This window comes from Accipiter gentilis, chromosome 26 (genome assembly GCF_929443795.1).
Source record: "Accipiter gentilis chromosome 26, bAccGen1.1, whole genome shotgun sequence".
Taxonomy (NCBI): domain Eukaryota; kingdom Metazoa; phylum Chordata; class Aves; order Accipitriformes; family Accipitridae; genus Astur; species Astur gentilis.
Genome location: NC_064905.1, coordinates 11,216,363 through 11,275,282, shown reverse-complemented (window position 1 = coordinate 11,275,282; position 58,920 = coordinate 11,216,363). Strand labels below are relative to the sequence as shown.

General features: G+C 51.5%; 1 protein-coding gene across 1 annotated transcript; it reads right to left on the bottom strand.

Moving 5' to 3' along the window:
* Nucleotides 1-7,921: 7,921 nt before the first annotated feature.
* Nucleotides 7,922-57,996, bottom strand: STK10 (serine/threonine kinase 10). Its single transcript, XM_049829965.1, has 19 exons — nucleotides 57,732-57,996; nucleotides 44,783-44,947; nucleotides 27,174-27,222; nucleotides 24,731-24,880; nucleotides 23,261-23,333; nucleotides 22,335-22,529; nucleotides 21,248-21,329; nucleotides 20,032-20,166; nucleotides 18,722-19,258; nucleotides 14,816-14,946; nucleotides 12,987-13,110; nucleotides 11,525-11,704; nucleotides 11,191-11,283; nucleotides 10,902-11,031; nucleotides 10,367-10,491; nucleotides 9,650-9,838; nucleotides 9,209-9,334; nucleotides 8,821-8,934; nucleotides 7,922-8,705 (listed from the first exon to the last, which is right to left on the bottom strand). Exons 1-19 carry the CDS (start codon nucleotides 57,885-57,887, stop codon nucleotides 8,565-8,567), a joined length of 2,895 nt encoding a protein of 964 aa, XP_049685922.1. The 5' UTR covers nucleotides 57,888-57,996; the 3' UTR covers nucleotides 7,922-8,564.
* Between the last annotated feature and the right edge of the window lie 924 nt (nucleotides 57,997-58,920).

The window sequence follows — 58,920 nt, the reverse complement described above, 5'->3', positions numbered from 1 at the left end:
GGTGACCTCCCCGATGCCCGCTGGCATGCTGCCGCAGGGCTGGTTTACTTGTGGACCAGCTGCACATCTCTCCCTTCCCTGCCCCAGCCCCTTTGTCACTCCTCAGTCAGACACGTGTTGAAGGTAGGTGGGCAGGAGGCCATGGAGAAGCCCCGAAGAGCCCTCCCTTCCTTCCGTCAGGAAAGCCCTGACATTGGTGAGGGATGCTGGGGCTGGACCTTGAAGTGCTAATCGAGAGCCAAACCCTGGGAAAGCACAAACAGGCAGAACTGCAGCTTTTGATATCGTGCGGAGTGCCCAGGCTTGAGCAGGTGGAGTTTTACTAGTTTTAAAAGCCCTCAAGGATGCACAAATCCTCCAAAGGATGGCAAGGAAAACATCCAAAGCAGCTGTGCAACATGTTGGTAAGAGAAGTGTACATTGAGGAGATGCAGAACACTGGAGAAAGTGGATTAAGAGGTGAATGAAACAATTACTGGTCTTCACATGCTGAAAGGAGAAACTAAGGTAGAGAGCAGCTGAGGGCACTGCAGCTCAGCAACACAGAGAAGGATGTAACCTGAAGAGCTGAGGATTGAAAGGCCAGGCAAGGGGATCACAGGGATAACAGAAGCAGGTAATTGGATATGTGAACCCCAGGAAGGAGCACAGAAATGCGCTAACCAAAATGCAGTAGGTGATAAATTGCAAGGTGAAGGGAATTAAGTGAGGCAACTGTGTTACTAATGCTATGGCTGTAGCCATCCCTCTTGATTCAGGTGCTGGTTTGTCCTGGTTAGCAGCGACTGTGGGACTGCCAGGCATGCGGGGAGAGGGTGACTGTGCTCAGGACGCTGGTCGCATGTATGCAGAGCTGGTCTGATGCCGTCTGGTAATTTGGTTTTACAGGAGTGCACAGGATGCTACATCCCTCAAGCTCATGCACTGAAAACACATAGCCAGATTGATCATCTTACTGCCCAGTCCATCTGTACATTAACACCAAGACACCTTGGACTTATTATCCATGAACTCTAGAATCAGTCTGTGGGGGGAAAAATAATTTTAAAAAAATCTGTCTGGGAAGAGCAATTGAGAACATGCAATTCAGAGAGCATTTTGACCTATAGGCGCAGCATCCACAAAGAGGCTAAACTGTGTTTTCTTGCCAGCTTTAGAAGCAGCGATAGCTGCAGCACAGAGCCATGGTGTAGGACAGTGGGGGTCCTGGGCAAGCAGCCCATGAACAGCTGGAGTCCCAGGTGCCAACAGCTGCAACACCCCCCGCACGCAGGACCCCACACAGCACACCAGCAGGGTGGAAGAGCCGTCCTGATGGCCAGCACAGTGAGGACCAGCAGCAGAAGCAAAGTGCGAGAACAAGCAGGGAAGTCTATGAGATGGCTCCGAAAGGACCCTCATCCCTGCTCATGTTTCTCTCGCCTCATACTGGCCACAGACTCGAGGGGACAGAAATCCTTACTCCAGACTGTCACCTTAGCATGGAGGCAGATGGTGGATTTGGTGGGGGGACACAAGTTCTGCCCATTTTTACAGCCGCAATGCCACAATGCACCGCAATGCACTCCCGCTCCACAAGGCCATCCCCAGCCACTGTGGAGTGCCGTACCGCTGCGTACCTTCATCAGCAACCTTCATCAGCGACCTTCATCAGCAACCTTCATCAGCGACCTTCATGCTGGCCTCCCCCTTTGCTTTAATCCTGGCTCCACCATCACAGTTGGGAACCCACAAGAGACAAAATGAACACCACACCGTGACACTGGGAAGGATACCTCACTCCTGAGCTTGAAGCATCCCAGAGGGACACACACGGTGCTTTGCTTGGGGAAACTTTCTGCCCACCCTCCCTTCTCAGGGGTGCACGAAACCTTTGGGCATTCCCTTGCTGATAAATCCATTTCTCTGTGCCACAAGGTCCCCATATGGAGATGTGTGACATGGAAAGCAAAAGGAGAACGTATGAACGAGCTCTTACAGTATCTTGGACCTACCTGCTCCAGGGACCAGACCCTGGTCTCCTGCCTTGACCCTTCCAGCTCCTTTCTGTGTACTGCCCTCGATGTGGCCCCATGACTGCCACCCGATGCTGGGCTGTCCAGCCATTCCTTTATAACTGGTGTAAATCATGTGTATCAGACAGACAGCTTGTTACACATGGGGGCTTATTTTATCCATGTCTTCCAGCATAAACCCACTCCAGGCCTACGAACGCTGGCAGAGAGCCAAGCAACTGCACAAAATCAACTGGAAACGCTTAAGCATCGACATCGCTTCCCCTGCACCGTAACCTGCTCAAGTGACTCCATTGCTCCTGGACCCCAACAGCACCGGGCCCTGGCTGCAGCCTCACAGCTTATGAGCACCCAGGAACATGCAGAGGTTAGAAAGAAATGCAGCTAACGCAGCAAAATGGCTCCTGTGTTTAATTAACGAGTCTGATGAGAACTGTTGAGACAAGCGGAGCGCGGCTTTGCACGCTGACCTGATCGCCTCCCGAGGGAGGCACGCTGGGAAGCCGGCTGTGGAGATGTACAGCCTGGCATGGGCTCTATTGCACCTCAGTAATTTATCAAGGAAACTGCCAAGCATTTGCTAAGGGAGCCCACATGAGGGGTTTGTGATTGACCTGGGAGTTCTGTGCTTGGTCCGCACCTCTGGCAGTGTGGCTGCAGGAGCAGCAGAGATCTGGCAGCAGCACTTCCTACAGAGGTTAGATGGTACAAGGGTACAGGTGCAACTGAGGAGAGTTTTGGGATAAACAAGTCATCTCCTGCTGCCCTAACCAAAGGTTGAAATATTGTTAAGCCAAAGAAAATAACTACGCGGGAGAGCTCATCACCTGCTCAAGAGTCAAGATCTCCTTGACTCATGTGCACTCTCCCTTCTCTCTGTCAGGGTCAGTCGAGCCATTTAAAGCAAGAGGGCAAATGAATTCTGAAAAGCCAGCCGTCAGCTTGGACATGCAAATGGGTTTCTGCTTGGCTGTAAGCAGGCTCCAGCTGTTTGGGCACAGCTGGGCCGTCCCTGAGGTCTGTCAGGTGTCAGAGATGGAAAGGAATGAGAAAGCAGTGCCCCACCGTCAGCCCTGAACTGCAAAAGGAAATACTGTCTGCAGTAATTCTGGCATAGAGAGTCCAAGCAGCAGCTTGCTTTTTAATTTAAGAATTAGGAGTGTGCGCCAGGTGGCTAAATGTTCCCTGTCCTCCCCGGTGTACAGAAAAAAAAAGCATCCGTCTTCCTCAAGCTCCCTCACAAGTATTAGTCAAAAATGATGCTCCTACCACACAGAGTGCAAATCTTTCCAGCTGAAGCCCAGCAGAGCAGTGGTTACCCACTGTATCACTAGGGGTGGATTGCACTTATTCTTAGCCACCACCAGGAATGATTCTCCACCGATTTGACCCCAGTATTGCAGGTTTTAGCTGTGTGGTATGGATGCCACCCATCACAGTCAGCCTGGCAGCAGCTTGCACCCATCCTGCACAGAGGTATGGCAGGAGGGAGAAGCAGACCCCACGGAGGGGAAGCTCAGTCCTCAAATGGGGGAGGCTGACCTGGCACACACGTGCCAGTGGGCAGGGGAACCCTGGAAAACTCCCAAGGACAACGCTGGAGCAGGAGACAAAGTACTAAAGCACTGATGAGAAGCAGAGATGTGGTAAAACGTGTGCTATAGCTATAGAGAATGACGAATCCGAGAAAAAGAGCGAGCAAACATCTCTGTGCAACGGGACTGCTCAGCTCCTGCTCTGCGCTTGTGCAGGCAGCTGCTGGGCTCCGGGGCCCAGGGCCACTGCTTCAGTGTGCGTGCCATCTAGTGAACAAGAGAAAGAAGAGCAAACATCACCCCTGCATCCCTTTTGCAAGCCTGGAAACCGGGCCCAGGGGAGTCCCAGTGGGTGTTTGTGAGGGCAGGTGGGGTGCCAGGGCAGTATGTCCCTGTCACCCAGCCCCATCCCACCCAGGAGAGGGGCAACAATGAACCCCATCAGCAAGGTAGAGCCACCAGCCCCTGGAGAGGCTTGGCTTGCTCGAGCCCTGGGTAGCTTGGCATTTGGAGAATTAAACCAGCGGCCAGTGCAGCAGAACTCACAAGAGCCAAATGGCTTAACAGGGTGCAGATGACTCCTGAAGGACAGCAGTGCTCACCTCCAGCTGTCCTCCTGCAGCAGGGGAGGGAAGGAGAGCCGATGCAGCCATAGGAGGAAAGCAGTTAGGCGCAAGCCCCAGCTCCATGACTTTCCCTGCCTGCCCTGCTTTTTCTTCCCCCAGAGACTTTCATCATCCCCATCACAGCAGGAACACTGCAAAAGCCTTTGGGCAGCTCAGAGGAGCTTGGAGCCTAGACATGACAGGACACAGCTCAGAGAAGGTAATGAGGAGAGCTGAGAATGCCACAGCTGCTGCAGCACCAGTAACTTTCCAGGGCTGTCATCCCTATTTTTAAAAATTAGGAAAGATTCTTACTTTTGCTCTGTTTTCAGCATTGCACCAGGGTGGAATGGTAGATAATTATTTCTGGACTGCACAGTACTTTCAACATCTATTTACAAATATAAGTATCCTCACAGCTGAAGCTCCCCTCAGGCACTGCCAAGGACATGGAGATGAAGTTAAATACTCCCACGGGATCCTCTGCTTCACTGGGATACACTGAGTGAGGCCATTTTTGACCAGTGTGACCCAGGAGACAGTGCAGGCCTGGTACATGAAAATGAAGGCGATAGCTGAGTACGTGCCCTCAGCTACTTCATTTCTATCTCAGAGTGAGGAGACAGACACCCTCGTGACTTGTTCTTGTCCTCCTCTCACACCACAGTACTGTCCGTTTAAAACCCTACCAGCAACAACCTACGGTACCAACTGCCTCTGCCTTTCAGCACCTCATGTCTGAACTCAGACTGCAATATTACCTAACCAGGGTGGACACTAGTAGCAAGGTCATTTCCAGCATGAAACCCAAGGCAGAAGTTGGCAGGCTCCAGCGCAACCTTCCAAAAAATGAGGGGAAAACCACACCAGCTCCACGGGATCACGTCAAAGCTGCCCTTGCACACTGCGTGTCCTTCCTTGGAGTAGGGCATCTGGATGAAAAAAATCATAACTAAACCAGCAGGTAAAAATCTCTGAGCAGAAAACAAAGACCACACAGGCCCTGTGGTTGGTTACAGAGATGGTGGGAGCTTTTCTGAGCAATCCGAGGGAGCAAACAGAGGTCTCCCCCTGCAGGGACAGCAGGAAAGGTGATTTGTATCTTGGCCCCATAATGCATCCCCAGCATCCAAGTGCTCCTCAGCCAAGGACAGTGTGGGAGGAGGCAGGGAGGCATCCCTCGGACCTCCTTGTCCCACCAAAGCAAGGGAGCCGAGGCATTTGTCTGAGATCTTCTGTTAAAGCCAGGCAAGCTAATTAAAAAGGAAGAAAAAGCCATGCCCGAGTGGCTTGCACTGCTCAGGCGACAGGATGCAATACTCCTCTTCACCAAGCAGGGTCAGCCGAGCACTATTTTAACGCACACCGAAGTCATCGAGGGAACTGCTGCTTCACTTAAAATCTACCAGAGTTTCAGCTTCATAGCAAAGATGTTACTGCCACTGAGCTGCAGCATGCAGCAGAAGTGTTTCTGAAGCAACTACCTCTATTTTAAAGAGCTCGAAGTTCAGCCTTGTAAGGTTCACATGCCAGAACTGGCTGTGGAGGTTTCTCCAAGTCAGCAAAACCCTGACAAGAAGCAAAACTGGCATGAGGCTACAGCCAGTGATCAGGCAGGAAATCAGACACATACCCAGGTTTCTCAGTCTGTTACTTTATTAGAAGGGTCCTTACATCGTAGTGGTGGCCCCACTGAAAACACTTTACAAAATATTAAAAAACCCTTTTAATTCAAAGCCACATTTTAAAAAATGGCATCCCATCCCCCCTCAAAACCAATCTGGGTTTATTCATGGTTCCTTCTGAAGAGGAAACAACAAAAACATCCTCTTTTGAGAGTGGGGGGAAAAAAATAATATATAACCACTCTGTAAACACGACATTCAGAACATGTGCCCCCCTGCCCTCTTGCAGGAGAGGGACACGGTACTAGAGACCTGGCACACCCAGAGAGGGAACAGAGAATAGGGAAAGGGCAAGGGACAAAATCATTCCTACCCTCTGTTAGCAAAAGCAAAACTATGTTGCTAGCTCCAGGCTGCAAATAAGCTGGACTGGAGAAAGAGACGACTGATTTACCATGGGGGCATCCCATCAGCTCTTTAAAAGCCCCCAGAAGTAGTCTGTCACAGCTGCACAATATCCAGAGAGAGCTGACACTCCCTGGGCTGGTGAAGAGGGCAGTCAGAGGTATGTTACGAACAGCGTGCTGCGGGACATCCTTTTGCAAGTCATACATAACCCATGAAGACAGGCACCAGCTACAGATTTCTGTGACAACAACCATTTCATAGAATAGCTCCAGCCTGACCCCATGGGACCAGGAACAAAACCACTGGGGCTGCTATAACACAGTTCTAATGCAATTAAAAGGCTCAAACCAGCACATTGTCCTGGTTCAGGAACAACCCTCTGCATTCATTAATTTTACATCAGCTCCCAAGCCAGCCCTATCATATCTGACAGGCACAGTCAAGGCTTTTGGAGCTGGGACAGGCAGCCTTCCTAGGAGGACAGGCTAGTTACTGAAAAGCTGCTATGCAGTCTGCTTGCAAAGGGTCCCAGCCCTTAGACATCCATCTAGGCTATGTTTATTAATAGAGACATTAATGGTATGGATTCAGGAGAAACTTGGAATGGCCCAAATGAATATAGTCTTGCTAGTTTGCAGAAAGCTTATAAATATGTATTATGAACTCTAAAAGGGTAGTAAATGCACTCCTCAGATAAAGAGGTGTTAAAGACCTGGGGGCTGACTCTTTCAGCTAGATACCTAGAAGTGTAGCATACCACATACCACCTTTTCCTGAAATGCCAGTATGTCTCTAAATCAACATATAAGACTTTAAAAATAACAAACTTTTTTTTTTTTTTTAAGCAGAGGCACTTTTTCTTGCTAGGGAAGCAGGCCCAAAACAAACAATGTTGTCCACAGATCAACAGAGAAAAAAAACTTAAGTGCTATCTTACACCTTTTGGTTGTATAAAGAAGGTGCTGCCCGGTGAGGTCCCTGTCCCCCTATCCAGATCTGTGCTCTGGGTCCTACCCAGCAGCTCAGCCAAGCACTGCCTTGTGCAGGGGAGGCAGGCAGAAGGCAGCCCAGCTGAAACACATCATCATGGAGCAGAAAGGACAGAGGGCTGGACCTGCCACTGCTCTGCCGCTCTGCAGCGTGACTCCAACCTGAAAGCCAGGAGACTCATCCAAGAAACTGTGGCACAACATAAGATGATGAGACAGTGGGGAAAGCGATGCTGGGAGTAACAAGCCACCGGGACCTGTCTTTGCATCTCCTCTTCCCTTGCATCCCATGTTTCAAGACTCCTTTATTGCTTCCAAATGATGCTTTGCATCCCATAACCCTGACTACAGTGGGCAGGCTAGCTGACCCACATGGCCCACACGTATATAGCACTGAAAAAAAAAAGAAAATCTCAAACACATGTGTGATCATGAGAGCTCTGGCAATAACACCCTTCGGCCCCTGACTTGTCCTTACCAGAAGGCACATGACTGTGACCGATACCTCACTGTGTCACCGCAGGACTGAGCACTGTTACAAATCTCGCCCTCTCCACATACACATACACTTTTTTAAGACACAAAAGCCTGCAGCCAGCTGAACAGTTTAATTATGCCATAGTCCAGTCTCTGCTAAGATAGTGTTAGCTAGGCACCAGAGGGACTGCGGTGCCAGCAATCTCAGCAAATGAAGAAGCAGAAGCATCTTTGGAAAGGCATCCAGGTGGTCCCCTTTCTGCATAGTCTGTATGGGGAGGAAGAGAAAAGAAAAAACCCAATCCTCCCTCCTCAAAGGAAGAAAACCCCCCCCCCAAAATCACTGTCTCTCCCTTGAGCAAAAAAGGGCCACAGCAGATAGAAATAAATCTAAGGCAAGCGTTGGGGGGCCACAAGGCCAAGGTTAGCCTAAGACAATGCCAAAGCTGCTCTGCCGCAGACTAGCCCCTACAGAGGACTGGGAGGAGGAGCAGTCACTGTGGAGAGGGAGGCTGATAACCCCTGTGCAGAGGGCAGGAGCCACCGCCTGTTTCTCCTGTTCAGCGCGGTTATTGCTTCAGTCTGAGCTGACAAGCCTGGTGAGCACTAGGCTCACGTGAGAGGCGATGCGTCCAGCTAACAGTGCAAGTGCAATCGCAGAGAAGGTCCTGCCTGGCTTCCCAGCCTGGAGCTGTGCTGAGCAGGCTAGCTCCTGGAAAAGCCACTAAAACTTCCAGTCAGCGTACCCCAGTGCAGGACAGAGGCCACATTTATCCCAGACAGAGTGAGGGGACAGGAGGGTGCTGTCGTAAGAAGAGGCTGCCAAGAGGATCTTACAAGTCCAAGTTGCCCACCTGCAGCCCAGGAGGACACAGCAAATACCAGCTGGTGGCCTGCCAGCTGTGGGGTGTTATGAGCTCTCTGCAGAGCTGAACAGGACGAACTTGGCATGTTTGGTCGGAGATGCTGGCGTCTGTCCATCTGCCTCTTCGCTCAGCTTGAAGAACATCTCCTGCTCACGCTTCTTCTGGTTCAGCTCATCCTCCAGGGCCTTAAGCAGAAGGGAACACACACAAGAGCTGTATTTGAGATTGCACTGGAGCTACGGACGCTGTCCCCTCCAACCAGCCAAGCAGGAGACCCTGCCCATGCTGAGGAGGCACTACCTTCTTCCGTGGCCTCAGCTTGTCTCGCCACTCCTTCATGTGCTGGTTGTGGTTCTCATCCAGGGACTTAAGCTTCTGGGTTTCATGCTCAATCAAGAGGTGACACTTTTCATTCTAAACACAGATCGCAAAACAGAACACCCATTAAGCGGCTGGGACTGTAAATCCAGTGATCAAACAGGACTTGCATCGCCCAGAGGCATTCAGAGCTCTGAGCTCCAGGGCACATTCAGACACAGCCACAAAAACCTCTCAAGGCAGGGCAATGGGACATCAGGTCTAGTTCTCTGACAGTCCTCTGCAGCCACTTCTTATGACATGCTCCCTGCGATGGAGCAGAAACAGCACAGAGGCAGCCCCAAGAGACCGAGCCACAAGGGATGGGTACCTGCAGCTGCTGGAGCTCATTTGTATTGCTCTCGCACTGGGCCTGCATGTCCTTCATCTGCGTCTCGTGCTTCTGCTGCTGGTGCAGCCGCTCTGCTTTTTGCCTCTTCTCTTCCTGCTGAGCAAACTGGAAGAGAGAAAAGCAGATGCCCGTGTAGGCAGTGTTGCTCTGATCTCTGAAGCTGGTTAAGAGACTGGCCGGTTTGCACTGTTGTATAGGTAAGAGAGAAAAGCCCTGAGGATGCTTCCCAACACTAGTCACGACAGAAGCAGTGCTGAAAACCACACTCGATGCCACAAAAAGCAATAACCGCTGACGCCCTGCAGTGGGTTAGAAATTTGGCAATAGTTGTCTTTTTCCGACTTCCCTTCTGCCTGTAGGCCAGCAAAGCACTTCACCCCCAAGCCAACCTCAACCCTTGTCCCCTTTGCAAGACCTGACCTGTTTTATCTTCTCCCGCTGCTCAGATGCGCTCCCGCTGGAGTGGATGTGAAGGCTTTTCTTGTACATGGCCATGCGCGTCTTCCCTTCGCTTCGCTGGATTTTGGGGAGCCGGGCTTTCTCCTGCTGCTGCCGAATTTTCAGCTGCTCTAACATGCGCTGATTGTATCGCTGCATTTGCTCCCTTTCCTGCAGTAGTAGAGGGACAGGTATAAGAGGAGTAGGGACACCTCAGGCCTATAAGAAAGCACTGAAGAGATCAAAAAAAAGCTGGAGAACAGATTTGGCAGTTGCACGGAGGTGGCTGGTGACAGACAGCTCTAAAGGGACAAGAGGTGAGGGCAGCTACTGAACATGCTGTGAAAGCAGAGGAGAAGGGGGCTGGAAGGAAGCAGAAATGACTGCGAGACATGCCAGTCTTCAGTCACTGCTCTGGGAATCCACCATCCCATACACTGGACAGTGACAGATTTCCAGAAAAGCCGCCAAAATTCACAGCTGCTTCTTGTCTGTTAAATGCATGTGGCACAGAATACGTGTCCCAAGCAAGCAGGCTGACCCGAGCATTATTCTGGTCCCTTTCCACTAATAATGACCAAGTCCCTTAACTCCTAACCCACCCTTACCCGCTTACAGCCTGGAAGGGAAACACCCTTTCTGGGGACACCCAGGGACCCTGCTGACCAGCACTGGCATAGGAAGGTTCCAACTCTTCACCTTTTCATGCTTCCGGAGCAACTCATGCCTCTGGAGGAAATACTGGTCCTTTAGCTGCTGCTTGACAAGCTGGTGTTTCTCCTGTTGCTGATGCTCTTCGAGATCCCAGATGCACGCCTCCCGGTCTGAGGAAGGGAGAAGGGTCAGGAGACAACCCACCCTGGCCCCCCAGCTTGGTCACACGAAGCATCCCAACCATGAGCGATCCCTATATGCAGGAGCAGTGCAGCAGATGTGGGGGGTGATCGTTCACCTCCTGTTTTCCAGGAGAAATTGGTTGCAAACCATATTGGAGAATCATTTCTTGCAATTATGAAGCCTAATTGGTTCGTATTTGTAAAGAGCTTTGAAGATTAAAGCACTAAGTATTATTATTGTTAAACATTTAGACAGGATCTGGCAAGGCTGTTTTTTCCAAATCCTATTCTGCCAGCTTGCAACTCTGTCACAGCATCTGTTGCGTGGGAAGAGCCAGCGTTGGATAAACCCATCGTTACAGCATTTGCTTTCCTCCTTTACAGCCTTTGCCACCCACCTCTCATGAGCTGCTGCTTTTTGTTCAGGCACTCGCGTTCCTTGTCACAGATCTCTTTTTTGTTCTGGGCAGTTATATTCTTCATGGCTAGCTCTAGGTCCTCCTTCTGCTTGGCCAAAAACTCTTGTTCCTGGAAGAAAACAGCAGTACCACCATGAGCACTCCTTCTGCTGCAACTTGAAAAGCATCTGGTGGTGTTTGAGAAACTGCCAGTCCCTCAGGGAGGAAGGATGCTTCTGTCTACTATGCACTTCCCTGTCTTGGAGTTGTAATCTTCTCTCAGCCTTACCATAGTTTGTTTTTTCTGGGCAAAGTCATCCATCTTCACCTTCATGTTCCCTTTGCGCTGTTGCCGTGGCAGCTTCTCAACCTCACTTTTGACCTTTGGGGAGGGAAATGAGATTTATCAGCAGGTAACTTTAGGCCAAGAACAACCCCACATAATGTTGCTAAACAGCTGGACCTCAGGAAACACCCAAATATACCACAGAAAAGCAACAGCTTCCTGCTAAAACACCAACAACTGCTTCCCTCTCAAATTCTGCTATGGAGAAATGCTGAAGCTTTCCTGGAAGAAACAGAAGCAGGAAGCCAGCTTTCCTCCATCTTATCCCCATTTTTACCTCCTTCTTCATCTGCTTCAGCTGCTCCAGGAATTTTACATGGTCCCGCTCCTGCTCCAGGCGAATGCGCTTGGCCTCCTCCCGCCGGCGCAGCGAGTGATCTTGTTCCATCTTCTCAATCTGCTGCTTCTGCTGCCGTTCAAGGTTTTCCAGTTCAGTGTCGTAGAACTTCTTCTTTGCCTATAGGGGAAGGGCGCAGAGGTCAACCTCAGTGTCCTCTCTGCTTCATTTCCTTCCAAAAGTTGTTTGGTTTTTTTAAAAGAAAAAATAAATAAAATTAAAAAAAAAGAAAAAAAGGGGCTGGAGGTTGTCCTTGCATGGACTGAGCCTCTTTACTAAACATAGGGGAGAGAAATTTCAAAATAACACCCCACAAAGCACACAGGGCAGACCCAGCTCTAGCGTGAGTACAAAGCATTTTTAAACTTGTTCTAGTGCTGATGCACTTCAAGCCTTTCTCCTGCTTACATCCTGATTGCAACATCCCACTGGGACCCAGGGCCCTGGGCAAATATTAGCAGGCAGTGAAGCTCAAGCATAACAGTTCTTTCTCTGCAGACAAGGATTTCCAAGTCTGAGGGCACTGCGCTCCGACAGCGCCCTTGTGTTCAATCTCTCCCTCCCTGCAAGCTGCAGGGATGGAGCACCCAGGTGTCAATGAGAGCAGGTTGCAAACTGCCCCAGAAAAAGGGTAAAGGAAGTAGGTTTGGGGCTCTTCCACATCGCACTGTATAATGAATAAATCTCACAAATAAGAAGTGACTTGCTAAGATGGGAATTCACAGACGTGGCACGTCAAGACTGTAGAAATACAACAGAGCACACAAATGAGTGATGGCTCCCAGCCTGCCGCGAGGGGATGGGGTTGCCAGGCGTAGATGCTAGGGGAATTAATAAAGGGGTGTTTAAAAGATGGCTCATGAAAGCTTTGAAGTGACTTATCTACAAAATTATTTTACTTCAACAGAAGCTGCCCATAGAGGGACTAAGTATGTAAGCCCAGTTTATCTTTATTCGATTACACTCAAAGACTTGCCAGATTTCCTGCTGTCACACGCTAGCCACATTGCTTTCTTATTTAAAGGTTTTTTTTCTGTGAAATACAACAGCACTATAAACTGTTTCTCACAGTAGCTGTGAACAGACATACAGGGAAAGATCATTAAAGAGGGAAAGTCCAGAACAACCCTTACCCTGCTACACCCTGCCGGGCAATGGCAGTCAGTGCTTCCCAAGCTGCAGGCTGCACATGCTTAATGCCCACAAAAGCCTCTGTCCCCCACAAACACATCCCATGCCTCAGATCCCAAAGGGGTTCCTCAGCGGTCCTGCTCCCTCCAGCCACGATGCCCCAGGACTGCTGCAACCCAGAGAGCATCGCCCTGCACAAGGGCGTGCAGGGCATCTGTAGAGAAGTCAAACGAGCCGATACCCAGGAGCTTCCCCTTCCCTGCCCGTGTACCGTCATTTCTTGCTCGAAGCGCCTCAGCATCTGCTCCAGCTGCAGCTGGTGTTTGCTGTTGAGCTGGGCCTGGTTTCGATGCTCCTCCTTCTGAAGGAGACGCAGCTCCCGCAGCTCCTGGCGCCTGCAGAGGGTTAAAATGGAGGGGGAGAGAGAAATACAGTCAGACAAGTTCAGAGGCACGTGCCTAAGCAGAGATGGCAGAATCAATAACCAGAGCACTTCAGGAGGGAACGAAAGCTGCACAGCCATCCCGTAGCACCCTGCCACTTGCTTAGAGCCCAGGCAGGAGGTAAATGCCAACTGACTGATGCGCTCTCGTGCTCTGTGACACCAGGGCGCTGCGAGGAAGCAGGATGCTAATTATGGTAACTGTTGGAAAACTTGTCAGTTTTCACAGGTAAGGCCTGTTAGCATTCACAGCTTCTTAAACAAGCCCTGTCAAAGATCCCAAGGTGATTCTGCAGGCACCGCTCCCCCAGCCAGCACCCAAAATACCTATTCTGTCAGCTGGGTTAGTGCACACTGGTCTTCAGAACACAGCTCAGGCCAAGCTGGTGCTGCTCTGGCCTGGCCCTTGTGCTCCACATCCATTCTTGCTCGTGCCTGGGTGACAGAAAGGGCAGTTTTCCCAAATTCACACCTATCTACCACAATATTGCATCACTCTTCTCATGCAGCTTCATATCCAATAAAAGGGAGCCTCTGCTCAGACGGTTGCATTTGAGCCCATTTGCCATGTTTGTGCCCAATGGAGCTGAAAATCACTGATGTACTGTGCAAAAGGGGCAGCAGCAGCAGTTTCCCCATGCCAGATCCCCACCATGACCTTTGCTGCTGTACACTAGCCTTACACATTAAGTACAACCCTCTCTTCCCCCACCTTGCAGATGGAGCAGGCACTATTTAAAAATTCAGAAGGAGCCTTTCCTCAGGGATGCCACCACAGCTAGGAGTGGACCAGGAGAAAGCAGCTGTTCCTAGAAATTCCCTGAATGCTAGTATACGCGCTCCTTGTGTTTTACTGGAGTTCTATGCACTTCTCACACAAAAATGAGCAGCTAATGAGCTTTTGTATAGATCTTATATTAGGGCCTAGGAATAAGGCTGCTACAGGGACACATAGTACTTGGGACAGATTATGTCCCAAGGAGTCCCTCAGAGCAGCACGAGGGAGCCTAGAACAGGGCATCAAGCAAAACAATTTGTATTTTAAGGGCCTTTTCGTTTCAGTGCTGCTACTGATAGCAACCGAGCTAGAAACAGCAGTTTCTCTTCCTGAGAACAGGTCATGGAGGCTTGAGAGCCATCAGATCTGCAAAGGAGTCACAAAGGCTTAAGCAGGGAGGATACACCCATGAATATTAAGTGACGCTCAAGGAGTTTACAACTCCCTTGACCTTTCTGTTAATGAAGTCTGAGGAGGTACAAGAACAAGAGGAAGAGGAGCATCTTGAGAAGATTTCTGTGCTTATTTCCATTGAGCCAGCACATCTACAGCCCCGGAGACACACTCAGTCATCCCCAGAGGACACAGCTAGCCACAGCACAAGCATCCCTTGCCACAGCCTTGCTGCATCTTATTCCTGAGCTGCATCCCTCGTTCCCCTGCATACAAACAGACCTCAGCTTATGCACTACAGCAAGCCCCCTGCCAACCAAGGAAAGGCTAAAAGTAGTGATGTCCACACTGGACAATTGTCCTGTCCAGGTGGTACCAAGACAGAAAATGAGAGGACTTTAGGTCGCCCCTGGATTTGCTTGCAGAGAAGAAAACCCTGTCCTGGTTTTGGCACCCTGCCCTCCCTCCAGCCCAGTGACCCACTTGCCTGAGAAATCTCATCTCTTCATCCTTCTTCTCATCCTCGCTGATGATCTTCGAGGTGGTGACACTCACCTCTACTCCATCCACCACAAACTTGCGGGTGCGTTTCAGTGTCTTCTTGTGCATCCGGGAATCCTGAGTTCAGCAGGAGAGGAAAGGAGGTGGCAATGAAGCAGCTCCCCGGCTTGTTGCACGGGGTGCTACAGCTGGAAGCCTCAGAGCAATTTTGATGCCGTCATTAATGAAGAACATAAGCAAGGAAACCACATTGAGCAAAAATCATCAACAGATTTGGAGCTGCCATTCGAGCCACGCAGCCTTGCTATCGCACAACGGCACAGTGTGATTTCCACCCTGCAGAAACCTGATCTGGAGGAGAGGCAACCCACCACCTGAGAACCTTTCCTCACCATGTCCAGCTACAGCGAAGCCTGAAGGGGGCTGCTAGGACCCTCCTGAATTGCAGTGCCAAGGAATCCACACAACAGGAACCTTGCAATGGTTCCTTTTGAGGCTCCTGGGCCATCTGACCTCCAGGTACCCCCACACACACTCTTGGAGGTGCAAGGCAGGAAAGTCCCCTGCATCAGGCTGTGACTGCAGATGGAGCTACAGGGAAACAAGCCAGCCCTGCCCAAAGGCTCTCTGCTGGTGTTCCTCTGGCCCTCATTACAACACCTCACTAATCACAACCAGCTCCAAGCCTCTTACAGTGACCTCCACAAAGCACAGCCCAGGCTCATTTCACTAGCACAGGTAGGCACAAGTTTCAGGAGCACCGTGTCCTCTCCCAGCAGTGCCACAGCAGGTCAGCATCCCCCTGCAAAGTCAGCAGCCCAAGCCTGACTGAAGGATGCATCCAGTAACTCAGTTTCTTTGGCGGGGGGGGGAGATATGAATAACTTGAATCATGCAGCCCTATGGGGAAAGCACAGTGGTAGAGCGAGCAAAGGCTCCCTGAAGTCCTCTTGCTCTTACAGCGATGACCTTTACAGATATAGAAGATGGCAGAAGAGCTTCACATGAACCTGCAAGGCCCAAAGCAAGCCCTTGGAGAGCTTGCTGCAATGGAGGAGCCAGAGAAACTCTGAGGACATGCAACTTGTCCACTGTGTAACAACGCACCACTAAAGTAGAGGTTCAACCAACACAGAGAAATTGGTGCAACACAGAGAAAAGGTTCGCATGAGACCAGCTTAGGTCACGAAGGCTCTTACTGCCCCAAACTGAATTAAAACAGCTGGTGAAAACTCCTGCATTTTCCAAAGGAAAAAAAATGCCAACATTCAACTGTCTGTACCAGCCCCAGTGCTCATTAACACTGTGACTCACTGCCTGAGCCCAGTGACCCCAGGCTGCTGCAGCTGGGCTGGTGCCTGGTCCCCAAGCGGTCCCCAGGCTTTTCCCCTGTTGAACAAGCAGCTCCCTGCCTTATTCATGGAGCTACTCAAATGTAGATCTAAAACCAGAATTATTAATTTTCTCCTGGTCTTTTCTGTTATCTCTCATTAGCAGGCCAACATCCTCTCTGGAACACAACTAAATGCATTTTCAAGCATTCCTGTAAAGTAAATTATTCTCCAGAGAACAGTCTGAGAAACTGTGGTCATACGGGATGCTGACTTTGAGTCCCCATTGACCACACTTCACAGTGCACATCCCAGTGTGCCTCTTCCAGCTCCCAAGGGCTTCAGCTAAAGCTGTGAACTCCCAGTATCCATGCAGGTCAGACTTCAGAAATTCAAGCTAGATACTCAAAAGAAGGAGTTCCCTCCAGAAACAGTTGTATCTGAGAAAGTTTGGTTTACCTTTTCAAAACCCTATCCATCTCCTTCTGCCTATTTCTGACTGTTTTCTCTGCCAGTTACAGCCTCCAAAACTCATCTTTAGATTTTTTTACCCCTAATCTTTCTAAAAAAAGAAAAAACAGACCTGGATACTTTTTGCCAAAAAGTTGGGGGGTTGAGGTTTTTTTAGACTAAACTATAAACAACTAGAAAAAGAGTCTGATAATAAAAGAGTCACCTTAACTTTGCAGTTTAGTCTGTGATAAAAAGCATGTAATAGTTAATGTTTACAACTAGAAATGGTTTAACTCTTTACTGACCCTTCTCTTGCTGCAAGCTGCCTGGCACCCTGTGCCTGAAACCCAGTGGCACCAGGAACTTGAGCAAGGGCAGAGCAGGGGTGTTTAACCCCACAAAGCTAAGCCTGGGCAAGGAGCCAGGGTGAGGAGGGAGCAGTACAGCCCAGTACTCCCCCATGCACTCACAGCTCACTATGCAAAGCAGAGGCTTCAGCAGAGGTTTTTTTCCCAGGGCCCTCCAGCAGCATCACTCCTGGAGAACGGCTCTGCTTGAATGGCTTGCTTGGAGAGATGCCATTTAGTTTGTTCTGAGCATTACCTCTGGCTGGGGCCATTCAAACCGTGATCTAATATGTCCATCTATCTCTTTGAGACTTACTGCCTGTAAAATGAAAAAACTCCTTTCCCTTTCTAGGGGACCAGCTGGGGAAAAGCAATCACACACATGGCATCATATTCATCTTTGGCTGGCCTCAAACAGACCAGGTGTCACAGGAAAGGCAGTGAGGAGGGGTAAATTGCCATGCAAGAGCATCACACTTCCCTCATTAGGGATCCACATTGATTGAGGGCTCCTGCAGGGGATGCTGGCTCTCATGCTCACAGCAGGAGACAGGAGGGGAGGAAAGTTTTGCGGAGAATGGTTTTTGGGCACGTTTCTGTGCTGGGAAGCTATCACTCATATAGGCAATTGGATGAAGATCTTGTGCAACACATCACTCTGCCCCCTCAAGTCACACACATTTCTTCTTCTGAAGCTCAGCAAGTATCATTCCGGTTATTTTGCCTCTTCCTCTAAGCCATGCTGACCTGGCCAGCTCTGGCTCACAAGCATTCCCAGCCTCCAGAAAGCTTTAGCAAAAGCCAAGAAGCCTGGGAGGTCTTCGTGCAAGTCACTGCTGACACAAACCAGGCCAGATGTATGGCAGGTTGGAAAAAAGTGAGAGGCACCACCCCAAATAAGCCTTCTCCTGGGGCTAGGTGTTCTAGGAAAGAGCAGCAGAGTGACAGGCAATGGATAAAGTTTAGGAAATCACGTTTTGGGTTTCATACTTGTCCTTGCTCCGATTGTGTACGTCTGCACAAGTTGGCCGAGTGGCTCAATTACTTCACACTTCTCAGGGACCCAAAATAGCTACAAAACATCAGACTTCCCTTAAATTTCAGTGGCCTGGGACAGCAGAGGACACACATACCTGCACCAGCTCCGCCAAGAGCTTCTCCTTCACTTGAGAACGTACCATGTGCCCATGGCACAGCTTAACCCTGCAGTATGTGCTGGGCTGCCCTGAGCCCAGCTGGGACAGGCATCCCATAAACAGGGAAAACAAGCCATCGAAGGCTTTGCCTAGAGATGGGCTTCCTCCCTCCTTGCTGGCCCTGTGTTTACTTGCAGAGCTCCAAGCCCGAATGCTCACATAGCAAGTGCTGCGGCGAGCCTTTCCACATATCTCGCCAAATAGCACTGGGGAGGCACCTGGGTGGTCTTTAGCATCGTGCTCAAGCAAGATTCCTGGACCCTCTGTCTTCACCCAGCCTCCGTCCGCTCCTGCTTTACCTGCTCCCCACCTTCAGGCACAGGGAAGACTAGGGGCAACTCACGTTCTCCTCAAGTCAAAGATCAACCTCATCTAGAGTACAGCATGCTGCTTTCTCAGGAAGGCATTTAAGGGGCTGTGGCCAAGTGTGTATGTGTACAGCCTCTCAAGGAAAGGATCTGAATTTCAGGGACTTGGCTAAAAAGGGGGGAAAAAAACCCCTCAGCACTTTTTAACAGGGGTTTGCTGCCCTTCCTTCTCCACACCCTCTGCCCAGCACTCTTACCTTCAGGGAGATGGAGCCACTCTCTCTGTTGAGGGACAGGTCAGCAGACAGGGAGATGGTGAGGTCCATGCTTTCAGAGGCTGAAGTGCTGCCAGAATCCGAATCCCCTTTGGAACGGTTGCCAGGGAAGGGAGCTGGGGGATCCAAGCTCCCATTGGCAAGCTTCTCCTCTGTGAAGTTCTCCAGGTGACTGCTCTCCGGATGCTCCACGATGCTCTTCCGCTCCTTTCTGCCTGGCCCGGGCTGCTTGTCCCCCTCTGTTGAGTTACCCAGCCGTCCAGGCTGCGAGATGATGTCTGGCTTGCCCTGGGTGGCCAAGGTGGCAGAGCTGGTTTTTGTGGAGCGGTTGCTCTCCAGTTTGTCATTGTCACTGCTTATTCCTTCATCTGAGACTTTATCGCTCTGTCCATCTGTGGTCTCCTTACCAGTCCCCACAGGCCCATTCGCTGCCTTGGGCAAGGAAGAGTCTGGAGGCTTTTCCCCATCAAAACTCAGCTGACTCGCCTCAGAAGGGTCTCGCTTGTGCTTACCAGGGGGCTGGAAAGACAGCGAAGGGAAGGTGTTAAAGTGGTAGTGCAAAACCCAACACAACTGCAAGAGCTGCAATTCCCCACGCATCAGAGCAAAGTCACCCACAGCTAAAGAGTTATTGGGAGGAAATCTTCCCTTTTAGGACATCTGCCCTAGGATACTTTTATTTTTCTCCAGGTTTGTGGACCCAAGGACTATAGACACTGGCTGGAAGGAAACAGCACAGTGAGGAAGCTCCAGAACCTGCAAGTTCTTAAGATGCAGCCTAGGAGTTTGCATATCAAACACCTTTTCCCGTGGCTAACTCCACCATGGATTAGCCACTGTCCTTTGCCACAGATGAGGGAGGTCGAGGCATGTCGCCCAGCAAAGCTGCCCAGGCAGACTTGAGATGTCCCCTCCCAAGAGCCCAGCTCAGGGGCAGATTTGCCGAGCTCCCTCCTAGGGCTGGTGGTGCCTCACTGCTGCACTACGTGCTGCTGGTGATGCTTCCACTCCAACCTCTCCAGCCTGTACCAGGGCCTAGTTTGTTTTTTGTTTGTATGTTTTTTAACCACTTCTTGTAAGCCCCTCCTGCGAGCCAGCATCATTGTTTCTCATTGCCCTTGGCAGCCACTGAAAAACAGCCCCTCCCTAGCCAAGCAACCACTTCCCCCTCCACCTGATGGGGCCTAGAATAGCTGTAAATCAGCTTTATGGAGCCTAGAAAAGTTGCTGGGCTCTTTCCCCCACCACAGCCACACTGGCAAACTTGCCAGCACAGGGCCGGGAGTGCTCACCGAGGCGGACTCCGACGAGTCATCTTCTTCTGCTTCATCCCGACTGTCCTCAATCTCTTCCATCACCTCAGCCTTGGCCTCGGCCACCAGCTCGCGTAAGGCCCGGTTGCTGGTCACCTTGCTGACGAAGGGATGCTGAAAAGCCAAGCACAACGCACATGCGTGAGGTGGCCAAAAAACAGACTTCGTGAGCTCACGGCCGAGTGACCGCACAGGGACGGTGATGGCAAGGACCACTTCTTGCTTTAAAACAACTGCAAAGACCTAAGGACACAGTTCTTGCCAGTGTGACCAGGCTTAAGCCCCCCAGATGAATTTACAGATAGTTGCTGCACATATGAGGGAGAACAAGAGAGAACATGATGCCGAGGTTAAGCGCCAGCTCTGTACACAGATGCTCAGAGCGTGGTGTTCTGCAAAGCTGCTTTACATTAAAATCCCCCAAACAAAAGCACCGGTTCCACTTAAACAAGGGGCTCTTGCTGCAGAGGAGACGTCCCCCCTTGCTGCAGGCAGGCTGAGCTCCGGAGCACAGCTCCGAGCCCGCAGAGTGCCACCAGCCTGCAGGATCCCTGGGTGCAAACAGAGCATGGGGGAAGGTCGAGTTGAAATCGGGCTCGAATCGCTCAGTGCACACAGTGGGGTGCTCATGTTGAGCTTCAGCAAAAGGCTGGGGAGTCCCTCAGGTTTGCAGAAACCGTTGCACATTTTTTCCCCGCTGACTTGGGTGCAGGACTGGAAGCGTGCAGCCAGACTGCCAGTGCTGCAGAGTGAGAGCATTTGCAGTCAGTGGGGAAAAGCACCTTCCAGGTTTTCACTATTATTTTGAAAGGGGACGGGAGTATAGAAAAGGAGTTGAATTTAAATCTGGGATAACCAGGTATCATCTAAGCTGGCTGCCACGTGGGCATTTTTAGGCAACGGGAGCCATTTCTATTCCAGCTGGTGTCCACAGGGGCTCTGCAGTTTGCTCCAAAGGCAAAAACATTGCCGTTCATTTTTGGAGCATTTTAGTGGCTCAAAAGTACTATGAACTTTCTAAACTAGACAAAAGTTATCTGAAACCAGTCTAGGGCCCGTAAGCACTTTTTTTTTTTTTTAACCCTCCTTAAGGAGAAGCAGGCTGTACAGACGCAGGTGGTTCAGACACTCGCAGACCCAGGGAGACACGGACGCCAGCCACAGACCCAGCCCAGGGGCTGGTGCTGGTCCCTACCTCCAGCAGCTGGGCAGCACTGGGCCGGGTCTCCGGGTTCTTGTCCAGCGCTGTCTTCAGGAAGTCTCTGAACTCCAGTGACCTTAAACCACAGCCATTCATGAGAAGCTCAGAAAAGGGAAAGGCCTCACACACCACAGGGGCTGCTCAACCCCTTTGCAGGTTGTGTCCCAGTTTGCAACTAGCCACAATCACCGTTTCACTCCTAGCACGGGAAATCCTGTGCTCAGTTGTTCTGATTATTCGTAAGAGAATCAGCAATGTGGTCAAGCGAGGGACTAGATTTTGCCTTAGCGGGGATGGCAACAGACAGTGGGACTGAGCACCAGCCATTGTACCCCAGGGCCAAGGTGGAGAGATTGGAGAAGACACCAGCAGTTATCCTCCAAAGGGAGCCCATGGGAGGAGGCGCTTGTGCAAAGGGATGTTCCAGGACCCATCCCCACAGCCGCAGTGTGAAAGAATGGCTGTGAAGGACCAAGAACCCCATAGAAGGGCACCCTCAACCTGCAAAGCACAGCTCAGATACAGAGCACGTCCTGACCCAGTTCTGGCTTCTGAGCTGCTCCAGAGGAAGCGCTCCCACCCTGCCTGCTACCGCTGTAACACTTGTGACTCCAGTGGTCTCCCAGTAATTTGCTGCTGGCTTTCATGCAGTGGGTTTTATCATGATTTAAAAAAAAAAATTTAAAAATTAACTGATTGGATTTTTTTTAAATGCATAAGAGGCCATCCAGACTCCAGGAAAGAAATTCCGGAGCTCTTGGCCATCTCCAGGTTTAGAGGAAAATCTGCCTTTCATACAAAACCAGGATGTTTTGAAAACACCCAAGGATCACTCTCGCTTCAGCAGGGCTGTAGGTGGGCAGCAGCTCCCCCCGTGCTGCCGGCACACTGTCAGTGCCGAGCAGCCTGCCTTCAGCCAGCAGTGCTCTCGGGGCTCTAGCACACAGCTGGACCTAGAATACAGCTAGAATCCTACAATGGGTTCTCAAATTAAACAATACTGCTAGAAACGACTATTTTTCCTCTCTTGAAATACTGTGTAAGTTGGGAAATGTGCACTCTGCTGCCCCAAACCCCTCACCATTTGGAAGGGCAGCTGAGCGTGGGGGGGTCAGACTTGGCAATCTTCAGCAGCACTCTCATGGGGTTGAGCTCGTGATGGGGTGGCTCGATCTGGGCCATTTCAATCAGCGTGATTCCCAGGGACCAGATGTCCGCCTTGTAGTCATACGGAGTGTCCTTCATGGTCTCGCACATCACCACCTCCGGGGCCATCCTGCAAGGGGCAGAGGAAGGAGCAGAGATGGGGAGGGATGACACCAGTGTCACACAGTGAGAGCCTTGCAGCAGCAGTTAAATGCTTTAAATAATCCACAGCATTGCATAAAAACATCCTTTCCTCCGAGCTCTGGGTTTCAGAAGAAGCAGCATCTTTTCTAAGGGGTGCAACCCCCTCCCTCTTCTGCAGGCCAGCCAAGACAGCCCAGGCAGCCCATGGAAACCCCCAGGCCATTGACATCTGGCGCGGATGTTGCTTCAGACAATAAATTAATCCTCGCCGATTCCATTCCTTCAGCAAGTCGGGTGATTTAGAGATTGTGTTTCTGGAGCGAGGAGTCGTTCCCATGTGCTTGGAGTTGCTTCAAAGCCCACTCCACCCCCCAGGGTGGGGGGAAGTGGGGAGCGCACACACGCGAACACACGCGTGTCCCTCGCTCCTCCAAGCCTGAAGCATGGTGGCCCCTTGGCTGGCTCAGGGTACCGTGACACCGGGCAACGCTACTGCACCACCGAGGCTGCTCACAGCTCCCTTCAGGCAAGCAAAACCCTTGCACGTGTGGACACCGGCCCAGACTCCTTGTTAAAATCCTCCCACCCACACTCGGTAAGGCGCTATGGTCCCATGCACCCCAAAGGCCATCGGCTCCCCGTTTCTGAGCAAGCCTGATTTTCAGAAGAGTGAAGCTCCTCATAAACACAGGATTTCTTAGCAAGCAGGTCACTCACCAGTAAGGGGTCCCAATGAAGGAGTCTCGCTTCTGCAAGGTTTTAATGTTTTTGGCAGACACTCCAAAGTCAGCTGCAAAGAGCAGTAACATTAGATGCCGTAGGAAAACTGAAAGACCCTTCTGAATTAGCACACTTGGCTGAAATGCAGATTTAAAAGCAAACACACATTTAAGGCAAGAACATGATACAACGTGCCGTTTCCTCTAAACTGAGCATCAGAAATTAAATTTGCTTTTGGGTACATAACCACCAGGGACCTTCCCCTCCCATGTACTATAAGACAAGGGCATAAAAAGCCATCCCTACTGTAACCCAAACCCTACGCATCTAGAGGGAAGTCAAGATCTTTTCCACAAACAAAAACAGGTCCGTGGCAGATTACTTTCAGGACTGCTATTTCATAGCAAAAAGTCTCATTTTACACCAGAAAAACTAAAGTCCTGTTACATTCTTTCTCTTCCCTTCAGTCCTGTGCACATCAGCCACTGCATGATGCCTTTCCCTGATTTTGTCCCTCCTATAGAGAGCTGCTGAAGCCAACCCAACCCAAATCAAATCGGCAAGACCTGCAGAGGGTACCGAGCTCACCTCAGGTCAGTTTGCTCTCCGAGACGGCCCTGTTGACCTCTGGAGGAGCTGTTAACCATCTGCACCCTGGGCTCAGGGCGTCCCTGACTGTGGGTCACCCTTGGCCCAAGCCAGCAGTGTGTTTTCACAGTGGAGCACAACCCATGGCCACAGGAAAGTTCCCATCTTCTCAGGCTAGCTGGTCTCTATTGGCACCCACAGACACATGCCAAGAACACCCCACAGCAGCTGGCACCCCTCTGCACCTTTCTGACCAGTTCCTACAGACAAAGCTACCTTCTCATCCCCCAGCAGGTAGCTGGATGCCAATTTAACTCAAGCCCATAGCGAATTGGCAAAGTGACCCTTTGGCAAAACTCACCCTGTCACCACCTGACCTGCTCTGGAGATAAGACAAATAGTTCCAGCTCCCAGCCCTGCCAACTGGCACCCTGAACGGGATGCTCAGCAGGCCAAAGAGCACAAAAATCGAGTCCAAAGAGGGATTAAGCAAATTCACAAAAGTAAAGTCCGTCAAGGGCCTGAGCATGGCTGTGGCTCGGCGAGTCTTGGTGCCCAGCTGGGGGCTAAGCACAGCACACAGCTCGATGCTAGATTTGGCCTCCCACAAAACAACACCAAGTTTTCCCCCACCTTCTCCTGCCTGAGCTGGTCAGCCAGCAGACAAGCAGCTGATGTCCTGTAGGCAGGGCAGAGAGCACCCTTCAATCCCACCCCCAGGCTCGGGCACAGCCAAACACTACAATCCAGCTCCCAGCAGCACGTGGCTGTCATTAGCGTAGCGTGAAATGGTCCCAAGCAGCACCATCGCCCACGGCAGCTCTCCCAACGAGCTCAGCCCAGCAAGCGCCTGCCGTGCTCCTGTGCCGCGCAGCTCACCGAGCTTGATGTCCCCATCCTGGGTGAGGAGCACATTGCCTGCCTTCAGGTCACGGTGGATGATCTTTTTGCTGTGGAGGTAATGGAGGGCTTCCAACATCTGGCGGCAAATCACCTGAATCTGAGGTTCGGTCAGGCCCCGGTCCAGCTCTGTGGGGAGGGAAAGAACCATTAAACAGGACAGGGATTTGAGTGATGCTCCACCTGAGCAGCAGGAAGGCATGGGCTACCCAGCAGACCATTTAAAAACCATTGTCCATGTGTCAAAGCAGCGGGACACCAATGCAAATCAGCTTGTTAAGATAATTTATTCCCTAAGCCAGCGCTCAGCACAACGCCTGCCTGCTTGGAGCTGCTGGTTTATAGCTCCCTCCCAGGGATGCACGGCTGAGGCATCTGGCCCAGCGGGTGAGGGGGACGAGGAGGGGGAGCCAGGCATGCCTGCGACGGGGGTCTGAACTGCGAGTTTCCCACCGATTTGGGAAAAGGGTCCCTGCAGACAAGCTGGGCCTTGCCCAGCACAAGGACAATGCTGCAGACAGGAGGGAGCTGAACTTGGCTGCAGGCGGCAGCAGGGTCAAACACAGGCATGAACGCTCAGCAGCTCCATACGTAGCCACGGTCTCATCCCCCAAGGAGCTACCCCTGCAGAGATGCAGCGTAACCCCCTGTACATCAGGAGGGACATGCCACTTCCCAAAGCAACAAGCAATAAAATGCTAACCAGCATTATCCCTACTGCTCTGAGCTGGTATTTTCAGGTAGCACCAGGTACCAGCACACCAGTTCATACCCCACTGTCTGTCCCTATTTCTGAAGTTTGCGGGGACATGCGACCACGGGGACGACCTCCCTGCTAAGCTCTGCCCGGCCACCTTTACCATCCGAGACCGCTTTCTAAGGCGATGGCTCTGCAAACCATCAAACTTCCAGATGGTTAGCATCGTCCAAGCCTCCCTCCCTCCCTCTGCAAGCCCTTTGCAGTGCAGATCCCTCCTCCAGCACAGCTGAGTGTGCAGCAGAGCAGACCAAGCCTTAGACAACTCCAACTGCCCAAACTGCGCGGCCAGGATAGGGGCTGACGGATGGACCCCAGCAACTGGGACAGATGCTCACTCAGAGCAAGGATCTTAGCCACAGGCTGGTGGATGCCAAGTCAGCCACTTTGTTCCTCCTCTTCCTCACCAACATCTCCCTCGCTCTGGGGAAAGCTGATGCTTTGCACTCTCCCTGGAGCATCTGGCAAAAGTGAGGTGCAGTGGGCCACAGGTTTTGTACAAAAGATTTCAAAGGCAAACGCCAGCTGCTGGTGGGGATGGGGAGGTAGAACAGGCAGCATTCAGCAACTCCGAATTTACTAATGCTGGGAGCATTCCTGAGATCTGAATTGCAGCTCTGCCTGCCCCTCATTCAGGGGTGACGGCACTACAGCCAGACCACTTGCTCATGGTTTTCTCTGCTCCCCCTTCCCAGGTCCTCCAGAGACCAACTGCCAGGGACAAGGCCCCACAAATGCTCAGGCAGATTTTTGTGTCCCAAGAGACAGGGCACCCCTGCTGAGGTTTTCCAGGGGGAAGGCATCATCCTCTCCAGCACTTCAGAAAAGGTACTTTTTCATGCAGTGGTTTGAACCTCCTTTAAAGGTACCTCCTTTAGGAAACTTAAGGTTTAAGGGCCGAATCGAAGATGACAAATTTGGGTCCATACTTCTCCTGGAAATAAAAAGAAAGCAAGGCCTTTGAAGATACCAGAGCTGAAAGGGAGTAACCCCGAGGGAGATGCAGCTCTGTCCTAGGGCTCCAGGCAAGAGGATGTCAGAGCACCCTGCAGAGGGGATGTGGCACCAGCCAGGGCTGTTTTGGGGAACACCCACATACTCCCAGTCCCAGCGGCTCTATGTGGAAGGGAGGAGTTAAAAATGGGAAGATTCCGGGAATTACTGCAAACTGCAGTTTATTCCGAGGCTCTGCTGCTTCACCAGATGACCAATATCACATGGAGAAGTCAGCAAGAAGATCCTGGGAGATTCATTGCAACAGGCACCCAGATTAAACATCTCAGTCCCGCTGCCCTTCCCAGGAAGCTGTGGGAACGGGATCCCAAGCACCCGGAGCCTCCAGCAGATAAATATTTAAAGCCATCTTTCCCCTCCAGCCAGACTCTCCCTTCTCCCCACGCCTTGTGATCTGCTGATCCCAGCAGCATTTAAATCACAAAAGGACATCAAAGTAGCTCAAGAAATGCCCCAGGGCTGCCACACCTTCTGCTCCAGGTATGAAAATAGGCAAACTCATGGGAGACAAGTGGTAGCTGGAGAAGCTGGGGCACCCCCGTCTGCTGTCTGTCCGAAGGTTGCCCCTGAAAGTGTGCCAGAAGGCTGGAAATGCCTTGTGAGCATCGCCCTGAGCACGGAGAAGAGCCCGGCACCACGCGCTGCACTCACCCAGCATGGTGGCATCCACCGCCCCGCCTGGGCAGAACTCAATCATGATCTGGGGAAACAAGGAGAGAGGAATTAAAGTCCCGTCCACGTCACACTAAGCAAAGCCCACCGGGTAGGGAAGAGGAGACAAAAGCATTGGATTCTGCTTCCTCACATGGCAAAGCCACCCCTTTGCCCCACACAGTGATGCAGAGGCTTCGGTGCTCCCCAGGACACGCATCCCAGGCAGCCCCAGCACAAACCTTCACCCAAGCCCTGGGGCCAGGTCCTGCACACCGCCTACAGCAGCCATCTCAGAGGGACCATCCCCATTGCTGCAACACCCCCAGAGCAGTCGTGCCTGGCCCTGTACCTGGACGCCTACCCCGAGCAGCCAGCTTCAGCTCCATCTTCCTCTCTGTTTACATCTCTTCCCATTGCATTTTGAAGCACAGGCTGCTAGAGAGAGAAGCTTTGCCAACGGGATGAGATAGCTGTCATAGCTGGGAGCTGACGTGGCTGGGAGAAATCAGGCAGGATTTTCTTTGGCAAATTGGCAAAGAAGAGATGGAGAGGGCTGTTGGGTCTTTAATTTTTTTTCACGTTTTTTTCCTCCCCCATTGCTCAGTAGTTCATTGCTCTCTTGATCTTGAGCAATTTGAAGGGAAACTATGTCAATAAAGAGGTCGAGTACAGTCACCAGATTGATGCTGTTTCTCTCCCAGGGACGTGCGCAGAGTCCTGCCAGTCGCCCACACCTGCCTGCCTGGCCCCTGCTGTCCCCCCGCAGGGTGGGCACCACCCACTGGGGGGGCCCTTCCCTGGCACCTCCGGGATGTGGGTCCTCTTCCCCCTCACCTCTGCACAAACTCAGCCAGAGCCCTTGCTGGGGTAAGGCTCAGTGCCAGCCCCTGCTTCCCTTCGGGGCAGATGAGGCTGCTCAGATAAACAGATTAAAATTTCAAGCAGCCAGAGGTTACAAGGGACAAGAGATGCTTCACCTCCCCGACAAGCTCCTCTCCTTGTCGAGGCGACACAGGGCAACATACCGGAGAGGTAAAATGCCAGAGGTATTTTGAGGACAACGACTGAACAAACCAAAGGCAGTGTTTACCAGCACAGCTCTCTAAGCCCTTCAAGTGGATGTCACGTTATTCAACACAGCTCTAAGGACTGGACCAGGAGCTGAGGGAAGAGAGGGGAGAAGGTTCAAGGTCCCTCTTTCCCATGGTCTAATCCTGCAGCTCCAGGCAAGCCTCATCCCACCCTTTCGTCCTGCAGTTCCTACACATGGACAAGGCAAATGCTATTATTGACCTGGATCATGGTGGAAGACACAACTGTTTTGTTTTGGAGGAGAAGAGGGAGCAGGATCAGGTGCTGGGATGCAGCAAACCTTGAATTGCTCTGCGAGGACTGGCCCAGATCCAAGAGTCGGAGGGGAGACAATGCTGAGAAAAGAAACCCAGGCAGGTTGGGCAGTGCGACACAGGCACCGTCAGAGGAAACGGAGAAGAATAACCAGAGGCCAGGGCTGGGGAAGCCTTTGGAGCAGGCAGATGGAGAGAAGCAACTGGGAAGACATTCGAACCATTTGCAAACCAGGAGAATAAATACGCACAATTCGGAGCTGAGCAGGAGCCTGGCAGGGAAGAAACCAGCGGGAGAGCAGAGCCCTCACACAAATGGGCCGTGTCAACACATTTTTTCTTGCTTGAGTTTATACTTCAAACCAGAGCATCAGCAGCTTCACTAGCAAAGGGAAAGGCAAGAATTGCCTCCTGCCACGGTCTCCCCAGGCACAGAGATCCCCACTGGACCCCTGTGCCCCACCATGACCCCAACACAGGTCTAGGAGGCTCATTTCAACAAAGTATTTTTATAGTTCCTCATCATGTTCATCAGAGCAGACTACCACCACCAGTGGACACCAGCCCTTCCTGCGCTCCTCAGAGCCCAAAGCACCAGAAGCAAACCCCAAACAAGCCCCATACCAATGCCAACCTGCCAACTGGGAGGGCAAGGGCTTGCCCTCGCTCTGGGAGGCTGAGGGGACGTGCGGGGCTCTGCTGGCACAGCCAGCCCTGTGACAGCACCTCCACACAGCGATACCACGATCCTGCCTACGGGACCTGTCCTCTGCCACACCATCCAACCTCCCACTAGCCCTGCTCCTGCCGATCCAGGCACCTCGGGAACTCACCTGCCCAAAGAGGGTGGTCTCTGGGTTCAAGCAACAGCCTCCCTTACATTCAGTCAGTAGAGAAGGCTGGATGAGAAGCTTGTCTGTGCTACCAGGCTCACTCGGCTCTTGAATTTAAACAGTCCCAAAACTTCAAACAGCTGAGCCCGAATCAGCCACTAACATGGCCTTTGCCATCCAAGTGACTCGTGTGCTTTCTGTGTTAATGCTCAGCAAGCAGCTTTACAGCTTCTGCCTCTTTGTGTGTCCCAACTAAATGAAGTCCACTGGCATCAGATGCAGCTCCTCTTAGACAGCCTCCAGATTAAGAAATGTAATTTTAATTTTGAGGGGTGAGACACACAGAGGGCACCCAGCTGGGTAACAGCCACAGCTGCCCTGGTCAGCAGAGTCCCTGGGAGCCCAAAGCGATTCCCCCCCCACCAGCCCTGGGCAGATGCTGTGCTGAGGTTTCCTACCAGGCACCCGGCTCGCACAGCTGAAATGGGCTCTGGGCAGACATGCTGAGCTTTTAAACGAGGAAGGGCCAAGCACAACGCACCCTACTCTGGATCTGTGTGGGATGCATTTCATCTCTCAAAGTTTCATTTGGGTTCGTGGTCTAGCAATGAGAAAATTAGGGAAATCAGTCCATCTGAACCAGCACGACCATGTATGTTTATGCAGGCACAGCAGGCTGCAAGCCAGGCACTAGGAATATGGGAAATATGGAAAACTTAAAAATATGCATTTTCAACAAGGGCAGAGATGCCAAAGAATAATTTATGGGTGTGGCCAGATTGTCTGAACATCCAAAAACTTAATGGGCTCATTTCAGCCCAGAAAACCTGATTTAAACAAATGCAATTGGCAATCCCATAGCGCATACATCACACACACTTCCTTCCAGGAGCAGGGCCAGCCTGAACAAAACGTTTTACCATTGCAGCAGGTAGGAAGGCCCGGTGGCAGCAGCACAGGGCTGTCTCTGTGTACGAGCCGGGGGATGCAGGAAGCTTGCGGAGAGCGGCGGCTGCGCAGGCACCCTCCCCAGACCCGCAGTGGGGACTGGGGCGGGCAGGTGGTAGCTGACACCCTGGGCGGGCAGCCTGCTGCTCCGGAACGGGTTGGGAGGATCTCAGAAGAGAACTGTTGACAACAGCCTGCGCATCTGTGCAGCCAGGAGGCTGGTGATCTACCCAAGGGCTGCAAAGAGTTTAACTCTTTGCTTAGGGCTGTTTCCATGTGCTTTGATATATGGGCTGACTACTCCTTTACTGAGGTGTCCCCAAACCACAGCTGGAGCAGTAACTGCTCTAGTGACAATCTAACGTCACTTCTCAAAGCCACACCGGGTTGTCCCCAGCAAACCCCCTGCAACCTGCAAGACCAGGGACCCAGCACAGGGTACGCTGCAGAGGCACGGCAGCACCGCAAAACAGAGGTTTTGCACACCCAGTGCCAAAAAAGCTCCCGCGGTCTTGTGAACCAGAGATACGAGACCCATGGGGGTCTCTACCCCAACGCTGACATCCTGAAAGCAGCTCCTTCACACTAATTAGAGCTGGCGGGACCACCCACACCTCCCTCTCCATCTGCGTAGGGTCCAGGCGAAGGGGGTCTGAGCATCCGCTGCAGGGTCTGCAGCGTGCAGCCTGGAACGGGGCTGGAGCAAACATCCTGTTCGTAATGATTTCCTCCGCACAAGAAATCCAAGGACTTCCTCGCCGAAGGCTGCCCAGCCCCTCCGCCGCACTGGGCTGCCAGAGCGCACATGCAGCAGCGACAGGATTTCTCCCTCCTCCTGCCACCTCAAAGCTGTTATCAATCCCGGGGATTACACGCCATCAGCATTTTAGTTTTTCAGTCCATCGGCAGTTGCAACTACACCTCGCAGGCACGAGCAAAATTTGCCACTAGCTCCCATTCCTGAGCTATAGGAGCAACATGACCAACTGACGGCTGCCTTCCAGCACAGCCAGAGCCCCATGGTGTCAGCTCCGACACCACCGCCAAGAAACCCAGCCACCGCGCTGGGCTCATTTGCAGCTCGACAGGGACGCACGAGCTGCACGCACAGGAACAGATTTGGGCAGCTGGTTTAGAGACAGAGAAAGGAACCCGCTCTCACTACCTCTCAAAACCTTTGTACCACAGTTTGAGCACTGCTATTAAAAAAAAAAAAAAAGGGGCCCTTTTCTCCTATACCTTTAGTGAAACAGCATGAATGAAGATGTCAGCATACAAAAGCTACATAATCTTTCCCTTTCAAGAAACTTTTGCATGGGCAAAATTAAATTTAAACTTACATTCGAAAGCAAAAGTCCACTCAAGTTAAATGGCTTTGCTGGTGACCTTGATTTCTCCCATGGCTCATCCTAATCCTGCCTTTAGGCACAGCAGGACCTGGAAGCATTTTGTAGCCCAAGTGGGAACAGAGCATGCAGAGGGGGCTGGGGCACTTTTCTCAGCTGCTCAAGTAATAAGTGACTGCCTGGGAGGAGAGGAAGCAGGGTCCAGTGAGCCTGGGGTTGCCCAGGAGAATAAATATACATACATATGTATGAAACAGCTATGGCTTAAATTAAACGCTCTTAAAGACACAGGTCTTCAATCTGTACCCAAGTAAGAGGGCACCACACGTTATGAAAAAGCATTATATGACTTTGCAGCTCAAGACAGCAGATCAGACACTGTGCCAGAAGAATCCCTCCAGCACCTTACACCAGGAGAGGCCCAGAGGGACACTAACTCAGAAACCAAACCAAGTATGGATTAGAGCCCAGCACAGTTTCTGGGTCTGACAAACTAGGAGGGATGTCTCCTGCCCAGGTACCGAAGTCCTCCTGAGTAGGACAGAGAACCTGCTCGCTCCTCCCACCCTGGGCAAGACTGGTCCTGCCTCTTGGGTGTGTTTGAACTCCTAGAACTTTCTACTTTAAAAAAAAAAAGGAATAAAAAAAGCTTATCTTGAAAGGTATTTTTACCAAACACTGCACAGTCGCCAAGGGTGGAACAGCTGATGTCCCTGAACTGAGGTTTGCAACTGAAGCCCAATTAAGAGGAGAGGACACACCCTCAGCCCAGCTCTTACTCATCCGATTGGCATGTCAGAGGGCAGAGGCCCATGAACTGTTCCCTCGGCATCAGTACTGGAGAAATGCCTCTTCCAGTCAGAAAGGGGGGGGGAGGGAGAACCATCAGCTGGGAAAGTTGGGGGCAGCTCATCTCGGCGGTGGCGGCCCTGGGCAGCCAGGCATTTCCCACGAGCGCAGCGGGCTGTGCAGGGAGGCCACCGGGTCCCCTTCGGATGGAGGAGCCCTTGGCTGGCAGCCCAGTCGCTCCCAAGTCACTGGAGGTGGTGGGCGCCTGCAGGCTTTTCCTGTGATTTTTGCTGCTTTTGCAGTTGCATGTTGAATAGCCCAATTGCTCTGGAGTCGTAGTGGTGCTCCAGAGCACCCAGGCCATTACTACACGGGTGCACGCCATGCAAAGCACTGCAACCACCCGCCTCCCGCGGAGCCCTGAGCATCAGCTCCGGCAGGCACGGGAGGTTGTCTGTGTCCCCGGGATCTGTCTGCCCCCAAATCCACTCTGCCTGGCCCAGAAACTGCTTCAAAACTGAAGTACTTCAGCAATTTCCTCTCCTAATCTGCAGCAGAGGGTTTCATTTTGTTTGTTTAAGCAGCTGCCTGCCGCCAGGGAGAAGGTAACCCGCAGCATCCTGCTGCCGCGAGAGCCTCCATCACCCACGCACAGCCTCGTGGCTCTGCCACCTTCACGGGGTGACTTAAAGGTGTCCTTGCCACCCACAGCAGAAAGCACCCTCTGGCACAGCTGCCAGCTCTCCTGCCTTGTATTGGCACGGAGGGACTGGGGAGAGAAGAAATGTAAATGCGGTAAGTAAATTGTGCTCCATTTATAGACCAAGCTGGTGGAAGGGAATGCCTTCCAGGGTGCCTCCTTGCCACCCACCGCACCCGTTCCACCTCCCCTCTCTCCAGGATGCCGAGTGGGCAGAAAGGTTCTGGGGGGATGCTGCTTTTAGCAGAGGTCACTTCCATCTCAGTGCTCTCTGAGTTCGAGCAGGACAAGGAGGAGCAGGGTGCGCCACAGCCGGCCTCAGCCACGCTTGCCATCAGCAGTTTCGGTCCTTCCCCGTGCAGATCTGCCATTGCAGGGAGAGCGCACCAGGAGGACGGCGGCAAGTCCCCAGGCTGCCACCACGCACAGACCCAGGAGGGAGAGGCAGGAGGAAGGTGCCGGGGGGCAGACATGCCCGAGTGGGTACAGCAGCAGGGAACGCTGGGCTTTCCTGGCATCGCCCACCCGCTTACCGGAAAAGCGGAAGAAATGCAGCAAACAAGAACCGCTCCTGTGATTCAGGGGCAGCGTGGCAGGGCAGGGGGCAGAAATCCTTCGCATTCAGCAAAAATGCAACAAAGGGAAGAGGGAAAAAAAAAAAGAAGAAAAAAAAAAAAGAGAGCAAGCCTGAGCAAGTTGGGGGCCCCAGCTGCCTCCAGGCTGTCCTGGCGCTGCAGAGAGAGATGACCTGCCTGACATGAAGGGTAGGTGGGAGTACGGTACAGAACAGTTAACAGGGTCTCCCGGCTACAACCGCCCGACACCCCCAGGCACTGCAGCAGCACCCCCCCACTGCCGTCACCCTGCCTGCTGGGCTGATCTGCTGAGTCAGTGATGCTGTGAGCAAAGCCCACCCTTCCTCCCGTGCACCCAGGCGGCGGACACCACCGCCAAAGCCACCTCACACTGCAGGCACTGGCTTGCTCAGACCCACGACAAGCACAGGGGAGCGAGAGGACCCCGCTTGTGCTACTGTGCGGGAGGGAAGGGGGAAAGAAACCCCCTTACGGTGAATTTTACAAAGCTGCTTTTCAGCAAGAGAGCAGGCCCCACTTTACTGTAAGGGGATTGCCCAAAGGGGGAAGTCTGGATCCTCCTCCCACCGCAGCGAAACTGGTGGCTGGGAGGCGAGAAGGCAGCTGAGGCAGCGCTCCGAGGCAGCATCACCGTGGGCAAAAACCGCGAGGCTGCCTGAATTTCAACAGACGGCCGCGTTGAGTAACAGCCACTGCCTTTGCAGATGCGGAGCCCTTCCCTTCTCCCCGCTGGCCCCCACCACAGCCCCTCCAGCGGGGCACGGGCAGGTCGGTCCCTCCCACAGAGCCCCCAGCCCCACGGGGACGGCTCGCCGAGCTCCCTGCACCGCGGCCGCCAAGGGCGAAGGCTTCGGCCACAAAAACCCGGTGCCGCCCTTCCGCCGTCGGAAAGGGACTCGCGGCCTGCAGCGCCTTCCTCGCCCTCCTCTACCCCTGCAGAGCAAACACGCAGGCGGGCACCCCCTCCCCGGCAGCACGGCAGAAGCCCACCTTAGGAACAGCACCCCTGCGCGCACTGTGCTCCAACCCACCCAAAATGTTTCCTGGCTTCGGCGGGGGACAGTTCCCAGAGACCCCTCACACAGCCCACACCGGCACCATGGCACCCGTAGCAGAGGACGAGTCCCCTGGCACCGCAGGCAGAAGGCAGGAGGGCTGGGAGGAAACAGTCTAGACCAGGGTACGGAGGAGTCACGGCAAGGCGGGTCTCTCCTCCCGGCATTTGGATCATTTGGATCATCTTGCCATGGGCAAGACAAGCTCCTTCCTGAGCCCTGCAGGAGCGGTGGGAAGTCGAGAGCCCAGACAGTCTCTAGGGCTTTTGGTATCGACTCGGAGGCAGAGGAGACAGAGCAAGTCCAGGAAAGCATCCTCCTACAGCCCTCAGTCCTGGTACTAGAAGAGCAGAAAGTTTTCTGCCCCATTACCTGCAACGGTTGTTCACTAGCTACCGAAGGCCAGCTTTCCCATCCACTTCTTCAGTATCAAAGTCACCCAGCAGCTTGCTGGTGGCCATCCCACAGTACTGCTCAGCCCCATAATCCACGTGCCGTGGAAAATAAAGGACAGAGGCAACAGCTAGCTCTGTTCTCAAACTCTGCATATTACTGCAGCAGTCTGAGAAGATTCGGACAAGGTCAGGAGCATCTGAAGCGGGGGCCAAGATCTGCACAAAACCCCTGGAGAGGATGCCCCTGGTTCAGCAACACTGGCTGTAGCAAATACGAAGTGTAGCACAAAGAACATAGATGGCCATTTGCCCCAAAGCCACCCAGATAAATGATGGATCCAGACCTCAAGCTCCAACCTGAGACCACTCCGTGCCAGGGGCACACAGGCAAAGCCTAGTCCCGCACGCAGAGCGGCCATCTGGGACATGGACGGTAACCTCCGCCAGCACCGCCTCTGCAGCCTGACTATGGCCTGGACACATAGGGAAGCCAGGCACTCTCCTCGTGAACAGCTTCCATCCATGCCTGCTTATCTCTCGGGGCTTCTGCCTGCACCCAACATCTCCAAACACCCAAGCACAGGGTGAAGAGCCACCCCACTTGGCTCCATCCCCTGTCCCTCCAAGCCCATCACATCCCCTGGGCTGATGGGCTTGAGCCCATCCTCGTGGCTCCAGCAAAAACTGTGGACACATTTCTACTTGCCAGGACTAAGAAAGGGGATTCAGCTTCCGAGCGACACAAACCCCAGAGGACAGAGCCGTTCCTTGCTGGTGGAAAGAACACAGTGATATATTTAGGCACGGTCAAGGAGCACGTCCTTTACTCCATCTGTTTGACATCTGAACCCAAGTTCTGGTGGTTAACGGCAAAGCTATGCTGTCCTGCTGGCTGCCAGAAGAGGCAAGACGAGCAACTCGGGATCAGCCCTCCCAGGAGCAGCTCCCCTCTTCCCCCCATAGCACAGGACCACAGAGGCTGGATTTGGGGAGCACCGCCTTGGTTTTTAAATATGATTTGGTCAGATCTACTCTCTCCTTTAAAATCAAGGGCCATGCCGGCCAGTGAAGTTCTGTTTGCAAGCATGTCGAGTCTCCCCCCATTATCTCAGCCAGCCTTGCCCTGCTCTGACTGAAGTCCAAGGATTAAGTTTACATTACGGAGCAGAGGGAGGAGGTGGATCTCATTCCTACACCCACTTAACTTGGCACGTTCCCCACCACCCTCCGGCCCAACACTTTTCACCCAACACATGCCAAAGGGCTGGAAGAAATTGGGGAACAGATTACACCAGCGTTGCTTGTAAGCCAGATGGGCTGATTCAAAGCAAGGCTGAGCTGCTCCAGCTATTTGCTGGGGGCTGAAGACAGGGCAAGACGCTACAGCAGCCTACTACGCACCGAGGACACAAGCCATCCTTCCCAACCTCATTTCTAGAGCCCCAGCGGGCCACAAACACAAGAGGGGACGAACACCCAAGAACCACCGGCACCTGCAAAAGCCACCAGCAATGCACTCCCCTCCAGCTACAGCCAGCCCTCAGCACACACTGGAGAGGCCATAAAACAATACAGAAGCCACCAGAAGCCTCTTTGCTGCCACAGCAGAGCACAAACGTCAACAGCTTGTCTGACATGGCAAGTATGCTGTAGGTGGAAGCGAAATAATTAGCTCTCTGTAAGAGAGTGCTCCAAGCTTGCCAATTTTCCCATACAGACAAGGACACTATTCAGAGACTTTAAATACTATAAACCTTTTCTCCCCCTCCCCTTTTCTGAACAAAATAACCTACAGAGAAAAATATTTGAAATAAAAAAAAGTCTGTCCCCATAACGAGTGGGGGGAAAGAAGATGCAGGGCAGCAAGTGAGGAAACCCAAGGCTTACAGAGTATCAGAGAAGGAAAGCTTTATTGAGAACAAAGTCAGATAACGCTGCATACTCCTCCTGAAATGCAGAGCTCCCTGATGATCACAGAGAAACTGAGGATAAATTCTTCACATCTAAGTCATTCTGAGATTACGGAATATTTCCTTGAACTACCCACCCCCCCCCACCCCCCCAGGTTGGCAGATATATTCCCATTCCTACTGAAATTTTGGCAGAACAAATCAAAACTCCTTCTAGTTTAACTAAATGGTTTTGACGTTACAAAAAGCATCCTTCCCCTTGCTAGAATCACACAGGGCATTTAGTTTCTTTGGACAAGGGCTGATATCTGACCCCTTTGAATTCACCATCCCGACCTACTAACCGGCATCCCAGATGGATGAGAATCGAACGCCCATGGCCAGCGAACGCAAACAGCTACAAGATGCAGAGCAGAGAGGGTCAGCACAGCCAGGATGAGGCAGCGGTACCTGGGATGCTGAGCGCTGTGGGAAGGGTTAATGGAAACATGCACAGGCTCAAACATGAGCTCTCTCTTCAGGGACCAGACCACAACTGGCTCCAAGTGCTCAGGGCTCTCAGAGCCATACTCAAGGGATGGCAAGAGGAAGGCCAGCGCTCTTGTTTACTATAGAAACCAAAAAAACACCCAAGCGATGGCTCTCTGCCCGGGCACAGGGCAAAGGCTTTGCTCCTTGGAGGGCCGTGACTGGGATCCCCCTTCTCTCACCAGGTTAATCAGTATTTAGAGGCTACGCAGTTAATCAAAAGCATTTGTTACTGGATGGGCAGCAAAATGCAGAAAATCCCTCCAAATATAAATAGCTAAAAGCGACAAGTTGCTGCTTCATCAGTGGGAAGATTTGCCAACATCAGGCACCCCAAGTTTGTGCCAGCATCTAAAATAGATGATGCATTTCAGACGGGCAGAGCTCACCATGAGAGCTGGAGTTTGACCCAGGACAAGTTTCCTAATGGCTTTTATTAACAGCCAGCATTTCCAACACAGCCTCAAAGCCTCACCTGGCTGGGAGGACGACTCGTTGAAGGGGTGGCAAAGGACTTTACAAGTTTTCAACTCCTGCCTGGGATCTCCTAGAAATGATTATTGGCTCAGATCATCCCCAAATTCAGAACACAAGGTATCTGGATTCACCTTACAAGACAAGAATATTGCTATTTAACTGTTTCAGTGAGGGCTTTGAAGTCAATAGAAACCACCCCAAGCCATAAGGTCTGCAAAAGGCCATCCCTCCCTCCCAAATGACAACTTTCAGGCTCTATCTGAAATAAAGTAGTCTAAACCTGTAATCTATCGCTTATTCCAGGGCATAGGCTGAAGCTAGGTTTCAAGGTACTGTCTCCTATACACAGGTAGTTCATAAATATTCATTTATATGCAAACATTGTTCCTTAGCATTTCCCTTGGTAAGACAGCCAAGTGGGAACGTGGCTTATTGCAATTCACTTCTAAACAAAGTTTTAAAGTGCTTTGAAAACTGATTTGCCTATAGGCTTCTCGTCTGCTGCTTTCTTTTCATAAAACTATGGCCTTATGGTTATAACCCTGGACTGGGATTCAGCACATAAGACTTATTCCCAAGTACTGTTTACCTGCTGAGTAAACTGCAGGCAAATTCTTGTCTGTGCCTCCGCTCTCCCTTCTAATAACCAGGATAATGACACCAGGTCTCTTTTATAAAAGCATTCCATGGTGTATAGATGACAAGGGTATGTAATCACAAGGTACTATTATTGCTTCAATAACCTTTCTTGCAACGTTATCCTGAATAAAGGATGGTAGACAAAGGCTTCTATTCTAGTTTGCATTGTCATGTTGCTACCTGTAGAAGCGCTCTTGAACTTGGCTGGGCTATGGTAATTTGCCTGCTGCATAAGTCTTTCTTGGTGGTTGATCAAAATCACTCCATTTCCATCCTCGCTTTAAGGGAAAGCCCCAGTTTTACCCAGACTAGGATTTCCAGCGACTTGCCAGGAGTCTGAATGCTAAAGCTCACGTTCCCAAGACGGAGCAGATACGTCGATCCCATGCAGCCCGCTGCCCAGCTTTACAGTGGAGGGGAGGGCAGAAGATGACTTAGACCTCCATGCCTTGGGGAAAGGCAGTAAACATCCTGCACAAGGGTGAGGCAGGGAGAAGCCTTGCTGCTTCGCAGGCAGGCAGCGGGTGGCAGGGAGGGGAGGGAGGATGCCACCCAGATGGCCGCTCCGCAGCATCCCAGGTGGCGAAGACACAGTCCCAAGGTTGGAGCAGAAGTCATTACCCACTCAGGTCAATTATACTACTCTGAACAGCAAATTGCTCGATGCTGGAAGCCCAGGGAAGTGTCAGAAAAACCACCGGGCTACATTGCTTTTTCCCATCCTGGCCAAGATGATGTGCATCCAGCTGACCCCAAGGACAGGGAGGGGAGACAGCGATAACCCCGCCACGCTCCCAGCCTCCTGGGGCACAGCGATGCCGTGTCCTGATGTGTGCAGACGTCTGCCCACATCTGTTCCTCGCCTACCTACCCTGCAGAAGTTACTGGGGTTGCTTTGCAGTTCTGCCCAAATTCTGGACTGGTAGGAATTTAGAAACCGGTCCAGCAAACACCACCCCCACGCCGGTTTGCCCAGCGGGGCTTATCCCACAGCAGCTCACGGGTACCAGAGCCCAGCCCTGCCAGCAGCGCAGCGCTGCGTGCTCTCGGGGGCTCTCGGGGTGCAGCCAAACCTGGCATGGCTTTAAGTTTCTGCAGTTGGGGGAAAGGAGGGGAAAGAAAGGAAAGGGTTGTTTCTCTAGGATGCTGGCTAGCTGTTTAACAAAGTTTGAAGGTTTGGGATCACTTTGTTTTTCTGGGTCTCTCCTCTGCTACGCTCATGACACTTGCGAGCTGCAAACAACTGTTCAAGCACTTTGGGGGGAACTTTGGTACAAAGCTTTAGGAACACGAGGCCAAGCAGGAAGGGCCAGTTTAGACCACAACTCTCCTGCCAAGTGAAATTTTAAAGGGACACGAATAGCCCTCGGATTCCTCAGGGACAGATGACTGAGAAGCCTGGAGAGCCCTGCTCCGGTACAGCATTCATGCAAAAGGCTCCCCTGTGGGCATCCAGCCAGAGCCCAGGCCGCTCACCCTGCAAGACATCCCTGCAAGATACAATAACCTCCCTTTGCTAAGGGAAACCTTAGGGAATCTGATACTGTTATCGGCTTTCTTTTTTTGTTTGTTTTAAAGAAAAGGTATTTCCAACTTAGGAGAATTAAAAGCTGCAGATGCTTTACATAGCCCAGCAGTCTACTGCATGGGATAATGAACGTTTCTTTATGATACAGGATTTTCAAGAATGCCCAAATCTCCAGTCAACATCCATATCAAAGGGGTAGCAATCCAAAAAGTCCCTGGCTAAACAGGTCAGGGCTTGCCCACAGAAAATGCAAAACGCTTTTTTAAGGGAAGTACAAAGACTAGCTACAAAGCTGGTGTCTATCTGCAAGCTATACGAGTTACATACCCACACAGCGGGCCAGTGAGAAGAAACTCTAAGCTGATTAAATTAACCATCACCAAAATGCTCCGGCAAGGCAGAGTTACCTGCACGGTACAGTGATTTTTGCTTTGATCTCCAGGAAACGTCTGTTTATTCAAAAGCCCGTTTGCTATAGCAACCACGGTTTATAGAAAAGGAGGGAGGGGGAAGAGAATTCCCCGGTGCTTCGCTAGAAAAGTGCCACCACCGGCAGAGTCTTGCGATTAAATACGTGGGGCCCAATGACATTTCAACTAATTTCCAGAGAACCCTGCAGGCTTGACGCTGGAGCATCTCGACCGGCTCCTGCAGGAGGGATCCTGGGTTTCCTGCCCTACTCCACGGATCAGCTCCTGCAGTGTGTTGGGTTGTCTGGTGGAGATGACCACCGTCCTCTGGGAGCAGAGATCTCCCAGAACTCCAACTGGAGTTCATCAATCCAAATGAGACTCCCCTCCCTGGTCATCTTATCGTTCCTCCTGTCTGCGAGAGGAGACACACAGAAGCAGCAGAAAGATTCAGAAGCAAGAGATCAAAAGTTCCTCCCTTCCTTTGAGGTTTCCGTCTTTTTGTGTTGTTTTGGAAGGTGGGAAAAACCCCAAACAAACAAACAAAAACCAACTACATAGCCCTCAAGAGGGACACAACACACAAGGTCTGTTGTTTTTCTTTCCCTTGTACTAATAATTATCAGCGCGGATTCCAAGCATTCAAAAGTCATACCTTAGTCCCATTCCTCAGTCACACAATAGCTTTAAAAGGTCTGGTTTTAAAGTTGCATGTATATTGGGTGAGGAGGATTTGCCTTTGTGTTTCCAAGTCCTACATCACACTTCGGGAAAAAAGACTTTAAAATGTGGCCCAGCCACAAGGACTCAAACCAGACTTTTTTTTAATAGCATGAGATTCTCAGCTTTCATTTGGTGCCCCCATTTCCAGCAGCTGGGATTTATGCAAAAGAACATCAAATGCCACAGGGCTTATAATAAAAATAAAATAAAATCATGAAAGCTCCCACCACCGCAGTTTTGCAAGCCTCCCTGGGCTGTTTTCAACCAGCACAAGACTGCTTGGCCTCTGCCACAACCAAAGAAAAGAAGGTGGAGGGGAAATGGAATGAGATAGCAACTGCTGGTGAGGGCACAGCATCTCTGCAGTGTATTTACATGCTGAGGAAGTACATGCTGGTTGCTGTCATCTCACCAGTTATATTTCTGGGAACTCACTGGGGTCTCCCAAGCCCTTGCCTGCAGCTTGCAGAGGGCTTCTGCTCTGTCCCTTGGGAGAACTGGGTTCTTCTCCTCCTTCAGCTTGACGCTGATCAGGTATAAAAGCAAGAGGAATTTTCTGGCTTATGCTTTCATTGCAGTGCTATGGATTTCAAAGCAGCTTCTGTAGGATAAGCCACTTCTCTTTGCACAGAAAGGTTTTTTGCTCCATAAATATTGCATGTTGCCTTCTGGTTACTGAAGCACAAAGCCAAACCCTGGCAGAGAGGAGCCACGGGGACCTAATGCAGTTTGCAGGGACAAGGAAGCTTCTGCAGCAGCAGCCACCACTGAAGGCCAGGTTTCCTCACATATTTTCCTTGTTAGTTCAAGAGTCAGAGAACAGTCAACAGACTGATTTAGCAAGAGCCTTTCTCACCACTGAGCCCCTCTCAGCGCTGCCAGCTGAGGCTGCTTGTGGCACAGACCGAGCCATGAATTAGAATAAGAGCACAAGAGCTCCTGCCATCCAGGAGGTCGGGCACGTCTGGACCCCTTGCCAGCTTGTCCGCGTGCTCCCGCTGCTGCCCCTTTCTCACTTTGAACATTGTCTTCCACGCTGGGCTGCGAAGACAAGGAAACCACAGCGGATCACCGACCAGACACGCACCCGCAGCAGTTTCACCCGAAGCCTGAGCCACCTGAAGCCAAAAGCGCAGCAGAGCCCACGCACCCGTCATACAAATGGACCATTTGCAAATGGTCTGGCAAAATGCTGGCTAAAACAAACACACAGACAGAAGTGAGGATGGGATATGGGACAAGACAATGAAAGCTGGTGTTTATATTTGGATGCAAATTTTCCCCAGCAGCGCTGGTGACCGAGAAGCAGAAGCCTTTGACTTTAGGGAAAACCTGGTAGCGACTAGAACCCTTCCAGAGGTATAACAGCCTGGCTTATTTACTTCCCTCAAAGCCAGTAAAACACTAGAGCATTAGTAAGAACAGCCTGAGCAATGAAATGCAAATGCCACTCAAATAATTAAATAAAGAGAACGATCCTCCTCCCAAAACAATGGATGGGGCCGTAACGTCTACCCTCACGGGACAGCCTCATACAGGACGCTCTTGTTCCAGTAGCTTCAAAGAGGCTGTTTAATTTTAGTAGGTCGGCAAGCATATGACATTACAAAGCACTTCTTAGACAAAAGCAGAGCCAAGGAGCTCTGCAATCCATTTTCCCTACAGGAAGGAAGGCAAAGCTTCCTATTGCGGGGAGGAGGTGGAAGGGGAAAGGGGAGGGGGCTGACATTTTAGAGAGAACGAACAAGGCCAACGTATAAAATTCAGGCAGACGAGGCACAGAGCAGGGAGGTAAAAACAGCACAACAGGGTGGAATATAAACCAGCCCCATCTCTTGCCCGAGCTCGGTGTATGTTTGCCTTTTTAATTTTGCCGAGATTAGCCTTTGCTGCAGTTGCAATCTGTCCAAATCTCAAGTCCTCTCCTAGGAGAGATGTTTGCCGTTCACTTCCTCAGAAGGGCACATATTTACTCTGTTCTTTAACGTACCCAGGGCTCTGCATCACGATTAGCAGCCATCCAAATACCAAGTCTCTGGACAACTCGCAGCGAGAAGATGGACAGAAGGAAGCGCTCGGCAGTGGGTACCGCAGTCCTCTGAGCGGGGTGTCACAGAGAAGTCAGGGACTTTATCGATGGATTTTTAAATAAGGACACCAACGCGTGCTGACATTGCAAAAGGTGCTTGCTGAATAAGCACACATTGCCCAACGAAACAGCACCTCTCCCACATTGCTTAACCGAGGAATGAGCTAGACATGGATTGCGTTATTCCAGCGACAGCCCCGCAGCTCAGCCCGCGCTCAGGCCTTGGCTCCCTTGGCAAAACAAGCAGGGACCGACAGATCTGACAGCTCAGCTCACACAAGTGCAAATCGCAAAAGCCGAGATGTCTTTTTTTAACTCTAGTAAGTACCCTGGGAGGTCACGAAGGTATCTGAAGCATTAAAAAGAAGAAGAAAAAAGTAACAGCTGCTGAACGCACCCTTGACACTCTCCTGACTTGTCAGTAGTTATAAGAAGGAGCAGATGAACTTGCCAAGAGATGGGTTTCATAAGTTTCACCCGATTTCCACTATCCTGACACAGGCACACCTGCACGCACACAGGCACACAGTTATTGGAGCCTAGCACAGGGCAAGTACACAAGGGTGCGTGCCCTCACCCTCTCCAGCCCCTTGCACTTTTGCTGTGGCAGCACCCAGGAAGGTGCCTTTCATGCTCACCTTTCTCTGCTTCCAGGGACTCAAAGAAAACAGCAGGCAGGGGGGGGAAAAAAAACAGAACAAAAAAAAAAAAAAGCCTGCCGGGCTAGGGGAAAAGAGATGCAGGAACCTGCTGTTCCAGCCGCAGCAAAACTAGCTGTTGCACTAACCCGCTGGATTGCATTTTATGTCCCTGTGCCTCCACAGCCATGGGAAATGGAGCTCTTGCTATCAGTTGCCTCTGCATTACAGATGCTGAGCCAGAAGTAAGGCACAAATCAAAAAGCCAGGCTTAGCCTTCCATCTGATCTTTCAAAAGAGGAACTAAGTGCGGAAGAGATGCCCTTAACCGGTGCTGCATTTTCTACATTTACAAATTCCAAATGGTGAAAAAACCCCAGCAACTCCAGTTTTCACTTTACAGTGAAGTCCTCTTGATCATCTCTGGGCTATTTATAAGCAGCTTTAGTTAGAAGATAGTTTGCTCATCGAAGAAAGTGGGGAAAATCCATGCACCATTCATGCAGTGAGCAGAGCACAGCTTGTGAGTCATTTTTAACTCACACTGATTCTTCAAGCTGCTCCAGAGGTTTTGCTTCACCGTAACTTAGCCATTTCCTCTCTGCAGAGAGAGACACACACAGCTATACAGGTCACACACAGCAACAGCCTCTTACCCAGAGCTTGCCGTCCCAATAAAACGCTCCCAGCAGCTTGACAATGTGCCGGTGATTGCAGGTCGCCAGTATTTCAATCTCCACCATATAATCTTCCAGTTCATCTTCACTTTTTGTTTCAATGACTTTGGCAGCCGCTAAAGCACCAGTTTCCTTGTTCTTAGCCTGCAAGACAAAACCAGCATGAGTACAAAGGCGAGGAGAGCCAGGAGCACACAGTACTTGCACAACTCCTGCTCCTCCAATTCACCCTCAGCTTCACTGGTACCAGCTACAACACAAGCACGGAAACTTGCAGATGCATTTCTGCTTCCTAAACCTGCCCGTAGCATCACAGAGAGGACGAATGCTGTGTAAGGGCCAAAGCATCCTCCTTCCTCCCTCCAGTCTCTACCGCCCACACCGCTTCCCATCGTGGGGAGAAAGAGGCTTTTAGGAAAGGAGATGTGTCCTATTGTTTGTAGCATGAAAAAGATGGAAGCAAGAAAACCTCAGAGTATAGAGGCTCTCTGCTAATAGTATAGGTGATAACTCCATTTAATAGAAGTCCTGAGTATACAGACAATCCAACCAAATTCACAGTACAGCTGTGAACCATCTCCACCCTGAACATCCCTACACTCCCCTTCCTCATCAGGACCCTCACCAGGGCACTTTTCTGTAACACACAATGGAAATGTAGGGATCACCTCCTTGGTAGGTACACCAAGAAGAAGGGTGCATTTTGATTTCCCAGGACTGGCCGGTATTCCTGGTGTTGCATGTCAGTGAGCTCTTCAGATCACAGTAAGAAAAATACTACACATGCTCTTCCGGCTGCCCCCTCCATTTTATCTAGTCCCTTTAACCAGCTTATTCACCAAGGAACCAGAAAAACATCAAAACCTCCTTGCCCTAGTGGTTGGAAAACTTTTGCTGACTTTCCCTCTCCATTCCTCACAACAACACAGGAGCGTACCCTTGGGTTAGCAGCTTGCTGACCTCCTTCCCACCAAACACCCTTCCCCAGGCAGCACTCACTGCCTAGGAAGGGGTGACCGATAGCTGCACAGCAGCTGCTCTGCTTGTAGGTGCCACACACCAGCAAAAGACTATTAATGGTGGACTGGAAGCATTTGCAGACATGGTTCTTCTCACCCCACTCCTCTTGTGCCCCCATCCTGCATGGGGAAAAAGGCAGCTGACGAAAGGCTTGGCTAAAAGCAAACATCTGTAAGCAGGCAGTGCCAGGCGAGCCTCAGAGCTGCTCCCACGCAGGACCTTTTCAGCATCATCCACCCAGCGCTGTCCGTTAGCTTTGCCCAAAACTGCCAGGACAAGTCTGCATTTTGCAATTCGAAATTTGCACAAATTGTTGCAAGAATTACAAGTCTGCAGCAAAATGCCAAAAGGGCATTTGCGCGACAGTCTGCACACAGGGCTTCGCTGTGAGATGTGTCACACGCGAGATGGGAGCTGTTGACTCGGGAGCTCCCCGCCATTCCCAGAAGCGCATCGAATCAGCAGATTAAGGGACAGAAGAAATCCCTATAGCTCACCCACTCTGCTCCTTGCTGATGGAGGAGAGCCCCCACAGTGTGATTCCAGTTCATTACCCATTTTCCTTCCATCACACCCACTCCGGGCTGCCCCTACCCCGGGGGAGAAAGTCCCACTGTGGATATTATCCCCAGAGGAGCTGGGCAAACTCCAGTTGTGACCTTTCTTATTGCTTTGCAGTTTACATATCTGTGTTTGGAAAACCTACGCAGGAGCTTACAGGAGGATTAGTTCCCAGTATAAACACCACAAGCCCTGCTGAACAGTTTTATATAGCTTAGGTGACAGTATAACTGTGTACCAAGGAACAGGCCGGGAAGGGGGGGTAAGGAATAAGGGGAAAAGCATATAATGGAGGGAGGAAAATAAGGGACCCCTGAGTCTCCGCTGGGTTTTGAAGACTTGCTGCATTCGCATGAGTTGGCATGGACAGCTGTGTCTTTACCACAGGGGACAAATCCATTTCTATCTGGGCTCACTGCCCAAATGCAGGACAGCAGCTCGTGCTGGTTTCAGAAGAAATTAGGGGGTTTCCTTTGCTCAGGTTGGGTTGTTTCTTACCGAATTGCCACCGGATGCCCAGAGAAGGGCACGCAGAGCGGGGCAGGAGGAGATGCGGAGCAGAGCAAGCCCGGGGAAAAGCACAGTGCTTCTGAAACGGAGCATGAAGTGCCCCACTGTGTTTGCTCTGCACTTACAGCGTTGGGAGAGGTCCAAGGAGGGGAAGTAAATATTGTGAGAGGAGGTGGGGCTTCCCTTGGAGGTCAGCCATCGCACGCTTCCCACCGGCAGGGTCCCAGCCAGCTCAGCCCTTCTGGGATGCTGAAAAAACCCAGGAGCAGAGCGTGCCCCGGTCCCCCACAGCATCATCTCCCACCGAGAGGTCTGAACCAACCCGCCCTCACCCCCAAGCCTCAGGGGAGCCACCCCAGCAGCCACACTGTCACCTCTCATCCCCTCCTGGGCTTGCTAAGGCATGCAGGGGTGCTGGATGCTGAGCTGGAGGCCACGGTTTTGCAAACAGGGCTGCGAGCTGTGGGTGGGGGAGTGACTGCAGCCCACACGTTCACTGTGGCAGCATGAACTCATTCATCATTACTCCTACAGCTAGCAGGTGAGCAACCCAGCAACCCCCAGCAATTGCTTCCTTTCTAGGTAGGAGCCCACGTCTGACGTTCAATCTTTAAAGATGTCCGGAACAGAATTAGCTGCTGCCTTTCTCCACCACTTTGGACTGTCCTGACAAGCATATTTCCCCAGCTATCTCCATCTCCTCATCCATTCTAGTGGGGGACACAGCTCGGGGAGGGAGGGAGGGGATCCCATGAGCTGCGTGAGGTGGGCTTCCACCCCAAAGGGAGAGGACCACCGCTGTCCCACTTCCCCCCAGGCCAGGGGTCCCTGGGAGGTCACACTGCTTGGTCACCAGTGGAAGCGAGACCACCATCTCCAAGGAGAAGTCAGTTCAGGACATCAAGAACTCGTGATGCAAGAACATGAGCTTTCGCAACAGCAAGCTCTCGCAGGTAGGGATGCCGAGGGGACGGTGTGGGCACGAACCCTGTACTTTCTGTGGCCCTGCCATCACATCACCGCTACAACCGAGTGCACTCATGGCACTTCCCAGAAGGGACCAAAACGGCCCACAGCCCCACGGGACGGCAGAAGCATTTGAAGCAGAAAGGGGACCCGAGACCATGAGGTCAGTAGGAGATTTTGGAAAACTGATCTCCAGCATGGCCCACTGCAGTGTGGAGAGGAGGCTGGCTGCCCCGCACGGCTGCCTTTGAGAGGACCAACACTCATACAGGCTGGACAGCTGATCCCCTCCCGAGTTGTCCATGGCCCCATGGAGCCCAAACCCAGCCTGTAGTGTTTGAACCATACCAGATGGAGAGAGACCCACACCAGCTGATGTGGGCACTCCTGAACTGAGCTCAGCAAGTCACGTTTGTCATTGCAAGAGCTTTGGAAATCCAAGGAGCTTCTGCTCATTTCTCCACCTTTCCTTTCTCTCCATCTGCTTGTCCTCCAGTCCTGACGCCACACAGCCACATTCCCGGCAGCCTCCTTGGGAATGGCAGCTGCCTGCCATCAGGCAGCCAGTTGCATCGCAGCCCCTTGCAGCAGCCAGCCAGCTCCGAAAGCTGTTCACAGCAAGCCAGATTCATACAAGGCAGCGTCAGATTTTGGCCAACTACACCGGGCAGTCTCTCTGTAACTCGCGTCTGGCAATTTCCTTCAGCTTCTTTGATGGTATTTTCCTGCACGATGTATTACAACAGAGATATTCTTCCAGGAAGGTTTGTTTGGATCCTAAATAGGCCAAATGCATACATTGCCAGCCCTGGGAGCTGGTTTCAGACATCCCAGGCATGAGATGATGCTTTAGGGTTTAAAGCCCTTTCCCAATTCCTGTTTTGTGCCATAGATGAGAATCTGCTCAGAGACATTAGCACAAAGCAAAACACAGCCTACTCTGACCTCAAAAAGCCAAGGTAGCAATCAGGCAGAAGGAACTGGCATCTCCAAGTCTGTAACCTGCACGCCTGGACGATACCCCTCACAGCAAGGGGACACACAGCACCAGGCTGAGAAGAGAGTCTGCTGCTCGCTCTCCAAGAGCTGTGGGATGGAAGAAAAGGGTTCCCACCAGCATCTCTGCAGCTTCACCTCTACCTTGAGCTTCACTGGGGGTCATGCCCTCACCTTACAGCAAGGGAAATGAAAACTTCTCTCATGGTAGGTGTTTTGTTTGTCTTTAAATCCCAAAGAAAGGAAGAGACAATGATATGAAGGAAAAAAGAAAACCAAGAACTATCAAGAAAGCACCCTAGGATGACTCACCAGTAGTGAGTTTGTTAGACAGCCACATCATTTGACATGAAATCCTCCAAAATACACAGTTTGAACTACAAATCCGAAGTCTTCTGCAAACCCCAGCCTAATTACAGGATCTCCAATGCAGCAAAAGTCCACATAGAGAATGCAGAGAAGGGGGGAGAGCTTCTGTTTCCAGGTAAAACACCCCTAAATGTGCAGCCTTTGAGGAATTCATGGTATTTCCTATTTTTTGCAGTGAAATTTGTGGACAAAAGTGAAAGAACCACCCAGATGGTAATATCCCAAGAACAGAAGCTGTTTGATGCCAGTCTACGGCATGTGGCTGGTCAGTCAAAAGCACACATCCTGTTCCATCTTTTGGCTCCTCCACTCCTGGGCATTTTAATGCCATAGATAATTTGTCCCTGGAGTGCTAATTAGTACCAAAAAAGTAAAGCAGACAGCTGCCAGCATAGCGCCCAGGATGTGTTGCTGAACTGTAGTTAGATTCATTTACAGTCTCGGCATTTAAAACCTGAAAAGCCCTTATGGCCACTACCAGCCTTTGTGCAAATCAACACACCGCACAGACCATGGCTGACAAGTCTATGCAGAAACAGGAATGGAACATGCATTCCACAAAAGAAAACATATCAAATAAAAGTTATCCAGTAAACCACTTCCAGAAAGCCATACCAGGAGCCAAGCAGGAGCCAAAGGAAAGGATCTCGCTAGAGTCCTCTGGAGCAAGATGGGTGCTGGACAGGCTACTGCCAAATACACTGGGAATATTGGGGAATAGGGGATGAGTAGGATTACTCCTAGTATGCAGAGGCATAGAGAAACTACTGTTCAGTTTATGGATTTAAGGGGCGAGAGGTGCCTGTTCAGGTGACAGAAGGGGCTGTTTGGCCTTTGCCTGTGACACACCCTCCGAGCTATTGTGGAATCCAGATCGTGACAAACACAGGAACTATTTTAAGCCTTTAAAGAACACATTACCGGAAGGCTGGATTGTTCAGTCCTTCCTCCGGCAGGACTGCCACCGAAGGCACGGCCAGTTTCTAGGTGAGGCAGAGGAAAGCCCTGCCTGAACTCTCACTCGCTAGTAGAAAGAGGAGAGCACCAAGAGCACCCCGATTGCTTGTCTAGGCTTGCTTGCCCACAGTATCTTCCTGAGCCAAGGGACAATGCTTTTTAAGCTCATCTGCCATATTGTGCCACCATATTTTTGGTGTGAGCTACTCTTCCCATCTTTGTGAGCCTTCTCTCCACACCAGGAGAGCTGATGCTTCAGATATTGCTGACTTAGTGAGCCAGGAGTAAAAAGCCTGGTGCTTTCAGTGGATGCTGTATTAGGGGGTTGACAGTTCTGACTTCCTCCCTGCCCCCCCCCATATTCCTGATGGGTGTCTTTGTATGCAAGCAACTGTTCACTTACGTATTTCTCAGGGATTACATAACGATTAATTGCCTTCTGATGAACTTCTCCTGAACTGTCTGCATCAATAAACAAACACAGAATAGACAGGCTTGAGTCAGTGCTCACAGTATTGTCAAATAATCAATGGGAGCCGAAACGAGTTCCCTGCCCAACAAGGCCCCTAGAGCCATTTCAGTTTGTCACCATAAATCAAGCCTGCTTTGGTTTTTTTCGGAAATGCTGAATGTAGCCCTCGGTGCCACACAGCAGAGCGGCTGGTGACAGGCACAGCAGTGAGACTGGCACAGCGCTGCTCTAGCAGCCCCCGGTGCACCCAGCAGCGTGCGCGGAGGTTCGTCCCGCAGGCATCGGGTCAGGCAGGGCTCCAAGGCTCTGACCGCGCCGGGACGGTGCTGCTGCTGTGGCAGCTGTGGCAACAATTCTGCAAGGGCTAGGGGAAGTGGAAGTGGCTTGTGAAACAAGTCGAAAAGCGTTAGTTAAAAAAAAAATAAAAAAAAGCAGAAGCGCCTTCCTCTGGTTTTACAAGCTAGAAGCAAGAGAAAGTAACACAAGCAGAGAGCTCAAGCTATGGCCAAGGACTTGTTCTCTATGCAGACATGCCAAAAAAGGTGCGACCGAAGCATGGTACATACACATTTTCTTGCTTTAAAAGCTCAGCAACGGCCCAGCAGAAGGGAGTAAGAGATAACAAGCCCGAGCAGCAGTACGTTAGTCAAGGAGCAGAAAAGCTCCACGCAATGCTTCAGACCGTGCACCCAAACACAGCAGCAGAGGCCAGAAGAACAAGAGGCTTCTTTGCCAGTACACTCCACTATAACCCACCTACAGAAACCGAGTGGACCTCACGGTCCTGGTGCGAGCGAGAAGTGACCAAATAGCCATGCAAAGTTTGAAGAGAGGAATGATCCACATGGATTCAGTATCTTCAGCCTACGTAAGCCTAGAACTTGGAAGCACAAAACATCCCTCTAATCACTGGTCCCCTGGAAGAGTGGGCTGCTCCAGGTGAAGCATTCCTGCCCTGGTCTTCATTCAGCCAATACCACAACATTGGAAAAAAAAAATAATAAAATGAAGAGTGGGGGGAGCCATGCAACCACTTCTGAGTTTCCTAGCAACTCTCTGCAACAAATTTGGTACGTAGAGAGCCAAGGCCTGAGCAGTGGGCTGAACGGCTGCTATGCCTGAGAGCCAGGGAACAGAGCTTAGACAGGCAGGGGTAGTATGCACGTCTGTCTGTCTGTCAGCCCTTTCACGCTGTGGTAGAAAAGCATCAGATAAATGAGGCCCTGGTAGAAGAATAGAACCACCTGATCAGACCTTTGCTATCTCCATGGCACAAGCCTGCCCAGGGAGGACACCCCAGCAGCAGCCTGCGATTGTCAAGAGAGAAATGGGGGACAGGCAGCAACGAAATGATGCCAGCAGATGCCAGCACTGAGGTCCACCAACATTGGCGGGCTTTGCTGGGGCACAACTTCCTTCACCATCTCTCCTGCCTACTGAAACACCACACAAACATTTTGGTTCGTTAAATCAGGACACAAGCCATAAGGACGCAAGCACAGGTAGGTGTCAGGGAATTGCACAAGAAGGGAAACTGTCAGGAAGGTTTTCACGTGTTGGATGGGAAGAGCATTCTGTTTTGAAGAGCAGACATTCAGGGAGGTGGAAGGGAGATGCTTTTCTATAGCCAGGAGACAGAAGCCGGTTAATCCGACTCCAGCAGCACTAGTGCCATCATCCTGCCCTTCACAAGGGGCACGCTGCCTTCCAAACCCGCATCCCGGAGGCGGCACGTACAGACACCGCTCCTGAATGCCACTGCATTCTCCCCTCTTCAATGGGCGCAAAGCAGCCCCAGCAACCTTGGGTGATGCTCAGGCCCAGCCACTGGAGCAGACGGGCTACGCCGAGCAAGGCAGCAGTTCACCATGCCTGTGTTTTGCCGTGCCTAACCCTGGCACACCCGCACACGTGCCACCGCTCCCCACCGCCTTCAAGAGGCAAGTTTGTTAAAATGTACCCGTTACTTCATTATTTATAGAATATTTTAAGCGACTTTGCTCTTCAGAGCCGAATTCCTCTTCACTCAGGCTGACCGAGGCTGGCAGCGCTGGCGGGTGGAGGGCAGCACAGCCATCCGCCGCAGGCGGGCAGAGCCCCCCGGGGACCCGCGAGCGTGTGGTGTGGCAGTGGGGGTGGGTTTGACCTGAGACTCACAAGGAGGACCCCAGATTTATAGACAGCAGCACGCCAAGGATGAGAAAAAGAACCTTTTTTCCCCAAGGAACTGCACACTGAAAATGAATTTCAAAAAACCATGAGACATGCTGGGCAGGGATTTTTCTAAGGAGCAACGATTGCCATGTGCTTGAGGGTGAAAGGCTCAAAGCCTTCATCTAAGCTTTCTCTTCCACACAGCTGCCCTCAGCTCCCACTGTCAGCAGCATTGCCAAGCTCTGGGCCATGACACTGAAGTCATTATCAAAATATTTAGGCCATGGATAGCTATCCCTCTCCCCTGCCACACAGATACAGCCGTGGCTCGGCAGAGTACAGGACAAGCTTCATTTGGACTTCAGCAGAGTTGGAGCATCACACGTTTCAGTGAGTTTAAAGTGAACATCAAGTTTAAAGTTCAACCAGGTTTAACATTGCTAGGCTACTGCTCCATAAGTAAAGGAGTGGTGTCAACCTGTTCCTCTCCTCAGCTGAAACTTTAAGAAAATCCTTCAGCTATTCTATGGGACAAGGCCATGATTAGATCTTACCATTGGTTTTCAATTATCTTTTTGTGGCCATAGTTACAATCAACTTACCCCCTCCCCCCCCTTTTTTTTTCTCCCTCCTCCCTCTTTTTTTTTTTTATTTTTTAAGCTAACCCAGCAGATTAGCATCTCTCTGTGACACCCTTTCCAGGTATTACTTGTTAAATCCCTCATGAATCAAACCAACAAGAGCTGAGCCCGACCCACTTGGGCCAACTCATGCAAAACCAGAGCAGCATGGGTTTGGCTGGCAAGCAGAGAGAGGTCTGCAAGTGACAGGGACGGTCTCGTGCCTTCAAGCGGGCCCATCGCTGTGAAAGCCAGGCTTATAAGGCAGCTTCACAACATTTAACAATCAGTCTTTTATTACCCAAATTTCAAACCGGAGCATTTACAGTCCATAGCATGTACACTAATACCACCCTCATAGATCAGATAACCCAAATTCAGCTTTTTAAGCTGTATCTTAAGAAGAAAGGAGAACGACAACATAAAAGGCACACTTATGACTCGCTGTGGCACAGGGCTCAGCGTTATCTCTCCGGGAGCCAGCACGGAAAGCCATCTGAAGGCGAGTTCAAGCGAACAAACCCCTTTTTGGCCGCGCTGGGGGCTGTGGGCAGCGCAGCCACCCACGTTCCCACGGGAGACAGCCTGTCCCCACCCTGCGAGAAGAAAGCCTTATCAGGGAGCCAGTGTCCCCATCAGCGCGCGCTGGGAAGGGGAGATAGCGTTTCACAAGAGGCATGAGCGCAGCAAAACAATCCCACCATGAGAAAGGCAGCGAGTCCCAGGGCTTCTTCCAGCAGAGCCCACGCTTTTGTAAGATCCAGCCCACCCCCTGCTAACTCGTGATTTCTCAATGCCCAGAAGAGCCCTCGCGTATCTGTTCGCGCTGACGTTAATGCAACTACCTGCAACAGTAAATACTGCACCAACTAATGGGTTTTGCAGGACTGAGAGGCGATTCAGCAGCTCCAAGCGTTCAGCCCCCGGCCGCCTGCGCTGCTGGCTTCGCTCTGAGCGTCGGCATGGCCCCCACGTCGGCACGGCTTTGCTTCAGCAAAGCAGCTCACGGGGGTGCCGCTACCGCTTCTCCCTCCCCGCACGTGCAAACAGATGTTGACTTTGAACCAATAAAGCCCACAGCCATACACTTTATGAATTGTATCTTAGGTGTTTTTGGTGAAAAATAACTCTACTTTTTTTAAGGCCGTTTGAAAAGGGTCTGAGTTAGGAACTTGTATTTTTATAGGCCCACAACCCTAAAGGGGCTGCAAACTTCCCAGGCGAGCACACACTGATCACAGCTCCTAACTGCTGGTCTAACGACTGATTTAAGATCATCGATTTAATGAGCTTTGGAAGAGGTGGGTAACAAAGCGTATTTGGCATGCAGTTGCTATCTATGGGCTGTTACTGCTTCCTTATCATACCCGCTGGACTTACCAAAAACATTTAATAGAACGAGAGCTAGAAAGAAACAGTTTCTCCCCACCCCCTTCCTACTTTTCAGCTTCATTACCCTCTGCAATGAGTTTCACTGTTTCCTCATACAATCAGGTCCCCTTTTGCTGAAAAAAGTCTTTGTATAAAAATAAGGAAATCCCAGTAGTTTCCACTGGCTGCAGGTTTCTTAAGGTCTGCTATATACATTTCAGATTCCACTATAGATTTGATTATTTTTAATTAATATATATTTAAATTAAGCCTGTCCTACTTTTGTAAACACTGTGTCAAACCAGTTCAAGTTTGCTCAGCTGAGTGCGTGGGGAGTCCAAGACACAGCTCCCTGACAGTCTTCTGCAGGGCAGTAATGGTCCCCAGTAAAACCATTACCCAGCCGAGCCCCCCTTCCTCCTGCACAAACCTAGTCTCATAAAAACAAAACCTACTAAAATGAGAACATTTTTTCTTCTATCCACACCTAAATTTCTCCCAGGTCAGACTCTTCAGTGTACAAATCCCGTCCTTTTGCACTGCTCGGGGACGACAGGCTCTTCGGAGCGAGTACAACATATGGTACATAGGGCAGGATGCAGGCACCGGCGGATTATATCACCTCCCTGTGCTTCCGTGTGTGGAAAAGGGGCGGAAGACAGGCAGGAACTTCATTCAAACATCCTGAAACTCTCACGGCCATACAAACACTTGGACTTGCTCTAAACAATCACTTTTGCATAAAGAGCAAATTGACTTTAAAGTGACTTCAAGAGAATGATTAAAATTGTTCATTGCATCTCGGCCACCTACGTTCTCCTTGCGCACACGCGGGTTGGTTTGTTTGGGGCTTTTTTGGCAGCTGAGCAGAACAAGAGGGCGAGCCTCTTCTTTCACATCTCCGTCCTATATGCATTGCCACCTAGGGTAGCACTCCAGGATAGAAAGACCAAGGAAGACAATATGCAAGTTAAATCTTAGCATGGCAGGATACTAAGTCTCTGCAATAACGCTACTGGCTATTATCCAAAATAAGGCTTTATAGTACCTGGCACCCAAATAATTTGGGATTCTTAAACAAACACACACAGTCTTGCACGAGAACCCTTCAAAAACCATCCAGGTCCATTTGCCAACCAGGATGGAGAACAGCTGGAGAAGAGATCAAAGAAGATGGAGAATTAAAACTTTACTAAGAAGAATAAAATATGCCTTTGATTTCTGTCACAACATTAACCCCCACCCCATGATCAACCATGTTAAAACATCACAAAAGCAGACAGTTGCCTGAATGTACTAGTTACAGATGGAGTGAACTTCTGGTTATAAACACGTGGTCTTCGCTGGGTCATTTACCATAATCCACATTCTCATTTGGGTAAAAATAGGGATCAAAGGAGATGGAAGTAGTTGGAGATGAGGAGATGTTATTACCTGACAGGCTGACATCTTTAGCCTACAGTACATAAAGTTACTCTGATAAAATTATTATTGGAGTGAGGCTGGAGTTAAGCAGAGGCATTCAGATATGACAATGGACTTAAAAACCAAACCAGCTGCTTCTAAAGCAGCCTTAGTCTGAAAGTTATCTACTTTGGGTATGTTATACAAAACCAGAAAGGCTGTAAATCAGTTATTCTTCTGAGTTTTCATTTGTCTCAGAAGCCTATTAACTTATTTTACAGTGTTTACCTCATGCCTGTCATTGCATGAGAAACCTGAGCAAATATAAGCAAGAGTGAGCATTGCTATATACAAGTGGGATTCCAATGCACACCACCAAGTAAACCGGTAACAGAGCTACTCATTACTACTGGTGCTACTTTCAGAAGGATAAATAGATTAGGGATTTAAATATGATTTTTAGGAATTGCATTTTATTAGAAGATAGGATCCTTCACCAAAGACTTCCACTCAGTGGATACTTAGCGCCCCATTTTTCAGAGAGTATCTACTGAATAACACGATAGAGAAAACAAATAAATACAACTCATCCCAGGACACTGTAGTAAAACACCTCTGTCCTGACCCACAACCAACCAGCTCCCTTCCCGGCCTTCTCTTTCGTTACTACTTATTACTCCATTCTGAAAAGGCAATGCCTTCTTAAATGACCTAACGAGACCATCATAAACCAGCTGCCCGACAGCAAGCTAATTCACAACACCAGTTCCAACTGGGGGTAACGCAGGTCTCCCAAGGAGCCTGGATCCCCAACCTGCTCCTCCAGCCAGCCCCAATCAAAGGCCTCCCCTCTCAGCTGTTTGCACAGGAGACCAGAGCGTTTCAGCGCCGGTAAGAGCAAGAACGTTGTCGCTTTGGAGTGCAAAGTACAGGCAGCATTTGGCCTTTAAAACCCCCATCCTTTAACAGAAAGGTTAAACATTCATAGCACTGGACATGTCCCCACTCTCAAGGAGCCGGGCTCCTCTTCTCGCTTTAAGTTTCCTGCCGGCGAGGACCACAGGAATACAAATAATGTCACCCCGCAGGCTCGCAAAACTTGGAGGCAGCCCCGAGAGTGCTGACTTCCAAGAAATCTCCCTCCATTCATTGAGCCGACAGGCTTGGCACGGAACACCTCGTCGCCTTACAAAGGCATCGCTCTGAAAACCGGCGATTTAAGGGGGGGGGAAAAACAAGGCAGCTTCTCTCCCTCCTTTCCCCTGCCCCAAGCAAAGGGTTGCCCTCCGCCAGCCCTCCCCACCGCTGACTCGCCGTCCTCGCCCCCCGTCCCGCACCGCTAGCGGGATGCGCGGAGCCGGCCCCGGGTCCCGCAAGGGCTCCCCCCCCCCCCTCCCCAGCACCGCAGACGGCTTCCAGGCTCGTTCAGGCCCGGCGGGCAGCCTTGCGAAGGAGCCGCCGCCCGCGGGCGGAGGTCACCGCCACCCCCGCGGCCCCGCAGGTGCTTCGCCCCCGGCGCGGCACCCACCTTGTAGACCTTGCCGAAGGCGCCGTCGCCCAGCTCCCCCACCACCTCCCACACCTCGCCGGGGTCCAGGTCGCGGCGGACGTGCTCGTACTCCTTGGACCGCCGCTTCTCGAAAGTGGAGAGGCGCAGGATGCGGCGGAAGTTAGCGAAAGCCATGCCGGAGCGGAGCGACGGGGCTCGCCGAGGAGCCGCGGCCCGGCGGCGGCTGGGGAACGCTGCGGGCAGCTGCCGGCGGCCGCCTCCCGCGCCTCTGCCCCGGGGGAGGACGGAGCCGCCGAGCGCCCGGGGCGGGGGGAGCGGCGCGGCGGGGCCGCCTCCAGCCGCGCACATGGAGCCGGCGCCGCTCCACCTGCTGGCCTGCCTGCCGCCGCCCCGCGCCATTGGACGGCGCCCGCCCCGCCCCGCCCCGCCCCGCCCCGCCCCGGCTCGGCCCGGCCGTGCTTCGCCTCGGGGGCCACGCTGCTGGGGTCCCAGCAGAGAGACGCTTCCCCGCGTGTAAAATCCAGAATCCTAAACCGCCTCGGCTAACGGAGGGACGTTTCCTTCTCCCCTCCCCTCTTCATCTCGTGTGAAAACAGCCGAACGCAAATATTTTGACAATTCCCGGTTAGCGGGAATGCGAGTGCGTCGGCACCACGGGCGCCCGGCAGGAATTTGTTTGGGAGATGTGGCCCGACGGGTGTCGAGCGCGAAGGGTTTGCATCCTCTCCCTCGCGAAACTTCAAACCCTCGGAAAAAAACCCGACTTGAAATCAAGTATTAAATGGGGACATCTAGGGGAAACACCCGACGGTGCAGCCACGCATCCTAATACCTCGGGTTTTAACGGAAGACTCGCTGGTGCATGGTTGTCCGCGCAAACCTCGGGGATGCCAACACCGCTCGCATCAGCGGGGCTGTTTTGCCCCCCATCCGCGTCCCATTAACGAGCCGAGGGCGGGGGGCCGGGGGCTCAGGGGGGTGTTTGCACACTCCATCCTGATGTGTCATGCAGGCGAAACTCAGCATCTCGGGTTGAGAACATCTGGGCTCGGTGATTTCTCATTAAGCTCCCTGATATATTATACCCTAGAGCGTGGGGGCTGATTGTCGCCTCTTGCTGTCTTTGCTGTTAGGAAAAAAATGGGTTTCTCCTGGTATGACCAACCCTCACATCTCTATTGGAAATTTCCCGATATTAATGCTTGAA

Coding starts and splice junctions, on each gene's coding strand:
- STK10 (XM_049829965.1), bottom strand. CDS start 57,887: ATGGCTTTCGCTAACTTCCGCCGCATCCTGCGCCTCTCCACTTTCGAG. Junction 11,705..12,986: donor GCTTCGAGCAAGAAATGACG/GTACACGGGCAG, acceptor CTTCCCCTATAG/GCAAAGAAGAAGTTCTACGA. Junction 9,335..9,649: donor AGCGGGAGAAGATAAAACAG/GTCAGGTCTTGC, acceptor TCTCTCTTCCAG/TTTGCTCAGCAGGAAGAGAA.